At 38.4% G+C, this 61,425-nt stretch overlaps 1 protein-coding gene across 1 annotated transcript; it reads left to right on the top strand.

The window, feature by feature from the left end:
• Positions 1–5,359: 5,359 nt before the first annotated feature.
• igdcc4 (immunoglobulin superfamily, DCC subclass, member 4) lies at positions 5,360–57,455 on the top strand. Its single transcript, XM_039612396.1, has 20 exons — positions 5,360–5,703; positions 26,626–26,940; positions 32,199–32,340; positions 33,653–33,786; positions 41,093–41,227; positions 42,057–42,209; positions 43,928–44,338; positions 44,423–44,587; positions 45,010–45,147; positions 45,719–45,895; positions 46,974–47,186; positions 47,623–47,721; positions 47,879–48,065; positions 49,578–49,705; positions 51,669–51,839; positions 51,968–52,102; positions 53,390–53,492; positions 53,617–53,797; positions 54,024–54,152; positions 55,088–57,455. Exons 1-20 carry the CDS (start codon positions 5,637–5,639, stop codon positions 55,604–55,606), a joined length of 3,702 nt encoding a protein of 1,233 aa, XP_039468330.1. The 5' UTR covers positions 5,360–5,636; the 3' UTR covers positions 55,607–57,455.
• The last annotated feature ends 3,970 nt before the right edge of the window (positions 57,456–61,425 follow it).

The following is a 61,425-nucleotide window of genomic DNA, read 5'->3' as shown; positions in this document are numbered from 1 at the left end:
GCGTAAGTAATCATCTAACCCTTTAAGGAAAACAGTTATATGATACAGAAAGTGCAACGCTGGATTTCCAAATTTAATTTACGGTATGTCTTGAATTGCAGTAGCTGTGTAAATGAAAACAAATGAATGTTAGCTGTCAGAGCCAGCAGACAGATCTGCCTTATGCCATGAGAGTGTAAATTAGTGTTCTCTTTGCAACAAAAAAGAACTGTAATATATCACCATATCATTAAAATTACATTTTCATCAACTGCCATCACTTGTCAAATCAAGGCCACTAAAGATGTAAAGCTAATAAGCTGTCCCTTCTCACGTCTCTCATCTGACACTGTCACTCTCCACACCTCTGTAATTTTTTGTCCTCTCACTTCATTAATATTAATCTAAAGTAGTTTCAGTCTAGACAAGCTTAGCGAGGGGGTTCTAAGGCCATCATGCTATTGGGCTTTCAAAGAAATGTACAGTATAGTAGACTGTAAGTAGTCTCGTTTTCCCTTTTCTTTGTCTGTTTTTGTCACTCCATCTCTCACTCTGCCTCAATCATCTTTATTCTAAGCCAGGCTCATCCTAATGGTCCTGTCATTAAGATGACATTAATGTCATGTCATTAGGATGAGCTTTTTAAGAAACAAAACAAAACAAAACCTGATAATCTTCAGCTGAGATTTTGATTCAGTCTACCTTTTGAGCTAATTAGGAGAGGGGCTGCTTTCTCTATGGAGTGCTGGTCAGATTTCCCTAGATGAGATTAGCCAGCGTGATACTGTTGCAACACAGTGGCCAATTTTTGGGGAAGTCATGTTTTGTCATCAACCTGGTTAGGGTGTAGATGAAAAGCAGGATATTAACTAGATAATAACAGAGATAGGAGAGAAAAACATGGATAAGAAGCATACGAGAGGAAATGAAGGATCCAATGACATGTTATCATAAATGCTTATGTTGAGTGAAAATTTCTTCTCTGCTTCCTATATTTGTAATTAAACCAAAAGAAAACCATAAATATGACAAACATTTGCATGGCTAAATAATAGCTTATATGTTATTCATTTAAAAGTGTGTTTTATTTTCTGATAAAAGTTACCATGTTAGACTTTGTTTCAATTTTGTGCTAATATTTCATTTAAAAATGTAACTAAAAGGTGGAAGTATAAGCCTTCACCACCACACAGACACACACACACACACAGCAGCATAGTGCACAAACACTCACTAGTCATCTTGTATCGTACTGAATGCATGAATACATTTATTTATCTTCATTACTGGGTGTGTAAATGCACTTTAAATTGGGCAAAAATAAGTGTCTGTTGTTTGACACTCAATATCTCTGCTTGATGTTCTCAATTGCAACTCAGCGCCAGTGCACCCTGGTGCCATTGTCCTCCAAAAGAAAAACCATTTGCCCAGTCAGCCTCTAAGCCCATGTGCCACCGTTGTCTTAGTTTCTATGGCGACACTTTCCTCCAGACCAAGCATGTGGAGGGCACCCCTCCAGTGGAAGGAGGTGGAATAACATTGTGGTAAGGCAGTCATACACCAACCTCATTTACAAACATGAACCATGGACTGTAACATACAGTGTTTGTTCACTAAACATTTCACTGTAGTTGATTAAACCCAACTTGAAGTGGAAGACATACTTGTATGTATGATTTCTTTAGTAGTACAAGTAATATAAACGTTTAGTTGAATCTAAAATTATATGAAGGCAAAGTTAATCGGAGAAAAAGACAGGAGAAGTCACAGCCAACTATAGTTTTTGAAATGTAAAAGACATTATATATATATGTACTACTGACATGGACCATGCAGTAAAAGTCTGGGACTGACGTGATCATTTGCCAGGAAACTCCAGATGGGGGCACTGTCTGTCAGTCTTTCTCTGGTATTTCCTTACCTATTCAGGAGACTCTCTGCTGTCAGATGGAACTGAGTGTTTCTGACCTTGAAGAAGATGACAGACAGTCACTGTGGGGGCAACTGTACTCAGCATTTAAATACACAAACCACACAGCCTCGAGACTCTAGCCACAGTGGTCTAGAGGAAAGGACATGAACAATGTGGGAAAGAAGCAAGGTAATGCTTTTTTTCATATTCTTTCCAACTTAATTAAAACTGCTTTCATTTCCTTACTACTTTCTTTAATACTGGCATGGTTAAATAAAACTAAACAGAGCCATGCTATAGAAAACAGGATCTGATCAAATGACTCCTAATTAATATTCTTAATAATAATAATAATAATAATAATAATAATAATAATAATAATAATAATAATAATAATAATAGAAGCGAAAAGCAAAAAGCAATTCTGGCGTAACTGACTGCTACACGGTCTTATTGATTGCTGTATATAATGAACCACAAAACAGCATAGCTCACCCTGGTAAAAAATGACAGTAATAAAATAAGCATTTGAAATAACTGAAATAGTATTTTCCAAATCTTTTACTTGGTCACGTAAATGCATTATCATAAAGACCAAAATACATATTTATCACACAATAATTACTTGTGTTGGTGCATACATCATCTTGGCATATGAATAGTTTACAATCCTTGGACCACAGAGTGGCTAATGAACCTTGTGATGACATCAGTATACATTTCTTTGAAAAACACTGAAGGAAGTGTAATTTTTTTCCCTAAAGTAAAAAATACACTTATCTTATGTTCACACAGACTGGATATGGGTACCTATAATGTATATGCAACAGCGGTAAATTGAGCAGTATTTATTTCTTATTTGTATTTTTAATAAATAGTAAACAGGTTGTCATCATGAGGCAGGCTGCATAAGCCTGTAGCTCACAGACAGAAAAGAGAAAGCCCACATTGTTTTATTTTGACTTTTGCTCTAATACACATTTAGGATGATATATTTAGTATATTTTGCAGGCAACAGTAATATACTGGTCGAAAGCAAATTAAAAACAAATCCTAAATTTACCATACATAAAGTATAAGCGTATATATAGAACCTTATTTTAATGGTGACTACAATACTAATGTTAATATTGCAAAAAACCCCAGCATTGCAGTAGTTTGATTAAAAAAAAATGCCAACCTGGAGGCAGTGTGAGCGGACTACCTATTAAAAACAAAAAAAGTTTTCCAATAATGTAAAAAGAGCAGTTAACAAGATGAACATATTGTGGAGTTCAGCGCAGTTGCTCAGCTCCTCACCAACCAATTACAACATTGTCTGTAGTAGAAAAACCTAATTTGCTTTCGAAGAAACACAGCAAAGGCAGCCTACCTCTACTGCCAAGAGAAACTACCGAAACCGCTTGTTGTTGACTTGAGCCAGACAAATTTACTGTCCTAATTGGTCTCAGTGGGCAACGCATCAAAAGTGTAAATAATTTCATCAGCAGCTGGCCTGCCTGCTCTGTCTTTTGGTATCCTGGTTTTTATTTCATAGTGAAAACTTACTTGTGCCTGCTGGAACGACGTTCTGTAATAATTCCCAGAGCACACAATTTTCACATCAGATAAAACTACTTAATGAGAGGATGACGTTCAATCACAGAGTAACTAGTCTCAGTCTGAGTGCGTGACCAGCCGTGTCTGTTGGGGGTAACAAGTTGCAGAGGATGTTTCGGTTGTTGCTGCTGCATGTTCTTTTGGTTTTGTGATTTAAGGGAATCAGGTTAAACTTAAGGAAAAGCAAAAACATAGGTTAAAGCAAAGGGGATCATCCCTTCCATCAGGTAAGACTTGTGAATGTTGAATTGTTCAACAAATAGGTTGCATTGTATAATCATGTTTTGCTAAGCACACACACACTGCTTTCATTTGTTAAGAGGTTCAGCACACATACACAGTGTCACTGATGGAGGCACATATCCAAAACTCTTAATTAGCAAGAAGCTGGTAGTTTGTGTTCATCATTTCACAGCAGCTGGGAAGGAAAAGGGAAAAGCAGGGAAATTGCAGCTTGACCACAATCACAGAGGACACAGCGGTGCTATTAGTTTTCCAGTGCAATCACATAATCTGATGGCCCAGACATTTGCTTTAATCAGACACCTGGGAAATACATCCATCCCATTTCATTTCATCAGCTCAAATCAATCTCCCATCAGTATTAAATGAATACACTGAGAGCAGAAATCTGGCTGGGCAAGATATTATTACCAAAGGGAAGTCCTTCATTACAGCCTTTTATGATTGCTTGTCTTTCCTCTATAGAAAGAATCCTGTGTATACATATTGTAGATCCTGTTTGAGAGTCAACTATATCTTTGAAAGCACACATTATGGAATAAGCTGAGCCCACAATGAATCACAGTGGTCTTTCTTTTTCATTCAAGCAAGCAATTTATCAGTTTATGTCGCTATGGATTTTTACAGTGTAATTAGCAGCGATAGCGTGAACTTGGACTGCTGTATAGCCACATCTAACAGGTAAAGCATGTGCTTTTTATTTATGTTTTTCCTTCAGCGCTTCTCTGTATGGTAGTGTATGTGCGGATGCTGCTGGTGTCAGTGATGCTGAGCGCGCTGCACGAGGCGAGTCTTTGTCTGCTCCGGGAAGGCTGGGCTCCAGCTGGCTCCTGCTATGTGTTTGCATGCAGAAGTCAGTGGTTCCCCCAGTACCCGGAGCAGGAGGCGAGCTGTTTGATTGATTGGGATGCACACCACCAACGCCCCCTCCTCCTCCTCACCTCCTCCTCCTTTTGGCTGCACTTGCTTTGGGTGCACATGTGTCTCTCCAGCTCTCCATTTTTTTTTTTACACTGACCAGCTTTATCACACACGGGCGTTCATTCAGTAGTTAACAAAGGTGCATGCACCCCCCCCCCACACACACACACACAAGAAATGGAGAAAAATAATTAAAAACGAAGAAATACTGCGTTAATTACATGAATGACTGAGTGTAGATGTTGCATGACTAAGGGTAACGTTTTCGCAAGATGTGTATCTTGATGTATGAGCGCACATAAACATCCCAAGTGCCTCCAACATCGGGTTCATTCAGGGCAACGCATTAGCAGTCATTACAGATAACCACTTAGCCAGACCATTCTCCACACTTGGTGTTTCTCTTGCAGAGATTGTGGCATTACTCTAACGAATTCATCATTTTAGACAGAAAGAGGGAGAGAGAGAGAGAGGGGACGCCTGGAATAAACATGTATTTCGAAAGATTTGATGTTTCAGGTGCTTTTCACAACGCATTCGCTCCGGACCAATAAAGTCTTAGTGGAAAGCATGGGGCTGAAAAAAGGACGAAGTAAGGGTGTGTTAGAATCACCGACAGCTTTTCAGGACTCCAGCGACGACCAGCCAGCCAGTGTCTGGTGAACGTGCGTGTGCGTGAAAGTGCGCGCACGTGTGTGTGTGTGTGTGCTGTGTTAGGACCCGCAGCCAACACACACTTAACATTCGTTCGCAACATGGCGTTGAAGCGCCGAGAGACACGACGGCTCTCCCCCGACTAATGCAACCTTATTGTTAGGAAAACCAGGGAGACTGTTAACCAAAGAACCCTAAACATTCTCAGAGACTCCTTTACGCACCGGCGGAGACAATAGCGGATTCCAGCATATGAATGTCGCTATAACGGTATAGCTGTTGTATAGACTCAAGCTGCTACCCCACTGGTGGAAATCAAAGGCTGTACATGGCGGTGGAGAGTACAATTTGGCTGTTCTGTCTTCTTTCGCTGTTTTGTGGTCCATCCAAGCAAGGTAAAGCGCTCACTTAAATCTTCTTTCTTTTTTTTTTTTTTCTTGTAGGGTGCATGTGTGAGCCAGCGGACCTCTCGTATTACACTGAAGTGCAGTTACTCAGAACATAAGTAGACTGCGATAACAGATATGAGCTACTGGGTGAATCTGCACCTTGCACAGTTTGTGCAATATCCCGTCCGTATTCAGTGTTCACCTCATTTGGCCTCTCTAATCCCCACGGTGTAGGGGTGTTTTGTTAGGGTACTTCATTGGTATCGCTCTCAGGACGCGCTGGAAAGCTTTGGCGATGGGAAGTTGCAGCACATTGCCCAAGGAGTAGCCACAGTGTTGTTGAATGTTGCCACAGGGCGGCCAGGGGCTTTGAAGCGACCGTGGGAAGTTTGGGATCCAAACCAGGGAATCGGACTCACAATAATAACATGTGTGATGGGCTTGTGCGTTCAGAAATACAAATATGCCCTGCAGCACACCACTATTATATGTTCTGCTGCTGGGGGGGGATAACTTTTTCTGTTACGGTACACTGATGTGCGCAAGGGACGTTATGGTTTTCCCCTCCGCATGGCTCAGAAAAGTTGAGGGAGAGGTTTTTGAAGACAGTGTAACATCATCAAAAGTATTCTACATATTTATAGATTGCTGTATGATCTATATAAATCTAAAGATGAATGCATCATGATGAATATGATAGCTGTACAGCAAAAAGTTTATTTCCTAATAACTGCTGTGACTGGTTGAAGAGGAAAATGCTAACAGTGGTGGCGATGAGTCGGTGAGAGACTGTCTGGTCACCGGATTTACATGACAAAAGACCAGCGCAGAACACGAGTGGCTCTTATAGAGTAAAATGCTTATCAGTGGTCAGGAAACAAAAAAAGATAGAACATTTGATTTCCTTAAAACCTTTTATTCCAAAGCCCAACTTTCTGATTTTTGTCTGATGACTGTTTAACATGTAAGAACATTTCTGTATGAAATCACTGAGGCAACATTCAGCTCAAGAAGAGCATCATATCAGAATTTCATAATCTGTTTCCATCTTGTTCATCAGAGAGTTTGGATTATAAGATAAACACATGGAGCAGAGATCTAGAAAGTGAAATTCTGGCAGAGGATTGGAAATCAGTGGGTACTGTAACTCCTAGTCAGACATGAGAAAGTATGTAACTCCTGCCATGTATGTATGTGCATGGCAGTGTGGACAGATTAAACATTTTGGGAGCAAGTTAGAGTGGCATGTGAAAGAAATTTTACAATTAGTCAAATCTATAAAAATGCCAAAGACAACATGGATTGACAGGCAGAAAATTGTATTTTTGCAACAGCAAAGTGATTCTGAAAGTGTTATTTGCCACAAAATTGGCATATCTCAGCATATTGTGGATGCTGTGAAAGAGAAAAAAAGGAGAAAAGGCTGAAGCATCCCAAATTATAGAAGAACTCATATGAAAATCGTTGGTAACAGGTGTTAGGGAGGAAAAACTTTGGTTCAAGTCATCATCATGAATATGTACAGAAGAGGTCAGGAGAGAGGTGTAGCAGTAAGTGTCTACAATCATCACCGTGCAAAACACAGTGGAGGCTCTGTTATGCTTTGAGGCTGCATTCAGTCTCCGTGTTGGGGTCTTTTGATCCACCGTAAAATTCCATCTGGAAACTGGCACTAATACACAAGCTATTAATATCACTGTAAACTTACATGAAAACTATGCCTCTTTCTTTACTTTAGTCTCATTGAACAGCTTGTGTAGTTTATCCTTTGGTGGGAGTTGCAGAAAGGTTTCCTGCTGCTGCTGTGGTATGTTATGGCCTGCAGTGATTGCTACCAACAGTGATGAGAAATAAGGCAGTTTTGTGCTTGGTGGATTGGTGTGGCAGCGAAAAGTCAAGTGTAATGGAATGCATGTATATGAGAACCATGCTTGTATCCAGGCAGACATCACTTGCCTCTGAGATACTGTAGTTTCAACACATAAGGTCCATTACTCATTCTTCAATTATGTATACGATGGCCTTAAGAAGCAGGCAACTTAGAGGTGTGCCTCCTTGACTTCCATCTGATATAGCTGTAAGAGGTCAGAGGGTACAAATGATATAGAGATAGATGACCAAGCCTTGAAGATTCCAGAATATACAGAATAACGAATAACTTCTGTTGAGATCTTCTTGACAAGAGAGTGAGTGCCACACTTGTGGGCAGTCACAGTGAGATGATGAAATCTTTTGCAAGTAAATACTGATTGGTGTGGAGGTTATGCATGATAAGAGTTGGGAAAAGGTTGATTTATTTGTACAGTGAGATCAGCAAAATTTTGAGTTTGGACATTTTGGGATTAGGCAGTTAAAACATTTCAATAAAATCATACATTTGCAAGTTTTAAAAAATGCATCAAAAAAACTCACATTCAAAGATCCACTGTGATATTTAACATTTGTCATCAAATCCCACAATTATAATTATCATGTAACTAACATGCTTTAAAAGGTTGCTTATTATGTGTTATTACCAAATAATTATACTTTTTGTTATCAAGATAAGTAAACAACTCAGTCATTTTCCCCTCTGTGTGAATTTTGCTAGGTTTAGGAAGTACATTACTGTATACATTACTGTTGCGGATGCTGGTGTTTATGGGACCTGAGGTTGTTCCTGAACAGAGGTTAGGGTTAATTCTGGGCCATGGATAGAATGACAGGAGCTAATGGGGTATATTTGAGGGCAAGGGCCATGTCTGCATGTACAAATTAATTGTTTTGTACTTTCTAAAGATCAAAGGCAAATCTGTCAGCTTCACTTAACACATCAGAAGCAAATGAATGAAGCTAAATTGCCCGTGTGTCTGTGTGTTCACAGTCATAGAATACTGCACAGTTATTAATAGACACAATTAAACAACATCTACAGTCCTGAAAGACTTTATGAGCAAATGAATCTGACTATTGTAATGCATTTACCCTTTTTTATAAGCACTTGATGAATATAAACACAGTGAAAAGGGCATAATGAAGCCTAGGCACTGACAAAGAATGACACTTGAGTTAATTTACCATTTTACAGGTCCTATTAAGTGGAAATCTTTGCACTAGCAAGTTTTGTAATGCTTCTCCACTTTGTCATATGTAGTTAGACATCCTACATTAGTCCCCTGCAGTTGTAACAGAGTAGCATAAGCCTTGATTAAGCAGGAAAGTATTTTTTTTTACATGTTCTTTTCTTATATCAATCACCATTATTCTTTAAACTGCTCGTCCTGATTTTTATGGGTGAAAGCCAGTGTGCCTGCAGGACAGAAGTCAGCACATACCAAGCAAATGTGTAAACACAGAGATAGACACAGTACATTCACAGTACAAAGACACAGTACATTCACAGTACAAATTGTATCACTGATTTGGATACATTGACCAGAAATGTTCTAAAATTTTGCTGAAGTATGCTAGAGAATTGTTTCCTAACTGCTGGACCCAAAGTAGATTGTGAGTGGCTCATTAGTTTTGGCTCAAATGAGTTCCAAGATTCAAAAAAGTTGTAGGGCTTTTATTTTGAAGCACTATTTTGTGTATATCTAGAAGACTTAAGGCTAATCAAAACAAGGTGTATTTATATCATGTACTGTATCATACCCGTTAAACTACCCAGTCAGATTAATTTAATGATTTAATTCATTTGACATAATTTATGGAGCATTTGAAGTTGCATCATCTGGTGAATGTAAGCCCAACTTTTAGTCTCTTTTAGTTTAGTTTTTAGTTTCCACTCACTCAAGAAGAAAATGTTCCTCTTTGTTCACCAAACCATGTGTCTGCTGTTTGGTGCTGACAAGGTTTTTAGTGCTTTCTTGTCAAATCCAAGAGTGTGCTGCAGCTGAAAACAATGCTGTGAGAGCAGTAGAAACAAAGTTAAGCAATAGAAATGTTGACTGGACAGCTAAACAATAAAGTGAAACTTGCTGTAAAGCCTGTAAATTGAAGCTGAGGGGAGCTGTAGTTTCAGCTGTTAATTCCTACTGACTGCATAGCTCCTATGACAGATCAGTGCCCTATATGTCAATTAATACATTTTAAAAACTGATTGGTTAGAGCAATTTTTTCAACAAACAATTTGCCAAGTAATAGTTGTTGGACAAACGGTCCCACATTTAACTTTATATTACTTTGGTATACAGAGAAGTTTGTGGTTAACTCAATGAATGTTAGGTGCCCACAGGTCCTGTGGCTGCAGAACAAGCTCAAATGATCAGCCCTCCGGCACCATGCTTGACAGGATGGTATGAGGTGTTTGTGTTGATAAACTGTGCTTGGTTTTTATCAAACATAACATTCTGCATTATGGTGAAGTTAACATTTAACCTGATGAGGCTTGTATAGACTCTTTGTTTTATTTTACAACAACTTGATTTTTAATTACAAATAAGTTCAATCAAAGAAGATAAAAGAGCCTGGGTTATTTATGACTCACTAAGAAATATGAACCCTGAGGTTATGGAACCACTGACCTAAAGTTTACAGTGAAAAGCTGCAGTAACTTGGCCTTCTAGTGCCAGTCATCTCCACTTATTAGACTTTGCCAAAACTGGCAGTAATTAATGTGTGTGGTTATTTTATAGTTACCGCAGCGTTCTCATCCCTGTATTAACCTAATGTTACCTTACATAGAAAGTTACAGTAATAATGTTGACCTTACTAGTGCTCATAAAGGAGCCCCAAAAACAACCAAAGAGAGTCGTGTAAGGAAAACTGTACAAATAAGCAAAAATTTCTGATACGCTCTTGACATACCTTTGAAGGCTCCAAGCCAGACCACCAGCACTTCTTCATTGTAGATGTCTTATTTTTGGCTTAGTTCAAAAATCACTGTAGACTACCCAAATGAGCACTCTTTAGAAGAACCTCGTATGTTGAAACAGATGATGGATTTATTTCTCTAGGAATCATTTGAATTGTCAGTTTCACAGTTTCACCCCCTGAAAAAAAAAAATTATTCCACCAATATGCTCAGGTCAGACAGAGTCATCTCAGCAGCTTGTTACAAAGTTAATATTTTCATGATAAAAATTAACTGCAAAACTCTTATTGCTTAAATGACTCTGCAGTGCTAAGAATAGTGGTGGGAGGAATTTTTTTTTAAGTCAACAGTTTATTTCACACACTGCAACAGGGTACTGTGGTGCAAAGTCCATTGTCTAGCTTAAATATCATGGCGATGTAAAGTTGCACAAAGGGGAAAGATTTTCAGCTTAGCACTGACTCACAGTAAGAAGTCTGGTATGAAGTTTGGAGAGTACAGATTGTTTTGGGTTTTTTTTAGATATAAAATTCACATTATAACTCCAATCACAAAGTTCCATTTCCTGCACAGGGAAGTCATCACTGTCACAGATGTTGCATCACTGACTGTGATAAAGTTGAATGACATTTTTCATGACAGTCCGACTTACACGGGTATCATGAAACAACACACAAAATTCTTGCCAACTCAGATTAAAAACGTGGACAGTTTCATTATTTCTTTAAAAGATTATCCTGAGTTTGCTGTTAGGTTGAGCAGCTCACAAAGATTTGGCTGTCAGACACACAGGCGCGCACACACACAAACACAGGATCTCTAGGTCTTTCTTCAGTTCTAGGTCATTTTTTATTTATCACTGCACTATTTGTCGCACTTTTGAGTTGAATCTGGAGTTTTTTTGTATCACACTTCTATCAGAACTTTAGCTGAAGTGGATGATTTAACGTACGTATTCCAAAAAACATAAAACTTTAAGAAACCCATGATTTATTTCCTGAAAGGTTGTTTTATGATGGAGTTGATGCTGACCTGCACTTTTAGGTCTCCTAGGGATGTTCACCTATGCCTCTCCTAAACTCTAGCATCATCTTTAATATATAGAGTGCATTCACCTCTGTTTTGTTGTAAGGACACCTGAGGGACAGTTGTTAAACCTGCAGTATAATGGCACCTACAAAATATTAAGCACTGGTTTTGGAGGTGCATGCAAGCCATCTGGAGAAGGACTTTAGCAATTTGCTGCGCTGTTACTGCTCATGGGTGGCACAGCTTTAACATTATTATAAATGTCTGTGCATGCACAATCTTGTATATACAATCTTTCTTAAAACATCACTGTTGTGCCTTCATGCAATTGCATGAAGTTGCAATTTCTGATTTAATTGTAAATTATGTAAAATAGTACTTTATGGACAAATGTTCTGGTTTACAGTATTTATTGAACTCACTCTTCTGTCTGTTTTCTCTTTCAATATTTCTGTGAATATATGTATGCAGATCTCTTGAGAGGTACAAATCTAAGCATGTTGGACAGCAGTGCTTGCTGAGACTACCTAATTATACATTAGCGTTAAATTAAGTATCCGCGTGTGTGTGTGTGTTTGCTAAAGGTACATAAAGTGCACTCGGTGTGCCTGCTTCCTTACTTGTGTGTAAGCGTGGGTGTGTCAGCTGCGATTTGTGTGTGCATCCTGATCCCGTCCCCAGAGAGCACATGCTAAATTAGGATGCATATTATTTAAAGATGCCCTGGGCTGGGTTTCAGCTGGGTATATTTGTGTAGTGAATATGTTGATTTTTTTTTATTTATGCTGCCCTGTGTGTGCCTATTCATGCTGCCAGGAAAGCAATCTTAAGCACAGAAATCTTTGCATGAAAGGAGAGGAAGCCTTGAGCTTGATTTTGTCTGCTATGCATTCAAATGATTTGCTCTTTTGGGTTGGGTTGTTGTTGTGCGAATGTATTTTGTTTTTGCTTTTGCTCAGTTATGAATAGCATGACCTCTTAAAATATCTGATAATAAGACCTTGTAAACTAATGAGGTGTTAATTTCACCAAGAATACATATATGTATTATAAAAGAACAATTTATAGATCAAATAATATTTGCTTTCTCTATCTTGAGCCTGCAACAGACATCAACGTGTGAGATGAAATTATATTATTTTACATTCAGTGTCCATAGTTTCTCTGTCTTTTTCCATTTCTGGGTTACGTTACAATATGATTAAACCTAATTTTAGTAACCATTTAGATTACAGAATATTTTCTCTCATCATCTGAAGAAGAACATACAGTATTTGTTTTATTATATTTAGTCATGTAAAAAAATTCACAACTTCCAGCTTGTAAAACGTATATCGTGAAGAGCCCAAAGTAATTTTCTCTTATACAAGCTTTTCCAGTGAGTTTTACCTCCGTTACATAGGGAAATCAAATCTAAGTGAATCAGGCTCTTTCTGATTTGTTGTCCAGCAACACTGCTACCTGTTAATATAGAGACTTTACTGCAATGATATATAGAACTGGTAATTTTATCCTGTTAGCTTACTAGGTCACTGAGGTTTACCTCATAGTGTAATTGATATACATAATGGAATACGAGCTACTCAGGTCAAAGTAAGTGACTTAAGGTGTTGTGCAAACTTGAACCCTTAGCCACACTAAGTGATGACCACTAAGACTGTAGTTCTACTTATCACACTGGCAAGCTTCTTTTTATTCCTGTGCTCATTTTTATGACAGTGTCAGTGGTCCTGTTGTGCTCACTTGATTAACCAACCTGCATTCACATTCCTTCCATTCCTCCCGGCTGTATGCTTGGTCACATGAGAGCGGAGGAGTTACACTAAAGGTGGCCATGTAGGTGGGAAGATGCGGGTTTATCTGTAGAGTTATAGTGATACTGAGTGCATACCACGGTGGGAAAAGCTCCACTAGAAATTCAAAGCAGGGCTGAACTTTAGTTCCTAGATTACTCAGTAATATATTCTGCCATCACACAATAGAGAGCATACATTTAGGAATCTCTTGAACAGTCATTTGTGAATTCATACTGAGTACGCACACCCTTTAGTTCTCATTCAAATGCACTATATTATTTAAAGATCACAGCACATCTCTTCTGTGATGGAGATGTCATTACTGAGAATCCTGGTGCGAGCATAATCTGTGAAGCTTGCTCAGTGCAGTCTGTCCTTCTTCAGTGCGTGTACCAGGTAGTGCCACATAACAGTCTCATTCATCATCATGACATAGTGTGAGATGCTCAACCCTGATCCTTGTGCATGAGCATTTTAATGTAACATGTACTTCACTTGAAAAAGAAGCATCAAGGAAAGAGTTAGTGTTTTTGTGGTTGTGGTTTTTTTTTAACTACCTTGCAGGTGTATCATCTCCTGTCTGCATTTAGTCTGTTTTCATACCATCACCACGAATGTTACCATGAAGTCCTCTCCTGTAAGTTTACTGGCTGCTGTGTGAATAAATAGATTCCGACTTGGATCTCCCATGGGTTACTCCCATGTTGGTTTTATTGCTTGCTTTGTTGACTCATGCAAGAGGGTCTGGCACTTGACATAGCCATGTGGAGGCCCCACGCTGCTGGGAGGCCCCACATGCAAGAAAGCTGCTTTGTGATTGGAGGAAACCAGAATGGGATGAATGAGCACTGTACATAGAGCAGGAGGCATGAGGGACTGCACCGATACGCCCCCTCTCTCATTCTTTATCCTTTATTCTCTGTTCTGCTCCCATGTTTGTCTCTTTTCCCTTTAAGCCAATTTTCGTTTCACTGGTTGTGAGAAGATGGGCACTAAATAAGCTATTTTAAAAAAGTATACATGTTAAGCTTCATAGCTCATCACTTTGTAAAAATTTCAGTGCTCCTCAGTTACCGCATGAGGTGCAAAAAAGTTGACAAATAGAGAAAGAGGTGTTAAATTAGAGGTTTTGAAACCATTTAGAGTTGAAATGATTAGGTGATTAATTACTAAGTCAAATGACGGTTTTGTGATTTTTTAAAACAAAAATAAAACCTCATCAGTTTTTAAGTTTCTGATTATATTTTATGTGTTTTTTTAAAAATAAAATTGGAGAAAAGCACTAAGAAAGTCTGTATTTTGATTAGGACATCGCTTGGTGTTTGTTTTTTAGCACAAACAACTAATCTTATTAATTGAATAGAAACTCATTAGTCATTACATAACATACCAACTTCCAGGTGCTGGTTTAGCTCACTTGATTTAACAGGTGACACATATGCCATTAAAGTCATGACGAAACCTGGGTTTGAATTGGCCCGGAGGCCGTTTAATGTGTCTTCCACTTAGATAGTTGGCTTTGAGTTAAATAATTATACAATTCAAATTGATCGGAAATCCAGAATTCCCTATGGAGCATCAGAATATACTTTACTGAGTTAGACTTGTGTGTGTCTGCTTGTCTTAATTCTTTAATTCACTGTATCTGCTTTCCAACAGTGAAGTGGCCATGTATCTGTGCCCATGATTGGGTGTGAGAAGAACTTTAGTGTATCGTCTTGGGAGGAAACACAGCTGGAACAGTTAACACTTGACACGGCAGCTGTTCACATTGCTGAGTGACTCGTGACCTCACTATGGGTTCAGTGAAATACTGAGCCCTCTATACGTACAATTGCTTACCTAATAAATAGTTTCAATTTGACAAACAAGCACATGAGCGGTCTCAAAGACAATGGATTGTACACCATGATCCAGATGCAGTCTATTTTCACAGTACAAACCTAATATAGTCAAAGCAGTTTTTTCGAATTACACTATACAAAATAAAAGCCTAAATATTTAGACAGTGCTAAAGTGCATCTGTCAGTGAGATTTTCTGTTTTTTGCTATTACACAAGCATTTCTACTTGCACACTGAAACCTGAGAATGTCTGTCTCCCTGCAGGGTTTATCTGGCTGCTTCTCCGCTCAGATGATCTCAGCTGCGGCTTCGAAATATTGATTTCTTCATATGCTGGATATTTTTTCTCCACAAACAAAGCAAGTGGTGGGGGTATTGTTTGTACCTCGTATCTATTGATGGAAGTTAATTGAATTGGCAAAATAAGGTACCACTGAAACTAAACAGTAGTGTAAAGGAAAACCAGCTTGGTTTGAGGTTTGGGTTTAGCCATCCAGGCTTACCACACAAACACACATACTTAGTTCTACTCACTGAAGCCTGCTCAGTGTTATTGTTATTAGACCAGGTTCCCAGTGCACTCAGACTGTATTTATTATTCAGTGCACAGTAATGTCCTACAAATCATTACCATGTATTGGGTTTCCACCACAAGTACTAACCAGTTGCACATTACATATAAACATCACCAACCAATCATATCAATTATCTACTGGAGTTTGGTACAAAGAAAAGTGGCTATCGTTGTTTTTGTGTGCTGTGGTCGTCTGTCTTCACAAAAAGTGTCTTAAATCCTATTTAGCTGCTCTGTGTCACTTTATTCTCAAAGCTGAAATAACGTCTGGCGAAGAAAAGTGGGTAAAACTTCTCTCAACTTTGAGGCAGGCAACTGAAGCAACTACCAATCAGAGCCAAAGACGCTGCTGACTGACATATTAGAGTGTGGCAAGTACTTTAGAGAGTTACCTAGGCAACAGGACTCTGAGATGACAGTGACTGATCTTCAGTGAGAAAGCAGTGAGTGACTTCCTAACATGCCCCTTTATGGGCACTAGTTTAGTCCTTCATTTCATTTTGAAATTGTGGGTTTCATATACTCTCATTCTTCGTATCTCATTCTTCATATGCTGGATTTTTTATTGCTTCCCATCATCACGGCTTTGACGTCATGAATTAAATAATACAGTGAAATTATATTTTGTTGACTTGGCTTTCTGTGGGTTTTTTGGTATTGTGAAACTCTCTCTCACTCTCTTCTCTCTCTCTCTGTGTGTGCACATGTGCGTGTGTGTGTGAGGTTCCAGTGTTATTGGGTTCTTTCTATTGCTTAATGTCTTTGACGGAACGTTGAAAGATAATAATTCAGAGGTTCACTGCCAGGTTAGGTTATAGCAGTGATGTAAGAGAGAGACATTGCACTGAAAGGATTCTGAATCCTCCAACAGCAAACATGATGGTAGAAAGGCTTTAAGGCAAAGTCAGCAAACCTTTAAGTGATTTATAAATAAGCACTGCCCTAAAAATGTAAAGAACAAATTTTATTAGTCTTTTTCTGAGTAAAAATAAAAATGTCAAAAGAAATTTGACCTTGCTGATGAATTTGATCTCAAAACACATTAAAGGCAGGGATAAAATAACCACAAAATGCCAGGAAATGTCTTTTAAAAGTGGAAATTAATGGAAATTAAGAAATGTAAGTACATCAATAACATACAAGGATTTGTTGGATTTTTACAATTTTAGGCAGTCATTTACGATTTTAAATCATTCCAACCCTCAAGTTTTTTTTATCAAAGACAACAGCTTTCAACCACCAAAGGTTTCTCGTGAACCACATGGGCACACAAATGAAAATGCCATTATCTTTCTTCTTGAAGTCCTCATTAGTGGTTATTAGAACTTCTAGTGTGGGTTTGTCTTGTACTTCTTCAATGGAGCTCCAAGTGAAAAACTCCTCAAATTTATCCTTCAAACACTCCTGAAATTCAAAATATCTTTTAAATTCCTGAAATGTACTGGGGATCCTTGAAGCTAGAAACAGTTTGTGAGTGTCATAATCTCTTAAAATAAACTTTTGCTCTATTGGGGTATTCACCACAAAAGTGTAAGTGGCATGAGAAATACAGGCATGAGGAATTTTGCAACTTGAAATATATTCTGCAGCACAGCACAACAACTTTAACCTTGTGTTATCTAAGAGGGGAGGCACATGGAGTGCCTCAAGCTTTCCTGCTTTCTTCCTACTAGAATGTAGACAGCCAGAGCATAAAAATCTGTAAGATCTCTTTGCTCAACAAACTGCAGATTCCATGTTTTCTACAACTCATAGCTCCTGAGGCTCAAGGTACCGTTTGTTTTGTAGTCTGACAAAAAGGGAGTTTGTCACAAATCAACATTAACTGTCACACTTCTGCAAAAGTCAGGCAATCTTGCTATAAAACCACAATCCACTAACGTTCCAACTGCATGGTGCCCCAAAAGCACACATTAATAACATGCATAGTGACAGCTGGGAATGTGATGTTCAAAAAGTCAACAAGTTCTCCAGTCATACTTTGAAAGTACATTTGAAGAGATTTCTGTCATTTCTGTGACTTTTAAATCATGAATGCCTTTTCTGCAACTTTTCTGGTGTTGGTTAAATTCCTTGTTAATACTAGAAAACCCCCATGCTACATGTGGGAAACAGGGAACATACAACCATACAAACATTATAGTGTGAGGCTAATTCATTATGTTGTGACACACCTTGTAATGTGACATTCCATTCTGTGCTCAACTGAAATTTCAAATGAAGAAATATTTATGATTATGGAGTTTGGATAAAATATTTGTATACAGAGTTTAGATGTTGACCATCACAGTGCCATAGGCAATGTTTATACAAAGTTTCATCAAGATGGTGCACTCATCTTGGAGGAAACAGGGAACATACAAACATATATAAGGCATTATTAATATTATTATTATCCTCCCACATTGCTTGACACAGAGACATAATTCTTGCACCAAACTGATTAGCTCGGGGGTGGGATGACTTACTTTTTCAGACACGTGTAAATTATTTTCAAATTGTTGCCAAACAAATAAATCCCTCTCCATTCAAGTGGATGAGATAGCTATTTGTGGACTAATTAATAAACAGAATGGCAGAAGCAGACATATTCAAATGAAAAATTTCTCTTTAACCTGTCGGTGAGGTGAAAATTTATACTTTATGACCATAATTTTACCCACAAATCATTGGAAAAAATTGTTTTCTTTCAGACGTGGTTTCTCTAAAAGCCAATAGATGTACATTTTTGGATACAGAAGATTTGAGTAGGAGGAGTGGAATTTAAGTTCTCCATATACTTGCGTAATAATTTGAGCAATAACTTTTGGAGAAAAGAAGAAACAACTTATTTTTTTCATAGCACACCTGAGTACATTTTTTTTATTAAAAAAAATCACAGCTAAATATGGCAGCTTTAAAGCAGGTGGATACAATAGACAGTTTGGATTTTATAAGGCATTTTGTGAGTGCCAAGCCCATTTTCGAGACAGTCGGTTACAGTGCACACACTGAATGCCATCACCATGGAAACTTTAACTGCTGCTCCCCTGACACAGGTGCAAACCAGTGACAGTTGATGATCTGATTCATTTGAATATTATCATTTGATTTGTTTGAATCTGCTCTCTCTGTCTCTTTCATTTAGAAACCATAGTCCTGCCCCATTGTCCTGTGACATTGCTTAGCATAGCATTATAACAACTTGCTAACACTGTACTGCTGTGAATGACCAGCAGTAAAATATATTTTGCCTAACAAAAATCATGTTTAACTGTAGGGTGTATTTCAAGTGTTTTCAGGTCTGCTGTTGAACAGATTTTGTGAAGAGAAACTGAAGCAATTCTTTTGATCAAAACCACCAGACTCCACTGAAAAAACAACAACATATTGCTGCCTCCGTGCATTGTTTTGTTTGTGTGACTGGTGTTTTAAAACAATAATTCTAAGTCAGACTAATGTGTGAAAGAAAGTCACACAGCTGCACATCTTCTGATGTAAAGTTTGCCCTTGTTTTCAGTTCAGTCGTGTCTGGTGGGTTTAACTGAAACACAACAGCTCTATAAAAATACCAACAAGAGTTTTCTGAGAGCAACTAAAGCAATGAAAATATTCTCAATAAATGCCACAAATTTCAGCTTCTCTCCCTCTGAGACAAATGGTTAGTTAGGCAGTGCCTGAAATGGACTTCTACACAGTTTCAGAATTAAAGTAAGCTAGGTAATTCTAGCTAAGATCAAACTACAGTTTACAGTTTAAGTTAATTCTCTTTGTCTGGACATTTCATTTTCAGCGTGAGAAAGATTTGATCACTCATCCAAGTGAATTCATCAGAAGTCACTTGGACGAAACACGATCCAAGTGACTTCTTCAGAGAATTCTGTGATTTCCTTACTTGGCCAGTTGAGCATGCATTAAGATAAATCAACATAATTTCAAGTATTTAAGCTAAAACCTAGCTGCTCCTGTCTGCCTCTTTCTCAGGCACATCCATGGATGGACATCAGCTAACATTACAAAGACACAAAGCATGTTTTTAAGAAGGGCAAATTTTAAACCCCAAATTGCACCATACAATACAGCAGATAATGGCAGTACCAATAATCTTACCACGATAAACTGCATTTCTCAAGAAGCTGCGGAGCTTAGTTGCATTTTAATCTTCTAAAACGTTTTTAGCAGAGTCCTTGATGCTAGTGACGATAACAGCTTGAACAGTAGGGCCTTCGTTCTGAGGATTTAACGTGCAAATGTCTAGATCTTATGCTATGGACAGGATGTGAAAAATGGTGGTATAGGTTTTCAGCAGGTATATCTGGTGCTCCAAAAACTGACCTGCTCAATGCTGTACCCTGAGCGGTTTGTTGTCGTATTGGTTTAACTTTTACTGTCTTTCTATGGAACCTTTTTATGTCTGCTTTTGTCCAGGGTTAACAGGTAATACTCCCCTTTCTGCCTTTCTCAAGTTTCTTTTTTTGGTGGTGGTATCGGCTGACGGGTTTCTGGTATTTTCTTGACTTCATCAGTGGTCACATTACTCCATTGCTGAGCCCTCACTGCAGACACCCTGCGTGTTTGTATGGCCTTCCGAGTTTGTCTTGCATCACTGGGAGGTGATGTTGGATGCATGGGAGGATATCCTTCCGCTGATGTTTCTTTTATTGGCACATTTCTTCTGACTTTTTCTGACCATTTTTTCTTCAGTGGAAGGTGCCAAATGGGAAAGCATCTTTTTTAAAGCTCTCTGCCTTGGATGGAACCTGTGCTGGAAGCACATCATTTGTCTCTGTCATCCACGTCTTGCCTCTGAAAAAATTGGTCTCTGTAAGAAGACCATTTGAGAAAATATAACGTTAGTACACCAGACAATTTACCCAAATATAAATCATGAGTAGTAAGAATAGTAAAGTTTTATTATTTTAAGTGATGCCCTAATATTGTCTTTATTCCTGATGACTTCAGGTTAGACTTATTTTTAAAACCAACATTGAAATAACATTTTTGTTGTGTTTGATTGATGATGAAGAAGAAGCTTCACTTTTTCATTTTCCATTATATTGAAATAAAGTATTATTGGGCTGAGAATGTGTCTGAAAACAGTAAATGCAGTCATTTAAAATATTCAGATGTTCACTGAAAGATTCATGCAATCTTAAGAAGATTTTTATACCAGATTCTAAAATGTCAGGCACATAAGTATGGGAAAATACTGATCGATCTGATTAAAAATTAAAAAAGGCCTTGAATGACATTTTTGACATATTTGATTTTACCTTACCCCACTGCACTTTGGAAGTGGAACAAAAGATTTTCTGGGTTAGTTTCAGGGAAAGACTTTGCAAAACTAAGTAGCTCCAACCAATACTGTTTTATAATCTCAGTCATTTCGGCAGATTGTGAAAGGACTGCTACTCTGGAAATGCACTCCAGCAAGTGCCTCAGTCCATATGGACACATGATCTATGACTTCATTCTTAAGCTGGTTACAGTTACTGTCTATGGTTACTAAAGACTTTTAGTCCGTGTGACTTTAAGGTTTAAGTTTATGAGTTCTTAGATCCCCAAATGTGTTGAAGTCCCTTTAAAGATTTTATGTCAGGAATCTCACTCGTAATTTTTTCATGATGTCACTGAATTCTTTTGATTTTATCATTTTCTTTGCACCCTAGGCTAAAAAACAAAACAAAACAAAACAAAAAACCCCAGAAAGAATGAGGAGGGGAAAATGTCAGTGGCCTCCATATATAAAACCATTCCTGTTTTTGAGGTACGCCTCTAGTTCACCTGTTGCTAATTTCTTTCATTCATCTACATCCCTACCCTCACCCATGGTCAGGGTAGGGATGTAGATGTCACCACTTGCAGATACAAGTGGTGGAAATGGGCTTTCTCCGAAGGCTGGCTGGCCTTTAGACATAGGGTGAGGAGTTCAGACAAGTGAGAGGGGCTCAGCATAGAGCCACTACTCCCCCACATGGAAATGAGCCAGTTTGGGCATCTGGCAAAGATGCCTCCTGTGTGAGGTGTTTTGGGGATGTCCCTCCAGATGAAAACCGAGGACACGCTGGAGAGATTATATCTCTCACTGGCCTGGGAATGCCTCTGTGTTCCGCTGTATAAGCTGGAGGAGGCGGCGGCTGAGAGAAGCCTGGGGATCCTTGCATAGGCTGCTGCCCCTGATACCCAGCCCCGGATAAGCAAAAGAAAATGAATGGATGGCTGGACAAAATCAGAAAATCTGTTTACATTAAGCCTGCTCACATCTTACAAGTAAAAGAATGAATGAATTAATGCTACAGTGCAAATTTATTTATTTATTTAATGATTATGTAATCATAATTGTCTTGAAAGTTATTGTTTATTGGCTGAACACCAAATCAAAGACCTGTACATAGAGCTTAGTGTTTGTTACTATTCCATAAAGACAAGCGTAATATAACAGGTGTTTGGATATGGGCATTCCTTACATGCAGCATTATTTTGTTCATTTTACTTCCAGTCTCTTTGTTGGTATCTCTGAGTTCCTGAACAGCCTTGGGTATTGTGTAGCTTGAATTTAGAAGCTGTGGAAACCTGAGCTGTGGCCTCAGGGTCATTGGGTGTCCAGTCTCTGTTGACAGTGAGCTGGGCTGAGTGAAATATTCGGAGTGTTGGGTCACTCTCCTCCCCCTGCTGCTTTCCTGCTTTCTCCTTCTGTTCTTCCAAACATTTTGTGAATAGGTGATCCATTAACAGAAATGGACCAGTGGGATAAATACTGTGGACTGACCTTCTAACGTCTCCATTTCCTCTGCCTTTTATTTCTTTTTCTCTCACTGAATGATAGTCTTTGTCAGTGTGTCTCTCGTTTCTCTTCTTTCTTCTTTGTGCATCTGATTCTTAACAGGATTACAAATCAACCTTTAGCCTATCACTTTCTCTGTTTATCGTAGCGACACATCTAACTTTATGTCACATTATCCAAATTACAGTATCTTGCTGTTGCAATTAAAAAGGCATACAAAATTCAGATGTGGTGTCAAAAGGGCAGTGTATCATTTATGGTCAATAGTTTGCATCACTATTTCTTTTCACCGTTTGTCTCATTTATCTGTCTCAGTTTCATTCCCTCTCAAACTGTTGTCCTCTCTCCATTTAGCTATGAACATCTTGGCTTGTTGCCATCACAATCCATTCACTACAGCTCAGCGAGACTGCACAGCCGCTACTATATCCCAGAGTGCACCCTGTCCTTTCCAACAGCTCCCACTTGTACAGTAAAATGGCAGAATGGCCACTTCACAGATCTCCCCCCTCTTCACTACATTGTGTCCTCATGAGACACACACAGTTAGAGTTACTGAGCAGGAGTGCATACATGTGTGAGTGTGTTGTGGGGAAAATACATGTTAGTGTGTCTGCGTTTACGACACGGGCACATATCTAGGGCATGCTGAGGTTTCTAGTGCAATTGTGTTGTTTTATTCCCATATGAAATATCATTTTTTTGAAATATAGAATAACTGCTTACTGTTCCTTCTTCTTTAAAGGATAGTAGGTCATGCTAATTCTTTGTTATGAAATTGCTACAGCTACCTTTTGAGATTAGGCAGCTATTGAAATAATTTTATGATACAAAATGTTTTAAAATGGTAAAGATAGCTAAAACTTTTTAAAATGAAGTTCCTTTCTTTCTTGCATATTCCTCATCATATCTCAAATCCATTTTTTAGGGGTAATATCCGAATATCTATATCTGAAACATCCTCACCTTGCACCAAGTGAAACCACTGGCAGTGAGCTGGGAAATGGTTGCTAACATTTTAATGACTTAATGAGACCTAATTAGTTGAAATGGGAGAGGGAAAGCAAGGGGCCACGGAGGTGATCTGTGACTGTGCATGCTGACGCGAACACATGTGAGTGTTTCTGTTCCCACAACAATATGTTGATCTTTTCGAGTTGTTTGCATGTGATGCCTGCATGTGTTTTGGGTGCATGGTTGTGCATGCATGTTAATGTCATCTCAATGGCAGATGTGTGTGTATCAGAGTGCTGTGCAACAACCTTTCTCAGCATTACCCAGCCTCTTCATCAGGAAGTGTCTGTGGGGGGTCAGGCCTCATTTAATCAAGGAAAAAATTCCATCTCCCATTAACTTAATTAATCCAACAGCAGAGAAAGACAAGCTGAAAGAAACCTGACTGTGTGTGAGTGAGCGAGAGAGTCTTTTAAGATGAATTCACAAAGCGTGGTAATAAGATCTGCAGAGAGGATGTTTAAATTATATGAAATTACATCAAGACATACATTAAGTCATATAATGTCTGGATGAAAATTTAAACATAAATATTTATTTATAGCATTCATTTATATATTCATTTGCTAGTTTGAAAGCACTTACATAGACAGAGCTTAGAAAAAATGCTTGTGTTAATAGGTGTAAATCAGTGAATGAGGCAAGTTGTGTAAAACACTTTGAGTGCTCAGATAGAGTAGGAAAGTGCTATATAAGAACCAGTCCATTTACCATTTGCCATTCAAAAGAGAATGACTCAAATAAAAGTAGCCATTGTACTGTAGTGATCACAATATATGTATGTATGTTTGTATGGTGCCCATCTTCTGATAGAGAAGTGGATGAGTCTTGATCAAACTTTGCATTAACATTGCCTAAGGCACTGTGTTCACAGTGCACACATTTGCTGATGTTTAGTGTGTGCATGCTACTTTTGTTTTATTTATGCATTTTTGGGAATGTTATGTACTTTAACAGTCAGGCAATTTTTTAAACTCTTCCCAAGTGGCTGAGTGTCTGCTGATTATCGATCAAGTTACTGAAATAACCATAAAAAACACTATAAAAATGCTTAAAGTCTAAAAAATAGATGGAAGAGCAGACAACACATTGTTGTCTGCTCTTCCGTGCAGACAACAATCTTCCAATGATAAAAAGACAAAGTGAGCACGGGTGAGCACCATCATGTCATGGAGACACTTCATCAAGCAACCCATTGGATATTAAATTATTTATAGCCATGATTCAAAATTAATGTTTCAATATTTATTTATTTATTCTTCATTTTATATATTCATATTGTTCAAAATATGACATCTCACAAATTTGTCATATTTTTCAGTTACTGACTCTTAAATCTTCATTTTTGTTAAATGGAAAAATGTTTAATTTGCCAGACTAAGGAGCTTGGAAAGAAAAGCGTCTAGACTTCTTTAAGTTGCTTGAAGACATTTCACCTCGCATCTGAGAAGCTTCTTCAGTTCTAGGGTCAAATGGTGGAGAGTCCCAGATTTAAGCTCTGTGGGACTAACCCACCGTTTAATTTGCCAACATTTTACCTAACACCCAGACAAAGACCTGTATGCACTTGTGGCGTTTGGTCCCTTTGTTTCTCAGCTGTATATATGTCTTCCATCATAGGGTTATGTGATATCGACTGAAAGAATGGAACACTGGTTTGTCATGAAAAATGTAATTACATGCAGCAATAAAATTGTTAAACTTAAAATGTCTGTCACATTTTTAGTGATCAACAAGTACTGCAGCCCTAGTAAACCACTATGCAACAGTCAACCTAGTGACCTGGCCATCACAATCTAGTCATTATGGAAGTCTCTCAGATCCTTCTGCTTGTCCATTTTTCCTGCTTCCAACCCATCAACTTCCAATACAGCCTGACAGGTGCTCCTGTAGCAAGATGATGAATGCTGTTTACTTTTTTGTGGTTGGTTTGTGGATATGTATGTTCTCTTTTCTTTTCAATTATTTACTGATACAGGGACGATAAAAACAAGCAATTAAAAAAAAGAAGAAAACATGTTTAAATGTGACCATTTTTGATATGGAGGTTTCACTTGCTCCACTAAATGCTGTGCAGTATTGCTCTACTGAAGACATGTCATACTTCTTCATGGAAGCAATGTGTTTCAGCATTATTGACCCTTGCTTTTTTAGGTTTTCTCTGTATGTTTCTAATGCACTCCGTCTACCTCATAAATGGTAATTATGTGCTATAATTTCTTGCAAAAGCTGATATTCCTTGAATCTCCAGATCTCTTGACCTTCGTCTCTTAAATTCTTTTTTCTCCTTCGATAGCGTTTCTGTTTTTTTTGTTTTGTTTTGATCTTGTTATTTATACAAGTATTTCAGAGGACAGGTTATTGTGCCTACCTTCTCCCCTCTTTTCTCTATAATGAGGGGGTGTGCTGGGTGAGTGGTTGGTGCTGGTGGTGGTGGGGTGAGGCAATAAAGAAAGGCCATAAAGTAAACCATGCTGATGCACGATGGAGGGGGGAAAATGTTCTATGAGAATATTTATTTACTTTCACCATTATCTGAAGCTTTTCTCTGATAAGTATGTAATGTTTCACATTAAATCATTGTTTTATGACAATTTCTTTTGCACGGAAAATTTGTGATCATTTAACATTCCTTTGACTGCAGTTTATACAGCATTCAGCTGCTCACTCTGACCTCTCACTGCAGGACTTCCCCTCTCTCACTGACTTTAATGTCCTGCTGCTGACATACAAATCCCTTCATGCCTTATGCGCCCATTTCAGTTGCAGAGTTTCTCCCCCTCCTCCTCTGGGCTTCTCTCTGTCCCCAAAACACCCTACTTCTGGTATGCACTACCCTACTCCATCTGTGCTGCCAGTGCTATCAACTCTTTAAGTTATGGTGTTGGACTATGCTATAAAACGACTTTGCCTTTTTAGAAAGTAAAACTAATCAGATGTGAGCATGGTTAATGTTGTTTATAGCACAGCTGTGATGATGTTCACAGAGCAATATGTTAAAGTTTGTAGCTAAAAATACAAGAATGCCATTTATTTATTAGAATAAAAACACATTTAGCTTAACTAAAAGTACAGAGCAAAGTTAACAACCTTTTCTTCCTTTGTTCTGCATAGAAAAGCTGGTTTCCGTGGAGCTGAGCTGCGGCGCTGGACCCAGCCATGTAGTGTTGGAGCCAGGTTTGCCCCTCTTGCTGGACTGCAATCTGGGGGCCAGTGATACACCCTTCAATGTCTCCTGGCTAAAGGATGGACAGCCACTACTTCCAGAGGGGAATGACTACCTTCAGTATTTGGTTAATGGATCCGTTCTCCTGATGCCAACGTCTAGAAATGGCCAGTCTCCCCATGGTGTGGCGGGGGCTTACAGCTGTGTGACTGGTAGCAGCCTTGGAGCGCTGATGAGCCGGACTGTGAATGTGCTCCTAGCAAGTAGGTATCCCTGGTTACTTTTAAGGGCTATGGTCAAGTTAGTTAGTTAAGATAGTTAAGTTTGCTGAAGACTCAGAATTTTCATTTGGTACACTGTGAGAGTATTGTGATCTCTATGTCTGTAAATATTGTAGAAAGTTTGTGAATAGTTTACTTTTTCTTATCAGTAAGACTATTTTGATTAAAAAAAAACATATTAGCCATAGTGTCTGTCACATACTAGATATTCTAAAGACTGAAACCAGAGACAAGCGAAGATGCAGAAGTTGAGTTTCTTCTCAGACTGATTTAATGACACACTGCAGCGTGCTAAAAAAAGACAAAATTGTGAAATTTTGCTCATTTATGCCAAGATTTACTTCCTACCTGAGTATTAATTAGTGAATTGTAGTGGCATCTGTTTCCAGTCTTTATTCTAAACCAACATGGCTGCTTGTACCTTCAAAATCATCCTAATGATGTGACAGCACAGTCTCACAAAGGCACTCACGTCTGACCATTTCTGACTATACCTGAGAGATGGTGAAATGATTACACAAGTGTTGTTCTTTGTCTGCGAGTGTTTAAATGGTCAACATGTTTAATGATGCAGTATATTCAATTTAAAACAATAAGAATATTGGTATCCTTGATGCATCTGCTTGCTGTAGAGTACATGGACATACATGCATATTGAAGAATAGCAACAGAACTTTTCTGTTTCATCAAGGGAATTGCTTTGCATGGATGGGCATTGACTTGCTTCTCTTCGGCCTCAGATAGGAAGTAACAAGTGTCTTGGGATGAGGTATACTCTGCAACAGAGTAAATGAGGGGGAATGGGTGGAAAGGAAGAAGTACAAAGGAAGAAGAGAAATATGGGGGTATGAAAAATGAGAGTACAGGCTGTAGTTTTTAATCGCCCCTCCAAAGAGGCCGCTTTCTCTCACTCTCCTAAGTGGTAGTCTTTATTTAGCCATTAGCTTTGTGTAAAATGAGACAGTATCCTCTGTGGATGCCCCTTCTTTTGTCAGCTGTCACATGCCTATTTATAAGGATCTCTTGTTTGACAGACAATGAGGACTAAAGGGAAGGGAGGGGGTATGTTGGATGAATGGTGGGAAGGCAGACAAGGCTGAAGAGAGTTTGTGATGATGGTGAAAGGAAAGGCTTCTGAGACCATTAAGAATGACCTTCAGTTTGCACGCATGTGTGTATAGGTGTGTGGTGTCTTTATTAAATTACTAGCGAGAGGCTATGAGATAGATGTGACCACTGGGAAGGAGGATGAAGCCGAAATGCCTCAGCACTAACACTGAGTGGATATTCTTAGCTCCTACGGTACGGTCCTTCATTGGTAGGAATGAGACTAAAAAACTGACTGTAGCTGAGATTGCATCTGTGAAAAAACATTAAGAAAACCACCTGCTTTGGCGTTCCTGCCGAAATATATGATGTGTGTTGTTAAGGCAGACACAGTAAAAGAGATTTCCTTCTCCGTACATACAAATCAATCTCACATACAAATCAGCCTCTAATTCAGTCTTCTTTAAATGACAGAGGCAGCATACTGAGTGCAAATCACATTTTTCAAATCCATTCACAGGTAAATTATGACGATGGTTAAAAAAGCTGCTTTTTGTGTTAATTAGAGCAATTAACCTTTCTTATTATGAGACTGCTGCAGGGAATGTCAATATTTTCTAGCTCTAGCTTCTGCAACCCATTTCAAACAAACAGTTGATGTCTTAACAGGGAAAAAGGAACACACAATTTTATGTCTTGTTGCAGGCTTCAGCTGTGGATAATGTCTATGAATGTTTTTCGTATTTAGCATTTTTCCTGCCTGTAATTACATGATTTTAAAAGGTGTCTTATCATAAGTCGACTCAGTATTAGTGCAGACACCCCATGCCAATACAAGCAGTGAAAGAGAATGTGGAGAATAGCTTTTCAAAGCTTGATAAGAAATACTAGTTCAAAGAGATCTAGCATTACAACAAAAACTCTACATTGAAAGGTTTCTACTTAATGAAAGTCATTGCAGAAATACTGTAAAAGGCTTCCTTTTGTCACTACTAGTGCAGTACCTGCTTTCAAAGGCATGTTAGCATCAGCAAAAGTAGATAACACTGTCGTTTGAGTTTTCTTTAAAAAAAAATAATGCTATCTAAACTTCAAAAGCGTCAAAGAGAAGTCTGACATCATCTCATCTCTGAGACCACATGTCAGGTGACCTATCTATGGCCATTTCATAGATGATGTTGCAGAACAGGAAAGCCCCGAACGGCTTCAAACACAACACAGCACTTAGTATTGTCCCTCAATGCACCCACCAAGTCTGAAGTGGATCAGATGGACAGTTGTTGCAACGGGCAAAGAATACTCACACGAACAAATACACAGACTCCTCCATTTATCAGAGAGGTTGAAGGACATTCCTGCCTATTTGTTAAAACAGACAGAAATGTACATATTTTACAGCAGCTATTGCAAATATCTGTTGAAGCTGGAAGAGTGGCATGCTTGTTGAGTTGTGGTAATCAGATTAAAAGTTGGGAAGCACACAGGTCACAGGTTGAATTATCTGCTTTCACAAGGGGAGGAGGAAAATACTGCAATCTGATAGCTCTGGGGCCAAAGAGTGGGGCAGGGATAGAGCGATGGACAAAGACAGAGGTGGGGTAAAATCACAAGCAGGAGTGACCCCCCCAAAAAAGCCAAGTACTGAGATAAGATAAATGAGAGTGAGAGAGCAAAGAAATATGAGATTTTATTCTCTATTTTTACCACGCACATTGAGGGGTTAAAATTTACATAGAGCAATGCCCAAGGAGTTGCCCGAAAATGTTCCTTACATAGAAAGACTTTGTTGCTAGGAAACAATTGGTCATATTTCGACCCTGTGACTTGGTATACCACCTTTAGCTGGGAACGTTACAATGAAAAATTTCCCAGTGTGTCAGGACAAGCCCCTTCAGTTCAGTGTTAACTCCGCAGCATCTGACTCTGTGATCTGTATGTAACAGGATGGATCTGCCATGGAATTTCATCACAGGTGTCGGGACACTCATGGAGCACTGGGAAAAAAAAGGCTAATATGATTATACTCTGACACAATGGACGTAGAAGCCCAGCAAGTCGCCATTGTTCGATCCCAGCATGAGTAAAGTGTCGTCTCTGAACACTCGTTGCCCCCCCTTTGCATTAATGTCGAATGGCTAATGCACACTCGCTTATCAGCTGTTGTTCATCGCTCTCATGCAGAAACCCTCCTGTGCACACATACACTTGTGAACATGGCTGCATACAGTGCTTCAGAAATGTAATCACAAGCTGTCCATGTGCAGGCATTAGAGAACAAGTAGCAGGGCACACCGGCACTTAAATTTACAAATGTGCACACACCCACGCACGCTCATTGAGCGTGTCATCCTATCAGGCTGTTTGGCAGTGTTACAGGTTGTGTGTTTACATGAGAGGATCATGCTGTAATGGCTGGAAGTGCCAGAGGTTAATCATCAACGGCTCTTACATGACTTGCTACGCAACAGTCAGTGTGAGATTTTCTGAAATGAATCATATCCATTTTGCTACTATGACCAAGCATCTCTGTCAGCCTGTGTGTACTCATTGAGAAACTTTGTTCCCTCAGCACAGTGGGAAAACACAGATGGACAGTTTGTTGACATGACTAACAGTTGGAGTGATAGGGCCTAGGGTGATTTTGGATAGTCTGTCCAGTGTCTCCTCCTCAGCTTACAGTGGTTTGGAGAAAATCTTGTACAAAAAATCTGGATGGTGTGAGTTTAGAAATCTTGAGCCTGCCATGTGATTGGCTGCAGCTATGGCTATGGTTTAAGGTTTAAGCTTAGTGATTTTGGTCATTTCTTTACATTTATTTAGCAGACTTATGTTAACTTACATTTCTCAACTAATACTGGACAGATTACAATCCTTAAATCCATCTAGTCTACTAAATAGTTTAATTTGGGTTTGTACAAAGACCTTCATTATTCCCAGATAATTTAATGAATCTACTGAACACAACAATAGATCTGTCAAGTCGAAATTTTGGGGTTTGAATTTAATTTCTTAATAGTTATTAGATGGCCCGTCATGCATTTGCCTTTCATGTGATAAGTAGCAGAAATTCTATTTTTAAATACACAGTGGAGAATATTTCAGAAAACTTTATAAATAGCTGCTGTTTCACACATTCACACATTTATGTTTGTAACACTTTTGGATGATGTTTACATGTTTTGAGGCTGTGCAAATCCAGTTTGGCAATTAGTTCCACAAGGAGAAAATGTTTTACGTAAACCAGAAAGACTGGCTGATTAGATGCCTCTGCTTATTTAACAGTCAAAGAAACACATATGATATTATTATGATATTACAGTAAATTTTTACAGCCTATTATGTGGTTAATGTAATTACACACTGTATTTTCTAGCCATTTTATGTTTTGGGCATTTTTAATGTCCCTTCTGCTTATTTCTTTGTTTCTTAGTTTTTTCCTCTTAGAGTTGGCTTCCCCGACTTCTTTCTCGGCGCTTTCCTTTGATCCACCCCCGCTCCCCTACTTCTCAGTCAGGGCTACAATCTAAGAGGCTGGGACAGACAGCCTGTTTTGTTGTCTCTTCCAACAGCCTGTTAGGGTCAGAGGTTAGAGGCCCTCAGACGGTACTCACTGCTGCCCCCTGGTGCTCAGCTTTACATTCAGAGGGAAGCATTCCTGTGTCTGTGAATGTATAAAGACTGAAAACTGGAGTCCTGCCAAAAGTCGACCTGGACAGACAAATAGAGCCAAGCCTGATTAAGTCCCTAAATTTCTCCTAATCAGGACATTCAAGGGCATTTAAACGGCCTCAACAAGTCTTTAATCAAATTACAAAAATTAAAACCGCACCACTGAAAGCCCTACAATGGGTGCAATACAAACACTGGAAGTCTTAAATACAGACTGCAGAAGTGACATTCATGTACCATTTACATTCACTGGGTTGTTTGAACAAAGCTGTAAATAGAATAACTGGTAAGGTTAGTTCTGTTTGTATTAAGTTACGACTTGAGCTATCAAGTGTGAGCTATCGAGTGTGTAGATCCCTTGCACTGGTTTTGCAGTCATGGATAAGTGCACTAGGTATGCTTTCAAATTCAGTCTCGATGGACTGTAGCGGACAGGGAGCTGTGGGGAAATTGTGGACCATACCAGATGTGGGCAGACGCTTTGATAAATAACCCTCTGAACTATATCATTACTGTACCTGCAGGTCTGTCGAAGTTCCGTCTGGAGCCATCTCCCCAAAAAGTGCCCACAGGAGGGGCTGCCCGCTTTGAATGCCAAATTGAAGGAGTACCAACCCCTGTTATTACCTGGGAAAAAGATGAAGTAGCGATTCCTGAGGGAACAAGGTAACTACATATGGAGTTCTGCTTTGGCTTTTTTTTTGCATGTTAAATATTCCCAATGATCTACATTTTGTATATGATTTCATATTGATTTTATTTTAGTAAAACATTTATGCAAACTCACTATAACTGTGTACAAGAGTGTTTGGATGTTGCTCTCCATTTGAATTCTTTGAGTTTCAATGTCGCTGCTAGTTACTAAAGACATCTCAGTCTTTTGTTCAAAACAAGAATGTGAATTTTGTTTGTCCCTGAATGTAGCTGCTTCAGCTTTTTAGTGGAAATGCAGAATGGTATGGTAATCTCTCATAAAGGAACAGCCACATCATGATAGCCACATCCTTGAACAGTCTCTCTCCCAGTTTTCTCACACATATATTCCCCTTTAATGGGTCACTTAACAATATCGACATTTCTCCTGACCCTGGAATTTGTTTCCAGCCTTATTACGTCAGGCAAAGCATTAATGGCCGCCGTAGCCTTGCTTGACCCACAACCAGCTTGCGCCTCATAAGGTCTTATTGGTGGGACATGGCTCTTCCACCTCAGGCTCTATTAATGTCGTTAAACTAAAGTCAACCAAAAGATGGTTCAAACATCACTAGCTTTTCTCTTTCATATTTGTGTGTGTTTTCTGTTATTCATCTATCCAAATTTTGTCACTATAAATGACGCTTTCTCTTATTATCGCTTTCTTTTTGGATCCTTTGTTTTCTGGTACCTCTTATTATTCTCCTTGTCTCCTTTTCTTATCTCCTTTACACTCGCCTGCTCTTTTATCCTTCGTGAACAGACTACCGCTGGTCACATTATGGTCAGATTTATAGCCTATGATAACAGCTATAAGAGGTGTGATGGCATTATATTGCCTGGGTTCCACTGGTCTGGTTTGCTGTCTGAAGTAATGACCTCTGTAGGGGAGGGAGAGGTAATGATATAAAATATGGGAAATATTAACAGTGCAGAGAGATTCTGTATGCAAAACACATATTACAGTGTAGCCATTAAAACAGCCTTCATTTGGGGTATTTTGTGATACTATGAACAGCTTACATCCCAAAGTCCCAGTATTGCAGTTATTTTATGTTGTCTGACTCATCTCTAAAGTGGTTGTACACAAAGGTACTTTCTCCTGAACAAAGACGGTGTCTTATGGGGACTCAGGAGCAGCAACCTACAAAGCTGATCACCTGAATGCTTCATCCTATAGGGCACTAAGCCATTTATATAACCTTATCTTTCATTCTATCTGTTATTCCTTCTAAATCCTTCTTTCTCTGTCATCTCTGTCTCTCTTTTTTATTGTGTGCAACAGATTCATTTCCCTTCCTAACGGGGTGCTCCAGATTCTGGAGGTGACCAAGGATGATGAGGGTGTCTACCGCTGTGTTGCATCCAATTCTGCCGGGAAGGACATCAGTCATGAAGCCAGACTCTCTGTCACTACAGGTAAGGCCTGTTGCAGTCCTTTATAGTGTTTGAATTGACAGGCAGGTACCACTGAGAACTCCTATCTTTCCATTCCTATGAGTTTTGGCTTAAAATTCATTGGATATATTTACAGCTAACAAAATGACACTTTTTCACTTAAGGAGTTTTCATGTCATGTGAGTTTATGGCTGTAGTAAGTTTTAAAGCACATTTTGAATTATTATAGTCCTTATTAATTTTTTACATTTCTTTTTTCTGCTCAAAAGTTTATCAATATGATGCATTTAAAGTCTTCAGATTATCCTTGTGTGAAATAGATATGCATATTGGGACACGATTGGCCTCTGTAACTGGCGTAAAGGCTCAAAAATCATAATGGTACATCATGCTGATGTCTCAAGGTGATCACAGAGAAACTTGTCACCTTCAGCAGATGAATTAGCAAACAGCCTTCTAGTTTCAAACTGCACCAACATCAATCTGTACAGTGAAGGTCACACATCCAAGTGATGCACATTTCTATGGCAGCAGCTTTACACTGTAATGGAATGCATTACAAGAAAGTACAGTGCATCTGTTGATGTTGAAAATACATTTCTAAATTATATTTGTACTCTGATTATTCCAGGACTGTGGTCACTTTAACTCTAGGAACAGCTGATACTATACATATACAGTAAACCAACTAATGTCAGTGAATAGAGCCTGCACATCATATAGCTCTGTGCATTCATTTTTTACAAGATGTTTCCAAACTATCCGAACCATGATCTACTTTTAAAATTACCAATCTGCTAAGATATGTCAATCCAATTAGAGAGCCCTAACCAATACTGATTGCCTACCAACATATTTAACATGCACACAGTAAATATGAAAGCAGCGCAGATACAGTTAAGTCTATAATATGTTTGACAAGAACAGTTTCACTTGAGTCATAATCATTATTTGATTGCAGAGAGTCCTCCATTTTCAGAGGCTCAAAGTTAATGCTGATTTCATGGCCAGGTGTAACATGTTACTTTGTTATTTCATGAGAAATGAAACAGTAATTCTAATATGAGGCCCAGAGAGATGTGCAAGTGAGAAACGCCATTATAAAAACAAACAAAATCAACCTATCAGAAAGATTCCAAAAACTTTAGAGAGGCCGAATCAATGATCTGGAGGAACGCAAAGCCCAGTTCTGGTCTTTCAGGCTACGTCCACACTAATGCATTTCTGTTTGAAAACGCATCGTTTTCTCTCTGTTTTGGCCTCCCGTCCACACTGAGACGGCGTTTTCCTCAAGGAAAAACTCAGCGTTTTGGAAACGCTCTCAAAAACGCATACATTTCAAAACGCAGCTGTCCCGTCGCAGTGTGGACGCTTGAAAACGCAAACTTTCTAAAATGATGACGCATTTTAGTCATGTAATGCAGTCATGTGACCAATTAAACAAAGATAGCGGAGTGCATTATACAGCAGTTGTTTTGATTGCTCTCAATTTTGACAGCCCTAAAAAAAGATTAATATCAGTTTATACATACCAGCTTTTCTTCAAATTCTTTAATTCTCACTCGCTTTTGCGCATGCACAGGACTGGAACGTAAGCGTTTTCGGCCTTTTCAGTGTGGACGCACAACTCTGTGAAAACGACTGAAAACGCTAGTGTGGACACGGAGCGTTTTCAGACGAAAACGCCATTTTCAAATCTATCCGGGCTAGTGTGGACGTAGCCTCAGACAAGAACTCAGTTTCACAATGAGTTGATGTGAAACTGGATTCACGACAAGGTGCAAACTACTGATTACACTCAAGTACATACTGGCCAGATTAGACTTTGCCATAAAAAAACATGTAAAAGAGCCTGCACAAGTCTTGAAAACTTCGGTTGGACAGCAAAAAACAAAATTAACCTGTACCAGAATGATGGGAAAGGAAAAGTATGCAGAAGGAAAGTACCAGCCAATGATTCAAAGCATACCACAGGATCTGCCAAATATGTGGTAGGCAATGTTATAGCATGTGGATGTATGGCTGCCAGTGGAATCGGGTCATTAGTGTTTATTAATGACGTGACTGCTGAAAGAAGAAGTGGGATGAATTCTGAAGTGGACAGGGCTATACTCTCTGCTCAGATTAAGCCAAACTGATAGAACAGTGCTTCACAATGGATAATGACCCAAAGCATAATGCCAAAGCAACTCAAGAGTTTCTCAAGGCACATAAATGAGATATTTTTCAATGGCCAACTCAATCAACTGATCTCAACCCAAGAGAGCATGCTTTTCAGTCATTAGATATGAGACTTAATGCAGATAGACCCACAAATAAGCAGTAACTGAAGGTGGCTCCAGTAAACGCCAAGCAGATCATCTCAAGTGAAGAAACAGTATTTGGTGATGTCCATGTGTCGTAATCTTCGTTGACTGGAAAAGCTTTTTATCTGAGTATTAAAAAAAATCTTTTAGGTTTAAACTTAGGTTAGTGTGTCAAAGCTATTTTGAGCCTCTGAAAATGGGATAATTGTATAAAATTGTATAAAATGGCTGTAGTTCCGAAATAATTGAGGCCATTTTTTTCTATTTTTTGTCTCCACTCAGTCACATGACACATTAATGTTTTCTTTTTAAAACACCATTTTAGTGTATAGAGGCAAAACAAAAAAATGTCTTTGTTCAACCAGTTTTGGACCTAACTTGTTCTCTAAGTTTAGTTTTCTAAATGGAATGGAAATATTTTTCTCTATCTTACTTGAATCCCTGGTACTGAGAGGAGGCAACTACTCACTTGTAGTCTGGATAGAACGAGTCTATTTTAAGCCTGAGGTGTCTCAAGGTGCTCTTCCATCATTGTGAAACTGAGTTGATGATTTTCTTGGAAGATAAAGCATATTCACACAAATATGTTGATCAAAACCGATTTCAAATTCAAGGCACATCTTCTAAGGTTGGAATATTTTTGCTCTTGAAGTAGATTCTAGAACGTTCCATTAATGCCAGGTGACCCAAGTGTTATTTTGCAGTGTGAGAATCTCATTCTCAGCAGAATTACCCAGTTAGAAGGGTGATACTGCTTTGCAGGTAATGCAACATCAGAACTTGCACCACTCTGAAAAGGCAAACAACTGATTTCAAACCAACTAGGCTGGGTGCATAGTCAGTAAATTACTTCTTAGATTCAGGTAAAATGTTCTGAACTTGACCCTTCATGTTATGTATTTTGTCCTGATATTAAAGCTACACAGGCAACAGCACTGCAGCCCACTTGACATGAATTGTAGCTTGCTTTCAGATTTGTTTACTGAGCTGATCATGCTGATTACATATTTATCCTCACCCTGCCACTCTAACTTGAACTCACTGAGTAGGTCAATGAGATCTTGCAGGAACACTATATTCGAAAGCAACTAGTATTTGCCTAGAAGTGCATATTACGCATGTGTTGAAAGATTGAGAATTCTTGGATTTAAGGCAAGAGCTCAGTTCTTGGCTAAATCATTGCCAAAAAGTGACCTCTGCTCATCCATCTGACATGTACAGTAGTAGCTCCGTATGTCTCTTTCAAGTAAACTCCAAGTAACGTTCAAAACAACCCTCCCTCTCCAACACAGTGTCTGGCTGTTGAATTATACAACTCTAATCAAGGAAATCTGGGGAAAAAAACACTGTGATGTTTGTTGAGAAGAACATTACTGCACTGGCACAGTCTAATCAAAAAGTGACTGAAAAGTTGTCTTAAATTGCCCTTCTTCAGTATTTACTGTTGCTTTAAATTTCATTAATACAATTTTCCTCCCAGTCTAAAATAAAAATGTGCACACCTCTGAACTTCTCCAGTTTTGACACCAGTGAGTAACAATCAGTCCCACCCTAGCCACACATGTCCAGCAACAACTGGGCAGTAGCTCACACTTGTTTATAGCATGTTTAAATGTGAAAATAAATGCTGTGTTTTATGATTCTTGGGACTGCTGATATGGGAATCACATCAACTGTCTTTGTGTTGAAATGTGTCAAGAAAGCACTGCAACAGTTGTTGTAACTGCAACCATTCTTTTATTGTGATCAAACTCTCCTCTCAATTGGACTACGCAGAATTATTCTGGGAAATACGTTATCATATATGAAATGGCTTAGTGATATGGGAATGTAAGTCATATGACTATTAAATTAATCACAGGTTAGACAGCAAGTTAAATTATGCTTACGGTGAGGTTAATGAGAGTTGAAGTTGTTTTATTTTTGTTTTACTTTAATTACTGAAAACAATGAAGATAGTCTTCAGTGGGTCAAAGCAAAATGGCTGCTCTGAACTGATGTCAAAGACTTGCGTGTTAAAGCTTTTGTGTATAATGTCAAGCACTTTAAGCTTATGTTGTGTATGAAATTGCATGCATTTGCCTTGCCTGACCTTCAGAATACATTTTTTCCAGCACATACAATAAAAAGAAGCTTTCATGCTATGATCGTTTGCAGACTATAATATGCTTCAATATGGCTCCTGGCATTGGTCTCGGTGTCTGGCACTATGTTTTGTTCATAATGCCAGTCGCTGATCAAGGCTCATTCTCCCTGTTTGATAAAACATATTGCAAGTTATTGAATAATTACAACAAACTTAAAGTTTTGAAACTTAAATCACTGCTAATCTGTTGGGAAGTTTGTATGCTCCACAGTGAAAACTGTCAGAAGGCTACCCCATAATGTTGATTCTGTTCATCCGGAGGTAACATTTTTAGTCCTTGAAAGATTTTGTCATTCATCCAAGTGACTTCTTCTGTCTCATCTGACTGCAGGCCTCCCCAACCTTTAAAACATTACATTTGCATAATTACTGAAACTAGCACCACTGAAGGTAAGATGAAAGACCTCTAATCTATGTAACATAAACTATTTGTAGTGCATTGACATTGGTGCTAGTTTTGGTCAAATGTACTGTTAATACGGTAAAAGAAACTTGTAGACAGCTTAGAAGTGATTTAAGAAGTCACTTTGATGAGTGACAAAACATTTCACCAACTTAAGATGATATGTCCAGATGAACAGAATCAATTTTCTCTCCTTACTGAGTAGGTAGGGATCATTTTGAAAATTTGCTATAAAAATGAATGAATGCTCACATTTAAAATGACATAGATGCTACTTTCCTCCAGTGGCCTTCTGTCACAGGAGGGGACTACTTAAGTCCTTATTGCAATTCATTACATGAAACAGATGTCAGATCTAATGCCATCACTTAATTTGTTTTCACATCTATGAATAGAACACTTCAACACCTATAACAGAGCTTTTACAGCTTGATGTTGAGGTCATCAATTCAGATACTTAATTCACATACTTAAGAGGATAGAGGAGATCTGAAACATTTAGCTGCTTTAAACCAACAATTTCTAGTTTCCTCTATTTTCTTTACAGTCTTTTTTTTCCCGCACCCACACAGGCCCTATATGAAGGTACACCACCCAGTGCAGTCGTTACAAAAGCAATATGACCCACTTAAGCATTAAGTATAAATAAGGCATAACCTTCTATGTAGTCCTGATTATTAATTTATAATATGTTTGCAGAATGCCAGGCATCTGTCCTGAACTCATTACCATTATGAGCAGCTGATGAGTGAGTGGAAAGGCCCACTCACATCAGATGTACCTTGAGCAAATACATTGAAGCAATTTGTGTCTCTTCAACCCATAGACAACACACTTTGAATAATAACGTAAAGGTCTGTTAAGGTGAAGATGGGTATATCTTAGGTCTGTGAGTTTAACCATCTTATTGCCTGACCCATTTACTGTGTGTTCTCCTTTTTCTTTGTATAGTAAGTCTCTTTATCGTTTAGAAACCCAATTCCCAACAAGTTAGGGTGTTGTGTAAAATGTAACTAAAAAAACAGAATGCAATGATTTGCAAATTTTATAAATCCATATTTTATTCACAATATACCATAGAAAACACATTAAATGCTTAAACTGAGAGTATGTACCATTTAAGAAAAATATTTTTTTTTATCTCATTTTGAATTTGAAGGGAGCAACACATGTCAAAAACGTTGGGACAGGGTCATCTTTATCATTGTGTAGCATCTCCTCTTCTTTTAACCACAGCCCTTAAACATCTGGGAGGGAACTGAGGAGACCAGTTACTGGACTTCTGGGAGAGGAATGTTGTCTGGTTTATTATTGTCTGATTATATTGCTATAAAAACCACAACTTTCAGCACAGATGGTGCCTTTCCACATGTGCAAACTTCCAGTTCCTTTGGCAGTGATGCACCTTCATGCCATCAAACATGCAGGCTTCTGAACAGAGCGTTGATAACATGCTGGATTGTCACTCTCCTCTAGTTTAGAAAATGTGGGTGTGAGGCCTGAGAAACATAATTCTGAAATTGTTCCATAATTTGTAGAAAGATTATTGCAGATTGCTGAATTTCTGCCATCTTTAGTTCTGGGAGAATCTTCCTCTCCCAAGATGCTCTTTTTATACCCAATCACATTACAGATTTGTTGCAAAGGAAATGAGCTCTTCAAATATATATTTCATGAAGTAAAAAAAGGCCTCTGTTTAATCATTCAATATGTTTTTTATGTGCTTTTGGGAATTAAATGTGGGTTTATGAGATTTGCGTCCCAACCTTTTCAGAAATTGGTTTGTAGAAGCATCACTTATGTTCTCCCCTCACTCAAGCATTCTGTGTACGCTTGATTTCTGGTGTATGTCCACAATCTGTTAGTGAAGGCTCACATTGCTCCATGTAAATAATAACATGCCACTGTTCATCCTAACAAATGCTTAACTTCAAACACTTAACTGTCATGCTCTTGTCAAACACTTTCTGGTCATATCTACATCCACCGTTTTAACGAACCTCGATCAAATGTTTCAATGCAAGCCTCCAAAGGTTGATTCTGTTCATCTGGACGTAGCGTTTCCAGTGGGAGAAACGTCTAGATGAACAGAATCAACCTTTGGAGATTTACTTACCTGGATGATTGAGAATGCATCAAGACATTTCAATGCAAGCTGTATGAATTTCTCTGAATACAGCTTCAAACCTCTCTGTAGTTTAGCCTGAAGGCATGGTAGAATTTAATGAAATACAGAACACAATTTTTCTAAATTCTTGATAATGATTTTATTTGTATATATGCAAATCTGACTGATGCAAAACTGCTGTGACAGCTACTTGATTTAAAAAGTGTGTATTTGAATTGCTAACAGAGCTGTAAATCTTGGCAGCAACCCTGAAGGGCGAGATCAGGATCAATGGGTTCACCGCTGTCTAACGTGATATTTACTGGTCCAGACTGCCAGAGCTTACATTTCTTTCACTGACATAGGCTCCACCGAAGCCCTGAACAGAGTTGTGATTGTGGCACCACCTCAGAATGCTACAGTTGTGCTTGGACATCCTGCCGTGATGGAGTGTATGGCTCAAGGCCAGCCGAAACCACTGGTGTCCTGGAGCAGACAAGGTAATACTGGCAAATTATCTTACTCTTTTCTCTCTCTGCCTCTTATCCTATTGTTTTTGTACTCTACTGCATCTGTCTTTCATTATCAGTGTCTCACTCGCCGTTTATCTGCCTCACACACACAAAGAACAAACATCAGCAAGTGAGGATCAGATTTGCAGTACCTGCAGGTGTAAAGTTGGTGTTCCACTGATATTAGCTGTCTCTTTTCAACTGCTTTATCCTGCATTGAGTCATGCTTTACATAAGGCGATTTGTCACATCAATTCATTCACACCTCCACCATTTGTCCACACCCACCCATACACACACATGAAATGTTAATGGGGAAAAAATCCTTTCACGTCCTGTGACTCAGCAACATTTGAATTTGCAAAGAATCATTGTTAGAATCAATTCTTAGAAGACTATATATGCATTGGTCATTCTGGTTATCATTTGCAACGTGGCCGTTGGAGCTTAAATACTGACCATTTCTTTTTCGCCTCGTATTTTTTTAGTTGGTGGCCATAAATCCTCTACAAAATGGCGGACAAAGTAAATAGGGGTCTATATAGTGAATAGGGAATGATTTCACACAGAGCCTAGGAGTGTGCCAATGCAGAGAGCTCAGTGAACCCAGACTGAAAAGTCACAGAGCCACCTGTTGGTCAGTTTTTGTGATTACAGGTCAAATCCCTCCATGCTCAAAGCAACATCTCTGTCTTTTGTGCTGTTTCTCAGGCAACTGAAAGCCTGAGAAATGAGCTCAATTTTTCTCAAGGCCAGTGTCCTTTTTCTCCCATCAGCACGATCTCCTTTGTTCTCTCTTGCTTTCTTCTTTGATCAGACGGAAAGCCCATGTCTACTGATGTGGTCGTCCTTGCAACAAACCTGGTGATTAGAGACACAAGGCGTCACCATGCTGGTGTCTATGTCTGCCGAGCCAACAAGCCCAGGACCAGAGAGTTTGTCATTGCTGCTGCTGAGCTGCAAGTACCCGGTAGGAGTTGTGTTATGTTCTCTATATGAAGATTAAACCTTTCTAAGAGCTTTTTCATGGAGACACCAATGTCAAAAGGTTGGTTGTCAATTTAAGGCATTTCTGAAGGAGCACTGGTTTTCACATAGACTTCTGTTAATTAATCAGGAGGAGGAGAAAGAAAATAAGGAATCATACATAAACCACAGTCTCTTAAAATATCAGTGTGTTTCCAAACTGACATCTAAATATGCACACTCTGTTATGGAATTGTTCATCTAACTGCTAATGTTAATGTCAAAGAGCTTTTTTAAAAGATGGGCATGCCTAGCTGGTGTCTGTTAAAATAGATACATTAATATATTATATTAAAGATGGGCTATTAAAAATCAAAACTAGCAAAGCTCGTTTTGATTTTAAACTGAAAATGTGTTTTACTTAGCAATTTTAACTTTGGCCGGAAACATTTAACATATATGTGTCTGGCCTTCTCACTTACTGGTGAATATCTATAAACTGACATTTGGATATGAATTCATATTTAATAGAGCATGAACAAGATTTTTGGTACAGGAAGTTCTTCAATCTCTGGTTCATGCTTCTAGTCCAGTGATTAATCCTGTTTTTCAGGGTTTGATTGTATCCAGAACAAAATCTAGACATTTTCTGACAATAATTAAGTTATTATTATTATTATTATTATTATTATTATTGTCATTATTATTACTATGACTAGTTATAGTAGTAGGAGTAGCAGTTGTTTTGTAAGACATGTCATTTACAATGCAAGTAAAGGAGGCAAAAAGACTGCTGCATTGCATATTGGGAAGTGTAGGCTAAAACTTAAAGTTGTGATGTCTTCTTTTTTATGTTACTTTAAAAAAACATGTCTATAATAAAATTGAAAGATACACTTCTTGCTAATTTCAGGTGCCTACTGTTATTAGTTTTCTCAAAAATGTTTTATAGATGTTTTCTTTTCTTTTTTTAAGGGCCATATTAAAATCCCATTATCATAAAAAAAAGTACAAGAGCTAGGTCCTCAAATTATTTCATGGTTAAGATCTGGTACTATGGCTCTATGAATATGGGCTCTTAGTTGGTAGCTCAAGGTAACACAGAGTAATTGAACACAGAGTCCCTAAAATATTTCATGTCTTAACTCTGACAACCTGTAGAACGCACAAATTTTGCAGTTAGGGGACTTTATTTACAGCTTTCCATAAACTTGTTTAAAATAATACAAATTTTGTGAATGGTTTCACAGATATTAAATACTGAATATGAAAAAAATATTTTCATTAAAGTGTGCTTTTCCTCACGTATGACAACATGTACCAAATCCAAATGAACTTTTTTTTAGAGAAAGCCTCTTGAAGAAACAAGGCTATAAAAATGCCTCTAAACATGCCTACATCTGTTGAAATACTTTTTTTTTGAGAAAATTAATGACAGGAGGGACCTGAAATGTTCCATAGTTCCTATTAACCCACTTAATCCCAAATTTTTCCCTGCAAAATAAGTGGGTGCATTTTACCCCTTAGACTTCCCCTACACAGAATATGTTTAATTTTGTTAATGTAATAGGGGGTTAAATTGGCAACAATTGTAGCCGGTGGGATTAAATAGGTTACGACGTGTATCTTTCAGTTTTTTCAGGCATAGCTGAGGTGTTCAGGTGGGAGGCACTTCATGAACTGACATGGAATGACCTCAAACTTTTGCTCCTAATTCTCCAGCCCCTCCAGTGATTCTTCAGGGCCCAGAGACAGTGTCCCTCTCCCGGGGAAACACAGCCAGGTTTTTGTGTAATTGCTCTGGAGAACCTCCTCCAGTGTTGCACTGGTTGAAGAATGGCCAGCCTATAAAGTCACTCAGACGAGTAAAGACCCAAAGCCCCGGAGTCCTACTAATTAACCAGCTGGCTCTGGAAGATGCAGGCTACTACCAGTGCATAGCAGAGAATTGGCTTGGCACAGCCTGTGCCACTGCCAGGCTGACGGTCATTGTGAGGGAAGGTCTGCCCAGCCCTCCTCGCCACCTTTCTGCTGCACCATACTCCAGCACAACTGCCCTGCTCAGCTGGGAGAAACCTGAGTACAACTCAGATCAAATCATTGGCTACTCTGTGCACTGCCACAGTACTGCAGGTCTGTCTCTGTGTCACAAATCTGTGTGTGTGAGGCTACATGGCAAGCATGCTTACATTTGATTTGAACGTTTTCATCCTTCAGGCTCTGATAATGGGGAATATGAATTTGCAATGAACAATGACACCACTGAATATCTCTTCAGAGAGCTTCTGCCCCATACTACCTACACATTCTTTGTGGTGGCTTATTCTCCCATGGGTGCTAGCAGCCCGTCTCTGCCTATAACTGTAGAGATGCTGGAGGATGGTGAGTAATCACACTGATATACAGATAAAATAGAGCTACAAAGGTAAAGTAAGCCTGAGTTGCTTCAGTCACTCAAAGAAGATATATTACAATCTTGTCAACCTTGCAACCACTCAGGACATTTAAGAGCTCATGAGTCATTACTATTAATGGTATCACTGAAAAAGACATAGTATTTAAATTCAATTCAGCATTTTCCGTTCAACTGTTATTTAAAGTGCGATTCAAATTTTCATACCATTGCCACATAAATGCAGTACACATTTAAACATTTAAAAAAAAATGTTGTGATGCTTAAAGTTTGACAAAATATGAATTGGACAACTTGTGTTTTTCTTTTGTCCAGTAACCATGCAGATCTATAGCATAGGTTTCTTATATGTGTCAGAAATCTCACTTTATTCTTTTTTTCCTTCTTGAAGTGCCAAGTGCCCCTCCTCAGCTGTATATAGCTAGCACTTCCCGCACAGACGTCAAGGTGAAGTGGCATCCGTTGTCCTCAGAGCAGAGTCGTGGAGTTGTTACCCACTATCGCATTGAGTACAGCATTTTAGATCAGCGTAAGTGTCCTAACATAAGCTGCACAGAGAAAACAAGAAATACTAGCAGCTGACTCGTCGCACCTTTTGCCCAATAGCACTGTGGTTAATATTGTTACATTTGTGTTGCTTTATTGTTTGCCACTTTCATGACTTTTTATATAATACCTTTTTGTTTCTCAATACTTTTCATTTCCCACTGAATTATACATTAAAGTTTCTTTCAGTTGCATTGACTCAGTTCTTGAATGACAGTGTAAGTTGCCAAAACAAAATGCGAAAACGTTTGGCGCACCTCTTATTCTTTGTAAGAATAAACAAAGCATGTTATTAATATAAATTATTTTAGTGTGTAAGTTATTAAATGCAGAATAGTCCAAATAATTATCAAAACAACTTAATAGGAGTAATGTTAATCAGTTTTATGAAGAATAAAGCCCACATCCCACAGAACGGAGCTTTTACATTTTATATGTCTAACAGTCTGCTCATAGAAGAGTATTTTTTAATCATCAAATATCTTTCAGTCTTAAAAATCCTATAATAGTCGTGCTCTATTCATGGCTCACATCACTGGCATGTGTTCCCACAGCGGACTCTGTGTTTTCTGTGGAGGTCGGGGGGAATGAGACACATTTTACACTGAGAGGGCTGCAACCCAGTCAGACCTACCTACTGAGAATAGCTGCTGGAACTGCCATTGGCTTTGGGGTTCCTTCCGAGTGGGTTCAGCACAAGACGCCTCCCATTGATAGCGATGACAGCATGGGTAAGAAAGACATTAGATAATAGTTTGTTTAACAAACATAATTTAAAGTGAAATGTTAAATATTCTCTACATGGTTAAAATAAACTGAAATAAATTTCCCTAAAGTAAGACAATAAACTGCATCTTTCTTCTTGAAGGCACAGTTCATCTTGAATTTCTTCTCTTACCAGTAGAACTCTTTATCCAGATTTTTCTGGTGCGAGTTGCACTCGCTCCCTATCAGTATACAGTGATGGGTTGATTTTCAGGGCAAACTGTCAGGATATCTTCATATTAACTGCTTTTAACACCCTCTTCAAATACAATATAAGTTATAGCTAGTGTGCTAGCTCACCTACCACTGTGTTAGCTAACACTGAAGCTTTGCAAAGGAGGATGCCATTGAATATTTATATCCTGTCATACTGTCACAAATACAAGCCTCTCATCACAGATAGATGCAAGCTTAATTCTGCACATTCTGACATCATTGGCAGGTTTAGTTCACCACAAAACAATTCTTGCACAAAATTGCTCACAACGAGGTTGGTTTTTTTTAGTTACCTGTTCATCATTTCTTGAAATATCCGAGGCTGCTGAATTTTTCAAGCTGAGCCATTTAATTCCATTATAATAGAGAGAGGACAGACATCTTTAAAGACAGTAGCTCCAAAATCAAGTAAATCACACCTAAATAATCTAGATCAATGATGGGAAGAAACTGGGACTGTAGTGGAGAGCCGCACCGATAAGCCATCGACAACAGTCCCAGACAGATAATACTAGAAGCCTGGAAAATAATATTGGACTAAAAAATCCCTTTATAACACGTCTCGCAACATTAATGACCCAAAGCAATTAGATCCATGCATGGGCACACCCTTCACTCTCCTTTCTCCTGGTTTTGGAACTCACATAACTTCACACTATACTTTAGAAAAACACAGAATAGATGAACTGCCTACAGTACTCATGGGATATCAGGTAGCAGCACTATAAGCATCTTATGAAATTATAGCTGTAGTGAAAGTCTGATGGTTCATTTAAATAATACATGTATCTGTAATTCATCCATTTTTTCCTTCTTTATTTTTTCAAGTGATCTTTGCTCCTACTGAGCTGAAAGTTAGAGCCAGTGTGAACACACTCAATGTCACATGGCAGCCCTCACCCAATCACACGTTGGTCTCCGGTTACAAGCTGTCCTGTCGAGAAGTCGAGGCTGAAGAGGCAGCCAATGGGGAAAGGACAACACAAACACACACCATCAGGCTCCGTAAGAAGGCTAGATATCATCTTCTCACTGGGCTGGGTAAGTTTTTGGAAGAGGTCTCTCCGTATATACTAATGTTTATTGTTTTATAATCTTCACTTTATCTACAGTTCATTTGTTGAAGTGATGACCAGTTTGAAAATATCCTGTTTTTGTTTTTTTTTTTTTTTTTCGGGGGTGGTACACTGACCATATATCAAGGTTTTTAATGATGTTTGATACAAGCCAGATGAATGCTGTTTTTTTTACCTCTGTCCTTGGCAGAAAAGTAAAATGAAAAGTAAAAATAAACAACCCAAAAAACAAATTCAACAAGGTTATTTTCTTTGAAAAGCATCATTCATGTTACAGCATTTGGCTACAGGTACCACCACAAATGCCATTTGTTGATAGCATGCAACATCCTTAGAGATCTCTAATTGTACATAATAGGAATATTATTGCGTCTCCTTCTGTTCCTGTATATTTGTATCAGGCCCTGACCGACAGTTTGAGGTGAGGCTGTGGGCATTCAATAAACAGACAGATGGAGCAGCTGCAGTGTGGAAGGGAAAGACAGAAAAGCCTCATGCACGTAAGCTTTCTTTTTGAATCTGTACATGTACAAATACATAAATGAATGGAACACATTTATGTCTTGACCTCCATCACCTCTATGGTGTGATGAAAAAGAAAACAAAAATTACATTTTCCGAGAATCAAAGAAAGTAAAGCTCACTTCCATGTTAAAGCACCAACAACGCCTGGGCCACCACCTCCAATGCCCCCGAGCAATATCCAAGCCACAGCCAACAGCTCTACTTCCATCTGGCTGCGATGGGAGAAACCGCGGTTCAACAACGTACGCATCATCAACTACACAGTGCGCTGCAGCCCAGCAGGAACCACCAACGCATCCCTGGTTTCCTATTACACCAGGTCAGAATACCAGGCTACACATGTGAAATTGAATGATGTTTGCAATATGTAAGAGATATTGCACCTGAATGACACAAATCCTGATAAAGTCACTTTCACTAAGCCTATTTAAAAGTGGTCTTAGTAACTATAAAAGGATCCTAATAAGAACTCTAATACTCAGATAAACATCTTTAGAAATAACGTATAACCTCAAGAGATGTAATATTGTTAGAATGAAATTGGCCCTAAGAATTACAGATTCCTGTGTTTTTTGTGTACACTCTTGGTATTTGAACTGATTAAACCTCTCCCCTTGAAAACTGCTTTAAAAAGACCTTTTTGATTGCTTTCTTCTCTAAGAGCAGCCTGGCTTCATTTCTTAAAGGAAACTGTTTTCTATTCACTAGCAGACAGTGTATTTTCATTATCAGTCTTCAGAGTATATAATTAAATGTCAGATTAAAAAATAATAATATTTTTCTTAATAATTTCATGCCCAATATGTGCTCACTGGATAATTGAATAGTTGCTTCTTTCTAGTCAAGCCCACCCCACCCCACCCACCTCCCACCCCCACCCCCACCCCCCCACGACAGCATTGATTCTTCATGGCATAGATTCAAGAAGTTCTTAGACATAGTTCTACAAATTTTCATCCATATTGACATGATAGCAGCACATCGTTGCTGCAGATTTGTCAGCTGCACATGTATGATGAGAATCTCTCATTCTATCACATATCAAAGGTTCTCTCTTGGTAACTGTGAAGGCCTTTTGACAACAATACTCGGGTAGACTATGAGATTTAAACCATTACATCACCGCCAGGTTGAACTATCGACATTGTCAAACTATCTTTTTGTTTACTTCAGATTTTGACCCTACCGTCTTCTGTTGCAGCAGAAATAAAAACTCATCACACCAGACAATAGATTTCCAATCTTCTATTGTCCAATTTTGGTGAGAGTGTGCAAATTGTATCCTCAGTTTCCTGTTCTTAGGCAGGAGTGACACCTGGTGTGATCTTCTGCTGTTGTAGCCCATCAGCTCAAAACAGTCTAGATGTTCTCATCTGACCTCTGGCATCAGCAAGGCATTTTCACACAAAAAACTGGCACTCAATGGATATTATGTCCTTTTCATTCCATTCTCTGTAAACCCTAGAGATGGCAGTTTCTGAAATACTCAGACCAGCCCTGTAGCACCACGCCAAATTGAAAGTCACTTAAATTTCTCCCCCCTTCTGATGCTCAGTTTGAACTTCAGCAGACTGACATACCTAAATGCAATTGAGTTACTACCATGCAACTAGCTGACTAGAAATTTGCATTAACCAGGAGTTGAAAAGGTTTACTTACTAAGTGGCCAGTGAGTGCAGTAAATAACTGATGAAGATGAATGATGTTATAGCAGAATATTTAAATAACCCAGCAATATTTTATTTAAGACAGTACATGTGTGTTTTTTGATGTGATTTCGACATAACCTATACTACTACCCATTCAGGACTCTCATCTTTGTATATTCCAGCTCTGCACAAGAGATTTTGCTTGGGGCACTGAAACCCTTCACTCGCTATGAGCTGGCAGTGCAGTCTAATGGAGCGAATGTTGTAGGACCCTTTAGCGGCACTGTGGAAGAGTCCACTCTCGTTGACCGTAAGTTTTCATCTTCAACCTGGATATTTCAGAGTTGGTTTTCTGTATGCTGTTGTTAAAAAATAAAAAAATAAAAAAATCCTAAGCACTAAAACTACTGTAGATGGTTCTTGACACATATTTGGTTCAAGAACTCAGATTAAGTATGCATTTCAAGTGAATCCTCCAAGCATCAAGTCTTCTTTCATGTATGTGAAGCAGAGAAATGAAAACTCCTTTCTTTCATATTGTTTGTGGTCCACTTGAGTAAGTCACTTAACCTTAACATCTCATGAAGAACTACTCTGAGCCAAAAAAGAAAATGTGCTTTTAAATGTGTATGGATGTGTGGGACCCTGTTTCCTGCAGAAATAGAGAGTACACGACAAGGAACCTATAATATTTCTTTTTTTTTAAAGTGGGCAAATAAAAAAAAGGAATTGCTTATATTTTAAGTCCTTCATAATAAATTCATCTCAAAATAGAGTTATAAAATCTCCTGTCTACTCTTTAACAGGTAGCAGATGAAGTGCACCCTCTTTCATTTCTAAGGTTTTACACATGAGAGCAGAATTTAAAAAAAATCTAGTCCTTTTAAATGATTTAAACACAACCTCAGATGAACAACACATGACATACTACATGATGTCAGCTAAAATGCAGAAGCAGTGGATACTATAAAGTACACTCCATGATTCAGTACCATTTAGAACCACCTTTAGCAACAATAAATTAAAGTAACTTGAATTAATATTTTCTGTTTAAACTAATCAGTCTCTCACATTGTTGTGGAGGAATTTTGGCCCACTCTTCTTTACACTGTTGCTTCAGTTCTTTGAGGTTTGTGAGAATAAATTTATGCACGGCTTAAGGTCTTGCCACAGCATTTCAATCTGACTGAGGTCTTTAACAGAAACTTGCTGCACCTCATTTTTTTTAGCAATCCTGTTGTAGATTTGCAGATCGACTTGTGATGTCCCATTTCAGCCAAGCTTTAGCTGGCAGACGGCCTAACCTTTGACGAAACCTTTGTCCAGATATGCTCGGTTTGGTGTTCTATAGATATAGTGGTGTGCATTATGTGCTGTGCATACACAGAAATCTGTCCATATTTTGTTTTACCCTTTTTGGTCATTATTTAATGTTTGCATGCATATATGCTTGCATCATATCATTATAGCATGATGATAATATTGCCTTGGTGTAATATGTTACGTGTTGTCGTTCATTGTTCAGGTTATTTATAAATAATTTTAGAACCTGCTACGGACCAGATGTTATTTTTTTTACTGTGTCCTGATAAACAAAACCACAGAACTGAAAAAGAGTGCACTTTTTTCATATGACTGTAACAACAATGCAACAATGCACCTCTTTATAAAAGTTTTACTTTTTGTTGGATTAAATGTACTTATGCTTATTATGCCAGTTTTATTAAATTGTGTCAATGTTCTTCTCCAGCTAGCAAGGTAATTGTATGCAGTTCATCCTCAGATGGTGCAGCTTATGGGTATGAAGGTGTGCTAAAGTATATTTGTGGATGCAAGTGAGTGTGTGCTCATCCATGTAAAAATCAGCATGTTGGCTGGCTAGTGGTTTGCAAACATAGAAATAAGCAGGTAGTGATAACGACTGACAACCAGCTCTAATAAAACACCCAAGTGTAGTAGTAGCTCTCACTCTGGCCAACAACCTCTCTCCCAGATGTGAGTGATAAGTGCTGAGTGGGCCACTTTTAATAATATCATTGCCACCAGTAACCCCATCATGCTCTCTACTACTGTGTGTGATCACCTGGGACCCTGGTCCTTTCTCCTATTGCCCTGCACGTCTCCTCTCTCCTGTACCCAGGTGGTGGGGACATGAGGACACAGATGGTTGTCACACAAATATCAAATCCCCCACATTGACAATATATATTCTCCAGCTGTGAGGCCTCATTTCTGGGCTCGAATTACTGACCTGACCCTCCCTTCCCCTTCAGGGCCCTCCACAGCTCCCGAGGAGCTGCAGCTGACTATGCTGGACTCCTCGTCGGTGCTGGTGAGCTGGCACCCTCCACTGGAGCCTAATGGTATCATCATCAGCTACTGGATTTTGTACAGTGGCAACCTCAGTGAGCCGGAGCATTTATGGAAGAACGTCTCCCAGGATGGTGGGTGTTTCTTTGCACGACACATAAACAGCAAAATGTATATTTGATTTGTATATTTACAGTAATATTTGCTCTCTCTATAATACACATTATTTTGCCTAATTTAAGATTTGTTCTCTCTCTTACAGGGAGTATTACCAGTGTAGAGGTCCAGGGATTGGCCAGTGGTACTCGATATTTTTTTAAGGTGGGGGCATCTACTGAGGTGGGGCCAGGACCTTACTCACCTATAAAGGAAGTTCACACTCTTCATCAAGGATATGGTATGTGTCAAGCAGAGTTTATATGGGTTACATAAAACAGAACTGCAGTTTTGCACACCATTAAAATGCATTATTTTCATTGCACTGTTACTGTAAAAGATTTAATGTGGTTTTATATAGTCCTGTGGGAACGCAGAAGTTCTGAAAATGGATTTTTTTTAAGTAACTGAAGTGTCAATGTTGGAAGTGAGCAAGGATTTAAAATGCTTAATTAGAAATTGACCACACAGGCATTTCTGTGGGTGTTTTTCATTGTCGCATACCGGTTTCCTCTGTTTTGTTTTCTAATCTTTCTCACTGTGTTACAAGCACACATTAACTCTTAATGATAGTCACACACTTACTGTATATGCACATAGTCCTTCTAATTAAAGTAAGTAATTTGTCTCAGCTGGCAGAGAAAGACTAGCTTTCGATAAGCTTGTTATTTCTCTTCTCCTAGTCTGTATCTTAAATATATTAAAATGTAGATATCAAAGGGTGGCTTCATCAGTGACCCCAGGGTTAATTTTCAATTACTGCTTTGTGTACATAACAGAATTTGCTGTGAAAAGTACTTTCTTTACTCTCATGTCAATTTGTGATTAGGCTTGCAGTCTCTCTACATACTTTTTAATTCCATCAGTCAGCGTTTTAGCTTTTGGAATTATTAAATGCCCCGCTTTTCTTTAAACACAGAGCCATTAACTTCCCCGAGAACTATTAAGCATTAAAGCACTTTGGGAGTTATGCTGAGGACATGCTATCTAGAAGCCAATATTTTTATCAGTGCAAGAAGCAGCAAAATGCTGTTTTGTTTTGTTTTTTCTTTTCAGGCAAATGTCCTAATAAAAAGGGTAGAGTAACAGTTTTATTTTGTTCATATGGGCTTTAATAGTGTTTCCAGATAGCAGTGGAAGTGGGACTGAGGTAGCTAGTCGGCTGGGAAAGAAAGCTACTGCCATCTGTTTCCTCTCCTCTTCTAATCTAAACTGCCAAAAACACCCAGCATAAATTCATTTTAATGAAGGTCTGCTCTTATATGTTGCCCATCTCTTTGCTGATATAAGCTTGACTTACCTGAAGAAATCAGTGCATTTTAGCAGCCCTTTTATAACATACCTGCCAAAAGGTTTTATAAATAATAGTATTTTTAAGACTGGCTTTTTGTACAATTCATCAGTCTCAAGTAGCAGATCAAATATCAAAATCTGTAAGGTATAGTCAGTATATCTGGAAGGGCAACAAGACCTGTTGTTTATACTAATAGATTATTTTCTTTTTCCATGTTATTTCAATTTTTAACAGAGCTGGACATCCATGCAGTGACAGGCATTATAGTGGGTGTGTGCCTAGGACTGATATGCATCCTCCTCTGCATGTGTTTCAGCTTTCGTAACAGCAAATCCAGGTATGATTACTCTAGAGTATCAGCACTCATACAGTGGCTATAAATTTCTTACTTGTTTTACTGGTTATGAACAATAGGGCACGTAAAACAGAATGTATCTGTGTGTAACGTTTGCTCTAAATAGGGAGCTATCTGGGGCTCTGGACTCCACAGCTGTGATACCTCAGTATAAGAGAGGAGGCTGCCCCATTCCCTCCAACATACCAGAGTGCAGCAACAGCTATGAGTTGGAGACATTGATGCCGGCAGTTAGCCAAGAGTCTGGTCAGCCGCCAGCAGAGGCCCCAGAAGAGCAGAGTCTGATGGCAAGTGCTAATCCATTGAATGGGGAAGGTGATGCCCCTGCACCTGAACCCAAGGTCTACATCTTCAAGGGGAAAGTTTATTTTCAGATGGGCATTGGATATTTTCTCTCTGTGTGTTGTATATATATAAACTTCCCCTTTTTTCATTTTTTTTCTTTATAACTCTCACATGTTGTTGAGAGAAAATACTAATTCCAGTGCTTGAACTATGTTGTTCATTTTACAGGCTGCCTGGAACGGCTCTGTAAGCCATAACTGGGCCAACAGAATCACAAGATACAAAGACACCATAATAGAAGATTCTCCAACACTCGTGAATGGAGCTCTCAACATGCTAATCACTGATAACGGCATGGTAAATTATTGAACAAAATATGACTTACATTGTTTCTATTAGGCAACAACTGTTCTCTCAAACACTTTTCCAACTGGATTTCTAATTGAGAGTTTAGTAAGCCCAGCCGCACATCGCATGTTGCTAAACCTTTCATGCTTACAGTTTAATGTGCTACTGTCACTGTCTCACCCTTTTAAACTTTTAAATCAACGACTAATACATTTCAGAATGAGGTTAACAAAATTTGTGACTGGTGATCGATTTTACCACCTTAAATCATTATTTTCACTGCCAGATGCTATCATCAATAGCCGGCTATCCATCCATCCATCCATTCGCTTCCGCTTATCCTTTTCAGGGTCGCGGGGGGCGCTGGAGCCTATCCCAGCTGTCATAGGGCGAGAGGCGGGGTACACCCTGGACAGGCCGCCAGTCTGTCGCAGGGCCAACACACAGGGACAAACAACCATTCACTCGCACATTCACACCTAGTGGCAATTTGGATTTTCCAATTAACCTATCCCCACAAGTTGCATGTTGCAGCGACAATTGACTTTTTAATGCATCCAGTATATAAATGAGGCCTTTAATGTGCGTTGGATGGCTTTAAACAGTATATAATATTGTTTTTATACAGTAAAATATTGTTTTAAAAGATTAAGTCCCAAGTTGCACATCACCAGTTAAAGGGAAGCATGCTCACCTGGTTGAGCTATAAAAAGAAAAAAAAAATGTATTTATTTGTTGTTGTTTATGAAATGTAGTTAGTTAAGTACTTGGTTTTTAGCTGACGAAGCTAGTTAGCTGGGTATGCTAAGAAAAGTAACATCCTACATTAGCACAGGCATTAAGCATAAACGAACAAATGAGGAACTGTCAGAGAATTCAGTTGCTCGGGTAGATAAACTAATAAAAATTTAATCTCATGTAACAGTGACACTGTTTCATTGCAGGAAGAAGATAATCTGAGTACATCCATGTGCAGTAACCAGGTTGAGGCAGAAGTCATTGTTCACTCTGAGCTTTTGGACACAGGGAGGGAGAAAGAAGAGGAGAGCTATGAAAACTCGGATTCTAACACCACCTTGGGACCCTCATTATCAGAGGAAAAGTATTCCCCCTTGAGCCAGCCGAGTCCGCAAGAAGAAGAGGAACCTCTAGAAAAACTGTCACTGTCCCAAAGCTCCTCAAATCTTCCCTCAGTAAAGCTGGTGGCTACTTGCAATGGGGAGATTGAAGATACAGGACACCAGCTGACTGCAGACACAGCACCACATCAGGAAATGGGTCTAACTAATGGCTTCCATTCTCCTAAGATTGTGCTGAGGTCAGAGCATCTGGAAAATGGGGACTCTAGACACTGTCCATCTGCAGCAGGGAAAGCCATGTCTCCTGGCCTGTCCCCTTCCCCCTTTGTCAGCACCGGACTTGTCCACTCTACCTCAGCAGCACACAGTTATCTGTGCCCATAGCCTCTGCATGCAGAGCATCAACCCCATATGGATTTTCTTTTATGTACCCAGGAAAAAAAACCCAAGGATTATTTTTATGCACCTCATTATTAGATTTCTTTCTCTTCCTTGCAAAGTTTTATAGGTACTTTGAATCCATTGTTTCATACTTGTGTATATAGAGTAAACATATACAGTATATTTTTAGTGGTAGAGTACTGTATATGGGTATGCATTCTCTATCATTGCAACCACAGTTTCCTCTGGGTCTTTCCTATCCATAGGAAGGGAAAAGATTTAACTAAGCAGACGGACATGAATTGGAGGAGGCATTTCTCACTCTGTCGTAAATGGCTCTGTTCCACTCAGGAATGAGAAAAGGCCAGGAATTTTCCGTGAGTGAGTGCTTGGACAGGTTATCATCACTGATGAATGGATTGGAAGCGCAGGGTCTCCCTGGGTTTGGTAGTGTGGATGCTACTTCAGTGTGGCACTTAGGAATAAGCCTTAAAGAGTATCTTCACACTCTGCAAGTGCAGAACACCTGTGCCTCTCTCCAGCCACCTGCTGTCTCAGGGTCCACAGCCACACACACACACACACACACACACACACACACACACACACACACACACACAGCCACATAAACACACAATCACACAAACACACTGGAAGCTAAAAACCTCGCTAATTCCTCTATATTTCATATAAAATTCAAACAGTCATGTGTAAACACACATTTAGATACATTTCATGACTGGAGTGTGGGGGTCTCAGGTGCCTAATTATTCTAGGTGCATTTATAACCTCTGTATATTTCTAAATATTACACTGAGTCCAAGTACAAAAAATGTCAATTGGAAACATATGAAGTATACAGATGTGGAACATGTGAAGTATTCTTTTCCAAAATGCCATATATCCCAGTGGTGTGATTTTGTAATCCAGGGACAATTGAAAAGTAAAACATGTTTTCTTTCGGTTTTTATATGTCATTTATGGAAATATAGTATTTAGATGTTTATTTTGGTATTGGTTTGTGTTGATGGGAGTACTAGAGGAGGTGTTACAACTGTACATCTGTAGACCACTCTCCTTTCTTTAGCTCCTAAATAGGGATGCACCATTGTCCCTACTATTGTCAAGATACTGTGCCATTGTGTCAAGATACTTTTTTTTCCCTCTGTAAACTTATTTTTAATATGAAATACTTGCCATAATCCAAAGTATATAGTGTATTTGACTTGATTCTGTGTGACTCTAGCTTTATAAAAATGTCCACAACTCTTTGTATTGATTTTGACAGACCTCAACAAGATCAGCTAGAAAAGAAGGAAGAAATATACAGTGCTTAACAAATTTATTAGACAGCCGAATTTATTGCTGAACCAGACTAACAGTACTGATAATTACCCAAATCTTTTTTTCTGTAGTGGTCAGTATGTGCAATCTCTAATCGAAATCATATTTCTAATGTTAAATTATAAATATTGTTGTTAGCGATGAATTTTCAAATTTAGTATTATACAAAAAAAGTTGAAAAATAGTAAAGCACATTATAATTGTTTAATTAGGATGCCAATTGTTTTGTGTTCATGAAGGCTACAGTTATCTAGCCTTCATGAACACAAAATATAGTTTTAGTGGTTGGATGTTACAATATACTTTATAATATTTCTGATTTCTCAGAGATGTTCAGTGTGCTGGTCGACATTTGGGTATAAAAATACAAACTCAGTTTGTTATTTGCCTAATAAATATATATTTAGTTTTCAACGTGTATTTGACAGACTTTTAAAATATTTCTGTTTTCTTGTTTTTATGACAGGTCATCTAATAAATTTGTTCAGCACTATATGTGATCCATTTTTTAATGTTTTCTTTTTAATCTTTAAAATTGTTCCTTATATATTCAAACGGTCATTTTCAAAATTAAAACTTTCATATTACGAGCAGTGATTCAGCATCGGTTCAAGGAGCGTAGAGAGACTGGTGCATCCCTACTTCTTATCAACAGCACTACCTCATTTATTTTCAGGACGGTTTCCAGTGTGATTTAAGTAGTTTTATGTAACTAGCACCTTTTGAGATCTTATTCTTAACTTGTCTGATTTTACAGCATTTAATATTTGAAGGAATAATCGTCCTGCAGTGACTGTATGTGTTATGTCAAACTGGAAATTATGTCTCTTTAGTGCATTGCAGCTTCCTCTCAGATTTCTAATAGATTGTGTCTGTCAGTGCAAAGTCTTTCCTGCAACATTGCTCTACTGAAAAAAATACATACCCTAAGGCTTTGATGTGATGCATCTGAAACCCGTCCACCCAGTGGCATGCGGTTTCAGAGCTATACTTCCAGTCAAAGTAGCACCAACTATAGGAAAGTTCTAACAGTTTCTGTAATCCGGTCATTCAATCCAATCACAGGCAATGAGTATTGCAAAAATAGGCATATGTTAGGGTTTTTGTTGAGTTTTAACGATAAACAAAATGTTGGAATGTGACATTTTTGAATTCAAGTTGCCTTAAATATAAGGTAAAATTGTGAAGATACTTGAAGCAGGCTATCAAATTATTTTTTTCTTGCCAGCTTCAGGTCACTAATGAATAATAAGAGTTCTGGCCTGGATACTTAGTGCATGATGACAAGGACCGTGCACACTCATTACTCATTAGACAAAGTAATTCATAACTACAGGTGGCTTAAGTCTTTGCATACCTTTTACAACTTACATTTTCGACTGGCTCTATCAGGTGCTTCACTTCAAAAAGAGTTTTTAAGCTGATAGCACTGTTGTGGGGGGGCTTTGATTTTTTTTTTCTTTTTTTCTGTAGATTCAACTCTAAGACAATAGCAGGTCTGCAGAGCTTGTGAGCAGTAATAATAATAACATATATCTCAAAATATAATCATAGCATTGAGTCAAGCCCTGTTTATGATGTCTCATCTTCTCTCAGGTCGTTTTCTAGCAGTGATAATGGAGCTGACAAACTCATTCTCTATCCTGTCCATGATTTCACAAACTCAAATACTTCAGCAGCAGAAATGGAAATTGTTGTTTGTTGACATTAATGAAAAAAGCTCAGTGTGTTCAGTATTCCCGCTAAAAATGCTTTCCTCGCCAAAATTGCTCAACAAAGTTTTTTGCCTTGGCCTTTATCTACCCAACATCAAAGTATGACTGCCATTTATTTATTTATTTTTGTTATACGATAGCAGTCATTTACAGACAGAAATGAATGTGTGGAAAACCTGTGTGAAACATTGATTGGAATTTCATTAAGAAAAAAGGTGATATTCGTTGCATCTGGATAATCCACTGCCAGTTACACAAATTGTTATTACGCATCTTCAAAATGCCACCATAAAAATGTCTGACACTTATTAAAGGTTTGTCTAACCCACTTAAGTGGTTGAAAGAAGGCAAATCGACGACATGCTCACATGGTAAAAAATTGCTGCTGCACAAGCATGTTTTACTTGTGACCATTTTCCAATCAGTGATTTCAAAGCAGGTTTCCTTTTGCAAGTAGCATACCTGCTATTATATTTGATTTAAATGTTCAGTGAACAGCGCAACCACAGCTTTCTGACCCGTGATTTAAGATTCATTTATAAAAGTTAAAGCAAAGCACCGACTTTTTTTTTTTTTTTTTACACGTGATCTTCACTGTTACTGTTCTCTACTTACCGCCTACTCTAAGTAGGCATCCTTAAAGGCATGTATGTCCTGAGTACTGACAGAAACATTCTCAAAAGCATTCCAGTTTGATATCTTCAACATACCTCTCAAAGTCCAGGTCAGCCATGATGAGCCATGCTACCTTAAGAAAAGAAGTGCTAATTCACTCATAATGTGCAACTTCTGTTTGGATAAGGTTCATGGGTTTGGATGGAAATCAGTGAATCAATTTAGTGTTAGATAATCACAGTTAAAATGTACAATGACAAAAAAATACTTTTAAATCTTATGAGCATAGATTTAATGAAGTCATCTCACAACTATCATTTTCATTTTCAAAGCACTGCATTGAACATAGGAGCTGTTCTCTCAGACTCTATTGTCTGAGAGAACATAGAGATGGTAAATTCTCTATACCAATGCACCATTTTTGTCATGGTCAATTTAAAACAATTGAAAATTAGATCGTTTGTGCTTGGGAGTTATTCAAGTAAAGACACTATCACATCCATCATGAAAGAATTAAATTTCATGATGTTGCAGTTGCCAAAATCTAATGTAACGTCTTAGGTAGACAAAGTTTCATGCTTTTTTTTTGCAACAGATATTTCACTTCTATCAGGTTGTTTCACTTATGTATTAAGTCTTGATGCAGTAGTGGATTACTGTGGTGTGCGGAGCTGACAGAGGATATGAAATGGCGATTAGCATAACCCTGCCTGCAGCATAAATGATGTATGCTCTCCTAATAGGAGCTCTATTAACACTATTAACCACTTGTATAAAACCTTGCTTTCTTTGTACACCTTTTTGTTGGCTAGAACAATCACATTTTTAGAGAAAAATGACTCATTCTCTCATTTTGTAGAGAAGATAATTACTTTAATAATTATGTTGACTTCATCTTCTTTTTGTAAGGGTTAATTAAAACACTATACCTCATGTTGGTAACTTCATTCGATTCTGATCAGTCTCTTGATACTGCACATTTTGTAAACAAGTAGAACATATAACGGTAAGAATACTGTTGTTTTGTTAGCCAAGTTTTTCCACAGAGGATGGGACTGGTGTTTCATTTTACCTCAGTGTGAGTTTTTACTCATTATAGTGACTTGGATTGTCTAGTCCTGCACTGAGGAGTTCAACACATGAGAGGAGGGATTAAAGGAAACCATGCAAATTTTCTTTATTATTTGGCAATATGAGAAATTACCAAGATTTTCTAAAAGTTTAACGGGGAAAATCATAAAAAGGAAAAAATGTCTAAATCTGCTAAACGGTAAACTAGAAGTATTTTTTTTTCTAGGGAGAAGGGCTAAAGAGAACCCCTCCTGAGGCAAGTTATACCTCTCAGTGCAGACAGATTTCTATAGAAATAAAAGTCTCTTCTCAACTCAGGTGCCCCATCTTTGCATAAAAGGATCATGCCTGCATATTCAGATACGTGTCATGTGTTGTCAAACAAAGCCTCATTTTGTCTTTTTGGGAATTAAATCAAGGAAAATCTTATGCACAGATGATACGTTGTTTTGTACAAATCACTCAGTGCATTTCTATCTCTAGCTTTTCTTTGTACATTCTGGTGCTTTGTGGTGAGCTGCTTTGTCCAGTGATGTCACAATGTTGTACTTTTTTTTGTGGTACATTATCTCTAGTTTTGTGTGTACCCGCCCAGTTCTGCCTCTTATATTATGTATGCACAGACTATAGTCATGTGCCACCAGCGATGCTCTGCAGCTACTCAGACACCTTTGTAATCATTGTGTGCCGAGCAAAATGTCATTAATCGCATATGCTAATGTAGAAGCAAATTGTAGGAGCACTTAATAGATTAGCACTTCGTCTTTGGCCACGAGCAACTCTGGTCTGTCATCTTTACATTTCTAGAAGTGCAATTTTCCTAGTGTGTAAAACAAGAGATGGATTACTCAGTGTTAGTCATGGTGATGCTGTCCATGTGATAGATGCATTGCTATTTCAGAGGAATCAGTCACAGAATAGGTATTACTTGTGGTTTGTAGAAATATTTCCGCTGTGTTACCATATGTGAAAATGTCGAAACTCACAGCAACTGTGAACACTTCTCTTCTGTAAATAAACGTTTAAAAAAATATATATAAGCAACACTCGGTGTGATTCTGTGTCTACACCAAATTG

This window comes from Oreochromis aureus, linkage group 1 (assembly GCF_013358895.1).
Source record: "Oreochromis aureus strain Israel breed Guangdong linkage group 1, ZZ_aureus, whole genome shotgun sequence".
Taxonomy (NCBI): Eukaryota; Metazoa; Chordata; class Actinopteri; order Cichliformes; family Cichlidae; genus Oreochromis; species Oreochromis aureus.
Note: the sequence above shows the minus strand (reverse complement) of the source record. Positions and strands in the feature narration are given on the sequence as shown.

Coding starts and splice junctions, on each gene's coding strand:
- igdcc4 (XM_039612396.1), top strand. CDS start 5,637: ATGGCGGTGGAGAGTACAATTTGGCTGTTCTGTCTTCTTTCGCTGTTT. Junction 26,941..32,198: donor TGTGAATGTGCTCCTAGCAA/GTAGGTATCCCT, acceptor CTGTACCTGCAG/GTCTGTCGAAGTTCCGTCTG. Junction 53,493..53,616: donor TTTCGTAACAGCAAATCCAG/GTATGATTACTC, acceptor TGCTCTAAATAG/GGAGCTATCTGGGGCTCTGG.